At 49.2% G+C, this 72,089-nt stretch overlaps 1 non-coding gene and 2 pseudogenes across 1 annotated transcript; all 3 read right to left on the reverse strand.

Moving 5' to 3' along the window:
• Positions 1 to 27,282: 27,282 nt before the first annotated feature.
• On the reverse strand, positions 27,283 to 35,321 carry LOC147702683 (28S ribosomal RNA; annotated as a pseudogene).
• Positions 35,322 to 35,769: 448 nt separating this feature from the next.
• On the reverse strand, positions 35,770 to 35,923 carry LOC147702684 (5.8S ribosomal RNA). Its single transcript, XR_015298663.1, has one exon. It is a non-coding gene; the product is annotated as a 5.8S ribosomal RNA (ribosomal RNA).
• Positions 35,924 to 36,851: 928 nt separating this feature from the next.
• On the reverse strand, positions 36,852 to 38,624 carry LOC147702685 (18S ribosomal RNA; annotated as a pseudogene).
• Positions 38,625 to 72,089: the final 33,465 nt, after the last annotated feature.

The raw sequence follows: 72,089 nt of genomic DNA on the forward strand, positions 1-72,089 counted from the left end.
GAAGCTACACACAATCTGTACACTAACAGATCAATTAAGACATTTAATAGAAAGTGCCACCCCAACCCAAACCAGGGGGGTTAGAGTAGGGAGGAGGTGCTGTCAAGAATAGTCATGTCTTCAGCACTTTAGACAGCAAGTGAGGAAAGTGGCTCAATATGAATTGAGTCATGATATTGGTCAAGTGTTTTAGTAGATGCTCCTCAATTCTGGTTCCTGTTGTTGTCCAGAACTGCTAGGAGTGTCCAGATTCTGAAAAGATAGCATTCTAGGTAAGGCAGCACTTGTCTTTGTGATTTTGCTATTTCCCTCGAGAGCATAGCAAGTCTACTAGTGTGTTGCTGCAGGGCCAGGTTGATTGATTTGTGCCAAGATTGAGTAGGTCTAAGATGTGTTCCTGATTCAGGGTGATTTGGTTCTTTCTGCTGTTAAAGGACCTTACCTCTGACCCGCAGGTGGTTTTTCAGAATTATCTGGTTGTATGATTGACTCAAGGCAACACAGGGTGTCAGGTCTTGCATCCTCTTGTACAGTCATAATGGACTGTAAACCATTTACGACTATCAAATAGTTTTTGGGATTACAAGAATTCCCACTTTTCAGATACTGTGAGTAGTCCCTGATCTTCTCTGGAAGAATGGTTTGCTGTTTAGGTATTATTGAAAGAGTCTTCCTTCTGCTGTAGCGAGGTATCACTTTGGGGATTGTAGCTCAGGGGAGTTAGAAACTAGCATGTTCTTGTTATAAGTGAATTCCTGAATTATCATTTGTCATGGTGTGTAGATCAGGAATATTTCTATGATCTGGTCATTTAATGTGGTTAATAAGAATGGCACAGCCTAACTAAACGTGCATTAGTTTCTATGATTGAATCCACAGGACAATTGGAGTTACAATTATTGGGGCGGGAAGACTACAGGTCCCTGAGTAGAGGTCAACAGAAGCACTAGGTCAGTTTCTGAGTTGTGTGTTCTGGTGATGTTAAGCTGTGGATTAAAACAATTTGTAAATTGATACCTGTTGATAAGGAGCCACCATTAGGTTTCCAAGCAAAACGCCAAAGCACATAAGTCTAAGAAGGAAAGAGGGAGTCTTGCGAATTTCCCCTTCGCCCACACTGCCATCCTCCTATGACCCTCTGAGTATTTAGCGAAATCAGAACTTTATTGGCCTACCCGATGAGAGCAGATCTTCAGCATCTCTGCAAGTACTTTTAAAATCCACCAGGTCAGTCTAGATTTATATTTGATATAGAAATTATGTAATTATGTATGACCACAATAATGTGTCCTATCTGACATCTACTTGGCCTGGATATCCCCATCAGATCATCAGTGTCCCCTATACATGGCAATGAGATATCCTGCTAATATAGTATATAATCTACAAGCATGTCATACCAACTCTTGTCTACTATCCCTTCAGATACTACTGCATGTTGTTTCTAGCAAAGAGTTTTACTGGGGAAAAGAGATGCCAATAGATTTGCTTTTACTTTGGTCTAACTAATGCTTTCAGGGTTTTCTAGGATAGAATACCATTCAGTATGCTATGAGTTTTGCTGTATGTTAAACATTGCTGTTGTCCTTTCCAGTGCAGCACATCCCACAACTTCAGCAGCTAATCCTTTCTTGGAGGGAGATGTTAGTCTTTTTATTCTCTAGACAGGCACAGTTGTACGTAATGAAGCACGCCAAGGTATATACTTCCAACTTTTCAGCTCTTTGGTGGATATGCTTGAAAGAAGCAGCTGCATGCTCAGAGGTAGGAGTTTTCCAACTATTTTTTTTAATCAAACCCATACCATTGGCCCAAAATGTGTATAATCATATTAGATAATCACATATCTACATCAGTACAAATCTTTGTGGATAACTTTGAAGATGGGGTAGCCTTGAGATTTCTGATCCATGAAGTGTGTGAAAGGCCAGCAGTGCTGTGGCAAACCAGGCCAATCTGGCCTATCCATGACCCTTTTAAGGTCGAGCCTGGGCAGTGCATGCGCTGCTCTGCGAGGCATGCTGTATTGGAGTATGCCTTTGAAGCCCTTCCCAATCTCCGCCCATATTTGTCATTGGCTTGTGTCATTGTCCTTCATAAATGCTGGCTTCTGATTCGTTAATAGGCTTGTTTATCCTCTTTAGTACCGCCTTGTCTTCATTTGTAACCTCCCATGAGAACACCAATTTTTCATGTGTTGTTGCTCAGTAGGCTTAAATTACAGCCTCCAAGCACTATTTTGTTTAATGGTTTGCACATGCCTGATGTTGCATGCAGGACACGCTCTCTTGCAAAAGCTTTATTATTTTTTTACATAGCACGCCACGCTGATAGAGGTTGCCGTGCCTTTGCTTTACTTGCCGTACTAAACACAGCTGCATGTCTGCTTTTTTTAAACTAATTATTTTTTTTAATCGCCCCATGTCACACTTACACATTAGTGTCGGACACGCCCCTTTCCTTGAACGAGCTGAGTCTAAGGAAAGGGGTGTGGCCATCATTAAAGTGAAACGGCTGCATGGGGTGCTTTTACAAAAAAAAAACATTGATTTTGTGGCTGACCAAGTACTCCACCGATTGGTTTATTCATCCTCCAGTTTGTGCGGGGTACCAAGTTTGAATGAATTAATGCAAGTTGTCTGATTGTGAGATGTCTGAAGAGTAATGAGTGATGGTATGTATGAGGTTTTACTCCACTTTTGTGTCCTTATTTCTATTGTTGTAATATAATATTGTTTGAATTTCAGCCCGAACTTAAAAATTGTGTACAAGCGAAAATGTTTGAATAAATGGCTATTAAATAGCATATACATGTATTGAACTGTGGTCTGTACATTGGTTACCATTTGTTGTTAGAAATCTAGTATCAGTACTGGCATTTTCCTCAGCCAATCCAGGCGCTGCTGGAGCAGCATGTGGATTGCCTGAGAGACAGGGGTTGCCAGCCACTTCCGCAAGACGTTTAGAAGGCACCTTTCCAACGCACCGGACCCCGGCCCAGGGGGAGCAGAGAGCAGAGGCGGCGCGGACCCACCCGGTCAGGTAAGTTTGTTTGTTATTTTTTTAACTTTATTTTTAAATCCCGCTCCAGCCCCCACCACCACGCGACCCGCAGTGACTGCTCTTTACCCTCTACCTCCGCTCGTTTACTCCTTCGTTAGCTCCTTTCTCGTGTGTATTCTTCTCTATAGGCTACATTTCTCGGCTGTGGGAGAGATATAGGAGGGGTGAGGTGAGTTTCGGTGGGCAGTGTCTTAACCCTCAGGCCGTCATGTTCCATCTTCCCACTCGGTGCCCGTTGCTTTTTCAGTGCCGCTGCTCTCTTGACCAGTGGCGTAACATAATATGACCCCCCCCAAGCCCTCATCCCACCCATGTGTAAAGGTTCCCTGACACTTCCATGTCTCACAGGTATTCATAGGCCTCGGGCTGAAGGCGAGGAAGGCCCGCAGAAGCCTGTTGTACGCTACTGCCTCTAAGCCTGCTCACTCTGACCCCCTCTGGACTCTGGAGTCTGTCCGTCACTGGTTGCTCCTCGTCTTTTCAGTCAGTCCCTACATGTCATAGGCCCCTCGATCTGGCACGATCCTTGTTGCCCCTTATACAACATGCCCCTCAAACGGCCATACTCAAGCCCCCTCCCATGCCTCAGATGCCCCGCTCACCTTACTGTTCCCAGGGGCTTCGGGACGTCCTGGCTCCCACTTCTCCTAGTCAGGATTTCTCTGGCAGTGGGAGGCCCTGACTCCAGGTGCCGCAGGCAGGTCACAGCCTGCACCGGGGAGGAACAGCAGCAGGCAGACATCTTTAGTGGCAGCTGTCTGCGAGACATCCTGTGTTAATGCTGTCTAAGAAGCACATTGAGACTGTCTCAGAGACATGGTCAGTGTTTATTATCTGAGAAATGCCTGCCGTCTGGAGCATGTCCTAGTCTACTCGAGAGACATCCTGTGCTCCGGCTGTCTAATAAACACCTTAAGACTGTCTCAGACGCGTGGTGAGTGTGAATGTCTATTGTCTGACAAGAGTACCTGCAGTCTGGAGCACGTCCTGACACACTACCCCAGAGACATCTGAAGAGCACCCCACAGACGTCTGAAGAGCACACCGAGACTGTCGCAGACATTCTGAATACCTGCTGTCTGGACTGTCTTATCTCTAAAATCTCGAAAGCCATGTGCCTCCTCTCAGAGATGTGTTGAGATTATCTTGTGAACAACAGCCACGGCGCCTACTGCCTGTTAATGCTTCTAAGGCTCTTTTAGAGACATTCTTTGGTTGCAGTCTGAGACCCCCTAAGATTGCCTTACATATACATCGGAATGGACCGCTGTCTGACACTCTATTAGAGGCTGTCCGAGTGAGTGTTGTCTGAGAACCTCGAGATTCTTCCTTAGACATCTCCAGGCATCACCAGAGGCTGCTGTTTGGAAGCCATCACGATAAACGCCTTGCAGTCTAAGCGCCACTTGGAGGAACTGTCTGAGAGACATCCCAAGGGGCTGCTGTGTGAGAGACACCCAGTTGGACCGCTGTCTCTGAGATACTTTTTGACACCATGAGAGACTCTGAGACACTCCGAGACTGCTGTCAGTGAGAGGCCACATGATGTTTACGTGGTTCCTTAAAAATGAGTCTATACTGCCAGGTTTATCTTGTTTTATTGCCCATGACGAGCAGCCATCATGATTCACTTCCAGATGTATCAAATGTGCGCATTAGTAAAACTAACATCTGCTCTAAGGCTGCTTGATGGAAATATGAAATACAGATACCGTGTAAAGTTAGGTAGCTAGAAACCAAACTAAGCATTCCTTAGCCCAATGCTCTCTCCAGATCCTGTGTATTGGCAAATACTTAAGCATCATGAGTTTGGGAAGGGGGCAGCCAAACATGTGCTGTAGCCCATGTGTTACCTGCTGTGGTCTGTAAATAAAACGTGCATTATACACCACCTTGCTTCCTCAAATTTCCTTTAACATGCACTAGTTGCCACTCCCTCTTTTAAACAATATCTCTTGGGGGGTGGGAACTCCCCAAAACCTCCCTAATTTCAGACGGACGCATCCACAAATGTTCTCGCCTCACCACTTTGAAATATCGCCAGCCGCCACTGATGGCCACTCCTCTTTCTTTAATGCAAAAACAACAGTTGATGGACAGAATGCAGAACAATGTCATACATTCACCCCAGTACAGAGATCTGGGCCTAAATCCATCGTTTTTTTGCTCACCATGCCATTCCAGTTTGAACCCAGCCATATGCAAATCAGTCTTGACCCTGTGCCCCATGGGAACAGTCCAGCCCGAATAGCCAAGCCAGGTCCTCCCTGGACTGGAAACAAGCATCCAAGGACCGGTTTCGGGCTTTCAGTTCTCATCAGCCTGGATAGCTTGATTTCAGTGGCATGGAGAGCACAGTATTCACATCTGAGCTCTATGCGCAGACGTGAGTCCCGTGCTCTCCACACCACTGGAGTCAAGCTATCCTGGCTGATGACGGTCCAGGGAAGACGTGGCTTGGCAGTTCAGGCTGGACTGTTCCCATGAGGCACAGGGTCAAGGCTGATTTGCATATGGCCATGTCTGAACTGGGGTGGTGTGGAGTGCAAAAAAATGATGGATTTAGGCCCAGATCTCTGTGCTGGGGTGAATGTATGACATTGTTCTGCATTCTGTCCAACAACTGTTGTTTTTGCATTTATCACCCCCGAGTGGGACGGGTATGCTCAGACGTGAGTCCCGTGCTCTCCACACCACTGGAGTCAAGCTATCCTGGCTGATGACGGCTAATAGCCAGAAACCGGTCCTAGGATGCTTGATTCCGGTCCAGGGAAGACATGGCTTGGCAGTTCGGGCTGGACTGCTCCCATGAGGCACAGGGTCAAGGCTGATTTGCATATGGCCATGTCTGAACTGGGGTTGTGTGGAGTGCAAAAAAATGACAGATTTAGGCCCAGATCTCTGTGCTGGGGTGAAAGTATGACATTGTTCTGCATTCTGTCCATCAATTGTTGTTTTTGCATTTGTCACCCCGAGTGGGGCGGATATGCTCAGACGTGAGTCCCATGCTCTCCACACCACTGGAGTCAAGCTATCCTGGCTGATGACGGCTGATAGCCAGAATCCGGTCCTAGGATGCTTGATTCCGGTCCAGGGAAGACATGGCTTGGCCGTTCGGGCTGGACTGTTCCCATGAGGCACAGGGTCAAGGCTGATTTGCATATGGCCATGTCTGAACTGGGGTGGTGTGGAGTGCAAAAAAATGATGGATTTAGGCCGAGATCTCTGTACTGGGGTGAATGTATGTCATTGTTTTGCATTCTGTCCATCATCTGTTGTTTTTGCACTCCTCTTTCTTTAGACATGGCTCGTCTAGAGAAAGGGGCACTGCCGATTTTAAAGTTAAAGCGCTGCATGGGCGCTTATACAAACTAGCATATGTAATGCAATAAGTGTCCCATTTACGCGAACTCACGTAAATGCGAGATCCATTGCATTGCAAATGCTTGTTTAGTTATATTTCTGTCCTCTCATTTTTCTGTGTCTGTAAGCATATCTCATGATACTCTTAAATGCAAAGCTAGACTCCGGCATACCTTGGATATCCTCTTCCAGTTTCGTCGTGACGTCACGTGGAAGCATTGTCCAGCGATCACAGAAAGTTTTATGGAACAGCAAATAAAACGTGCAAAATAAAACATCAATTAATGCACGCAGTGCTGCTAATAGCGTGATTGTGGCGAGGGGAGCTGCTGGTATCACGAGCTCAGAGGGGCGCAGATCAGCGAAAGTCAAATGTCTGAAAATGAAATGTTCATCAAGTTGCTTCCAGAAGGGTCCTTGGTTCTTTAAAGGCTGCGAGAGATTAGAAATTGCACTGGATGCAGTGGGCGCAGATCGTGCCGGGAGTGCGGAAGGCATGGCCGGACAGACATCGATCAGGAGGCAGGAGGATCCCTCGTGATTTGTCCCCCTGCCGAGTCTGACTTGTTTAATACCGCGCAATTGGAGGAGACAACGTTTATCGGGATTTTAAAATAAACCTTGGGAAAAATGATTCTTGCTCGCCTGTAGATAAGATAGGACCAAGCACACATGCCTAGTAATAATACTAATGGCCCTGCTTATAGTGCGTGCATCACGCGCTCAATTGCTTCTTGGTCAGTAAATAATAGGTGTTGCTAAAGGAGACTCCAAAGCACACTTAGTTAGGATTAATTGAGAGCAGATGTCACATCCAACAGAGAAAGAATCAATACTCCCTCCCGCCATCTTATCCTCCTCATTTTGTTCAGCTGACATGTTCTGTGGGAATTTTCCATAGAGACCATTAGGATGAGTTTGTTTTCTTTGTTTGCAGGTAAACAAGGAGTCTGCTCTAGTAACTGCACCTCAACGTTCCTAATAAATAGCAATGAAAGCAAAGACGGACCTTCCCTGGCGGTGCACGTGGCAGGCACACCTTCAACCACTGAGGCACAAGGGCAGGCCTCTTCCAATTCACAATGTATGCCATTTGCTGCTCAGACATACTCTACGCTCTCTTTGGTTTCCAGCTATGTCTTTGGTAACACACTATGTTAAGTCACATTTTGGGGGGCATGCCAGTGATAATGTATTTATTTATGACGGCTATTAAGTGTGTGGTGCTGTTGCTCACTGTGGACACCTGGGAACAAGGAAATATACCTCGGAGCATGTGTGTAAGAAGCAGCGACGGCTCGTGGAGGGAGTTACGGTGGGGCAGGAGGGTGGGGAGGGGGAGGGGCAGGGTGGAGGTTGCTAAAAACCGGCATATGGATAATTGCAGGTAAGTAAACAATTTAATTAATAAAACGAATTTCGTAGCTCGCACTGCATTGCATTTTGCGATGCAAGGCACACTACGAAATTCGTTTTATTAATTACATTGTTTACTTACCTGCAATTATCCATATGCCGGTTTTTAGCAACCTCCACCCTGCCCCTCCCCCTCCCCACCCTCCTGCCCCACCGTAACTCCCTCCACGAGCCGTCGCTGGTAAGAAGGCATTTGGGTCATGAGATGTTTTTATGTGCACAAAATGTATGACATTATTTGAAAAAATGTCTCCCAGGAGTTTGAGCGCAAATACCGACTTAGGTGCCTGAATGGTTAACATTGATGGAGAGCAATATGAGACGGAAACACAAATGCTTCCATCGAGAAGTAGCTAGCAGAAATGAAGAAGCTAGAAGGAAAACGCCTCGTTGGATGATGTGCCAACTGCACTATGCCTCCTTCACTGAATCCAGCATTTGCATATGACACTGACAGAAATAGAGGGGGCCCGCCATGCTGTCCAGGGTGAGAGCGCCAGGCATAAGTTGGTTTGGTGTGTAGAATACCACTGTTGGATCCGTGTGTGAAGAAGCCCGTTATTTCCTTATTGGCCTGGAGTGCCAAGCCCAGCGTTTCAGCACAGTCCAGAGAAAAGCAACTTCAGAGTAATGCAGAACACCAAACCTCTGTCTTATCCAGAAGCGCAGCTGTCCTTGCTGAAGCCAGAGCATCTATAAGTGATGAGCTGGAGCGGTCAATGAACTCTTTTATTGACATTGCCTGAACTCTTCTCTGAATGCCTTTGGGCAGGGCCGAGACCTCAAGCGCGAGGACCTGACCTATGAAAGAAGGTGTGCTCCACAAGGCCCAGTCTTGGGAGGGCCCTGAGGCTCTGACACAGAGAGGAAGGTTGAGCGGGAGACACTTAGCAAGAGGCAGCTTCAGTGGAACTCCTTTTCTGACCATGCCCTGCGTGGAGAAAATGTGAACCGGCTCTAAAAGAAACAGGGGCATATTATCAAGGCAGGCGAAATGAAATTATTGCCGCTTTTGCGGCCGTTTTCGGCCGCAAAGCGGCGATAATTTAATCGCCATATTAGCAAGCTGTCGCTAACATCAGTTAGCGACGGCTTTTAGGTGATAGCGAGCGGTTGGGGGCCCGCTTTGCATGTCAGCGATATTTATCGCTAATGACATGCAAAGTGGGTGTACCCAACCAGTTAGTGACTGAAAGCAGTCGCTAACGTCGCTATCGCCTATTAGCAAGGCAGGCGTAGCGATAAAAAAATTTACGCTAAGCGCGAATATCGCTGAAAACTAACACCTGCTCAGACTAGTTCTTAGCCATTATATCCAATGGGAGGTGGATATTCTGGCTAAGACCCTATTGGCGATGATGCGAGAATATCGCTGGTTTTCCAGCGATATTCACGCATTTCGCCCCTATCGCCGGTTATTTTATTGCATTGGAGATAAACGTTGCTAATAGCACGTTATCTCTGCGATAAAATGCGGTGATGCTTGGCGATAAAAAAAATTTCGCTAAGCTTCTTTAGCGATAAATATCGCTAGTTGTTGATAATATGCCCCACAGTTCTTTTTTGTGGAAAGAATGCAGGAATATCTATGGGCCTAATTACGATGTGGGACGGACTTGTGTCCGTCCGACACCATTGTGGTCTGGAACCATCTGTCCATAGGTTGTATGCGACTGCCCTTTGGGCAGTTGGAAACATCCATTTCCCAATGGCAGCTTTTGCGATGGGTGGAAAAGGTCCACAGCACAAGCTGCCCTTGGGAAATGGATGTTTTCAAACATCCCTGCACAGTGTGGCAGCTATGTGGCAAGCACCATGCAGTGATTGCCACACGGTGCAGGGATGTTTAAGGCCCCATAACAGAGGGCTAGGGGAGAAGGGGGCCCTGCTAGGGTGCCCCAAACACACTTTTCGACATCCTTTCCATGTCATTAAGGCCAACATGAAAAGGCTGTCAGAAAGTGCCATCATAATCCCGATCCTGCCATCATTAGGGGATTACGGTGACTTCTGATGCCCCGACATGCTCCGTGAGCCAGCCGGAAGTGGATCGAAATCCCCCTGCAGGCTTTACTTCAACTACAATCATCCTAATAAGGTAGTGCTGACTGGCACAGACTGGTGAAGGAAGATTGCATCTGTTTGCCTTGAATCCAAGCCCCAGAGAGGGCCTCTAAGGGTCAGTTAACTGACCTCCTGTGTGTGAGCTACAAGAATACAATAAGCTTCTGTGGGCCTCCCAGCAACTGCCCACCAGTCAGCACAAGTCAGCACCAACTGGACCTACCTGGGCCTGCCTGAGCCCTGCTGCTGGTCTCTGTTGGAGTGAGTCCTGATCCGTAAGAGGTGCCCCCCAGTTGGACCCTTGATTGGCATCAGTGGGAACTCCTTCTGGAGAAAAGGTGAGGATACAGAGGTTTTTGGCTCCTTACAAACACAAAGTGACCTCTTTGCACCGAATATTGACTGTCAGCAATGGCCACTAATGCGAAGTTCCATCAGGACCTACTCTTCGCACAGACAGGAAGCGTGTGCTATGACCAGCAACAATGACAACCTGTTACGATCGCACAGCTTCAGCAATTACCAGCTTCACAGCAACAACCATCTGCAGTGTTTGACCTGCGCCTTGCACCGATAGTGACCCCCTTGCTGCCCCCATAAACATGAAAGGAACTCTTTGCACTGACTTTGAGAAGGTAACCCTGCTGCATGACCAACCTGGTCCTTGTATCTGACCTGCACACAATCTGAACTTATAACTTTCCCCTGGTCCAGCGCCACCAGATAACTGCGAGCGGTGATTTGAGGTTCTTGGTGCTATTTTCAACTGAAACTTAAAAAAATAATATCTCTGGTCCTAGTGATTGGAATTTTGTCATTTTAGGGATTTTTCTTTTGTTGTGTTTTCATGCTAATACTCTTAGGGCCCGATGTAGGTAAAAGGGATTTTCCGATTTCAAAATACCGAGGCGGTCCGAATCGGTATTCTGAAATCGGAAAACGAGATGTAGCAAAAAATAGGCGAATTAATACCGATTCGGTCGGCATCGGTAATGTGAATCGGTACGTTCCGATTCGGCACGGACCGAATCGGAAAGTACCGAATCGGCTAACACCGAATCGGAAAGTACCGAATCGGCCAACACCGAATCGGAAAGTACCGAATCGGCTAACACCGATTCGGAAATAGCCGATTCGGTAAAATCCGATTCGGCAATTATAGAATCGTAGCTATGAAAACACACCCATGGCCAAAAAGCCCATAGGAATGCATTGAAGAAACCGATTCGGTAAAATCCGAATCGGATAATACCGATTCGGATTTTACCGAATCGGTAATATCCGAATCGGTAAAAGCCGATTCGGCAAAAGCCGATTCAGCCAATGAGGTGGCTCCCCCTCCCCCACCCAAACAGGGAGTGGCAACCCTGGCAGGTGCAGCTAATTAAGAAGTTTCTGGAGAGCCAGCCTGAGCTGAACACTCACAGTTAGCAGCAGTGGGAGTAGGAGGTTGTGAACTGTAGTGAAGAACAGAAGTCCTCCCAGAAGAGGAAGCCTAGATTCAGCACCACCGAGCTGCAGGTGTTGGTCGAGGAGGTGGTGAGGGTGCACCGCCAGCTATTTGGAAAGCTGTCCCTCAATGTGCCAGACAGCACCAAGAGGAGGATCTGGAGCGAAATTGCCCAAAAGGTGAATGCTGTGGGTGTCACCCCCAGGTCCCTGGATGAGTTCAAGAAGCGATTCTACGACATCCGCAGCCTCACAAAAAGGAAGATGGCAGAGATCCAGAGGCAGGCTGGAGTCACAGGTGGAGGCAGGAACCCGGCGCCACCCCTCACAGACCTCGAGGAAATGGTGTCCACCACCATTGAGAGGGAGAGTGTTACTGGAATTGGGACCCTGGACAGCTCAGCCAGAGCTACAGCTACAGGTAAGAAGCATGCGCATCATGACACACCCTACCAGACACCTCCCCATTAGACACAATGCATAGGCAAACCCCAGCACAGTACTGTAACCAACATACAAGAGACAAGCATCATGGTACATGTAGTCAGCAGAAGTTAGCAAACTATGGCAGTGCAGAATCACAAGACAGGAAACAGTGGAACACAGTCTAAGGAGATGCAAGGACATGTGGAATGCTTTAATTGTACTGACTGTAATACATCGGCACTCAATTTACAAATGCTTCTTTGTACCTAGGGGCACCATCAGGCGGACAAACTACGTCAACAGAGGCAGCAGCACCATCTGACACTGCACTCGCAGGGCCGAGCACCAGCCAGGCTGCCGAGGAGGAGGAGGACGTAAACACCCTAGGGCTTGGTATGGAGGGAGACCTGGTGATAGACTTTGAAGCACTGCACTCCCCACAAATGGCCAGCACACCCCCCTTGCAGTTCTCCCCAGAGAACTCCCCGACAAGGGACCCCCTTCCACCTACACCAGCTCCTGCCACAACCATGGCTTTGGCACCAGTACAACCTGTCCTGGGAGCAGGGGCTCAGGGCCCGGCCAGCACCACACCCCCACCAGTGGCACCCCAGCCCACTCAGCAGGCCGGCAGCAGCAGTACCCGGCGCCGTGCCATCACCACCACTGCTGCACCAGCACGAGAGGGCAGTGTCTTCCTGGGCCTCGAGGGAAAGATGGTCAAGATACAAAGGCAGCAGGCAAAATCCATGATGGCCTGCCAACGCCAGCTCCTGCAGCACAACCTGCAGATGGGAAAAATGGTAAAGGGATTTCAGGCCTTCGTGGAATCAAACAAGGAGGTGGCAGCAGGTTTAGGCAGGCTAACCACTGCCATAACCCAGTTGTGTGGCAGAATGGAGGAGCAGGAGCTGGTGCGCAGGCGGGATGCCCGGGTGCAGAACCGCTGCATGAGCCGCCTTGCTGCGGCAACGGCACAACTCTGCCAGCGCAGCGCAAACATGGAGTCCAGCCTCAGTCAAAATACGGCAGAGCTCACAAGGGGAATGGCCCGCATCACGACTGCAATGGAGGCCATGATCATCTCGAACACTGCCACAAATCCTGCCCTGGACCTGGGGGATGCTGGGGACAGCAGCAGCCGCAGCAGCCCGGCCAGCGCTGCGTCTGAGCCACGCAGGAGCACCAGGCGCTCCGCAGATGCCGCTGGTCATTCAGAGGGGGCTGAGGGACACCCCAGTGGGGCTGCCAAGCGGTCTAAGAAATAGCCTTGCAAGGGCGGGTGAGGCAACCTGGACCTCGGACTTTTGTTTTCTTTTCCATTACACCATTTTTTTGTTGCACATCAGTGCAGTAACTGTGTTGCAACAGTATTAAAAATTGTTTTGTCACAACAACCATTTAGCTGTCTTTGCATCTGTACTCACTCAGAAATAGTTTTCAGTAATCTCCTCACGTCTGTATCTGCCATCACTTGGCGTACACACCCCAGCTGGCTGTGTCAGTGGCACAGCTTAGTCGTCGTCATGGTCCTCGTAGTCAGACAACTCCACCTCAGTGCCCTTCTTCACCGCAAGGTTGTGTAACATTGCACATACAGCTATGATCTTGCAGCAGGTGATGGGGTATACTGCCTTGCACCTCCACTCTTGTGCAGGCATCTGAATCTACTTTTCCAGATGCCAAAGGTCCGTTCAACAACATTCCTTGTGCGTATGTGGGCCCGGTTATACCTCCTTTGGCTGGGTGTGGAGGGGTTGAGGTAGGGGGTGAGTATGAATGAGCGGAGGGCATATGCACTGTCGCCTGGAAGAGAAAGGGGTAACATTACACACATGCATACATGTATTCCACCTAGCTACTATGTGTTATGGGGGTCTGATGATGTGTCTCACCTAGGAGGTATCCTTCACCAAATTCGCCAGCCATCAGCCGTGCATAGATGCCGCTCTGTTGGAAAATATAGGAGTCATGGGTACTCCCTGGAAATTTTGCTACCAGGTCTGTGATGGTGCACTTTGCATTGCAGATCACCAGCACGTTGATGGTGTGTGTAGACTTCCGATTGCGGTATATGTATTCTGTGTCCGCTGGTGGGCAAATCAGAATGTGCGTGCCATCTATGCAACCAATGATTTGGGGAAATTGTGCCATCTGGTAGAAGTCAGCTTTAGTTTGTAGCAGTTCTGCGTGGGTTGCAGGGAAAGAGATGTATTGGTCCATCCTGTGTATCATGGCGTCAAGGAATGTGTGGAAGAACCTTGACAGGCTGCTCTGGCTCACCCCTCCTGCCGCTGCAACTCCACTTTGATAGCTGCCAGACGCTAGCAGGTGTAGGCTGCATAGCACCTGGATGTGCGCAGGGATGGCGTGTGCCCTTGGGGTGTGGTGGTCCAAGAATGGTTTGAGATCCCTGATGAGCTCAAGTATGGTGTCAGAGTCCAGCCTGTATCTCTGAAGGATCTCTGCCTCTGTGAGCATGAACAGGGTTATCCTCTGTCTGTAGACCTGTTCATTTCTTAGCCATTCCCTCTGTCCTTCCTGCTGTAGCCGTAGCCGCCTCGCAATGACATAAAAAGCTGCCATCCTGCAAGTTGCAATGCATTTTGGGGCTGTTTATATGGGTTGGAGTTGGTTACCACCTGATTGTGATCCATGGTAAATACCGAGTGAATTCTACCGATTCTGAGCCGATTTCGGAGTTTCTGTGCCTCCCTACATCTCCCCATCTGTCGGAATCGGTGAATTTCCCGATCGGTGATTCATACGAATCGGTATGTTTTCCGATTCGGCTCATGTCCTATTCGGTCTATCTACCGATTCGGTACATGGACCGAATCGGTTATTTTCCGAATCGGTGTCACTACCGATTCGGTACATGGACCGAATCGGTTATTTTCCGATTCGGTGTCACTACCGATTCGGTACATGGACCGAATCGGTTATTTTCCGATTCGGTGTCACTACCGAATCGGTACATGGACCGAATCGGTTATTTTCCGATTCGGTGTCACTACCGATTCGGTACATTGACCGAATCGGTGTTTGCATCCGATTCGGTGTGTTACCGATTCGTTACATATCCGATTTTCGGTATGTACGTATCGGATTCTTTCCCATTCGGTACTCATTCCGAATCGGTTTTCACTCCGATTATTAATTTTTTTGGTTCCCTACATCTCGATGGCTGTTTACCGATCGGTAAGGGCCAAAAATCGGTATTTTCGGCCGTTACCGATCGGTAACGGCCTACCTACATCGGGCCCTTAGTGTGCACATTGCTCTAAGTCAAGCGTGATTGTTTTGTTGCAAGCTAACAGAGGGTTAAGAAAAGGTTTATTTATTGAATATGGTTTACCCTTACAAGGATTGTGTTAATTATTTGAGTGGGACTTTCTCCTCTCTCTAATAACTAATAATCAACGTTGTCACAATCAACTGCTGCATTCTGTAAGGAAACTCAGATTGGAAGTGACTCCCTAAACACACCCCTCCCAATTTGCAATTTCGATATGTACTCAGAAATCTATTTTGCAATTCAGTAATGTGTTACCTAATCACAATTTAGATGTTGCATAAACTCAAAAGCTGTTTTGTAGAAGGAATCTAAGCTTTTGTGACTGCAAAATAGATTTGGTTCTATGCCCATAATTCTCAGTGAGTGGAAGGAAACCAATAAGTTGTTAATACCAAACTTTACAGGCAAGGGGTACTTATTGTAATGGGGAGAGTTGGAGATGAGTCATACTCTGATAGTTAAACTTATTTTTGGAAGTCTGGCTGCTGACTGTTGCCAATACTAGTGATGCTTCAGTATTGGATGCAGTTGAGAACAAGGTGAACATTTCGCATAAAAAGTGGTTAGCAGCTCTAAACCTGTATAAAAAATCAGGAACTTATCTGGTGTTCCTCTGAGTGCCTTTAAATGATGTTCACTGTTTATGGCTATTAAGCCAGATGAGGACTGTGCAGCCCTCCTGTGCCGGACCAACATGGAGACTCAGGAAATGTTATAGAATTATGATACCTTTTTAGGTTAATAGGTATTTGAGGATAAACTTGAGGATTTATTTAAATAGGATATTAAAAACTAGAAGAATATCTAGGTGAAGCCCTCCTGAGACATGTACAGCCTTCTAAAGGACACACTGGCTCTGATGGTGTGTTCCTTCACCTCACATGTCACACATGCATCCTAAAATTATAGCAGCTGGGCCCAAGTGTACTCTTAAGGAATGAGAGGGAAATAGCAGTACAGTGCTCCTCAAAGCCTCAACACGTTTTGTCTCAGCAAGTTGACAGGACAGTGTCAACTTGCTGAGACAAATGATTTGTTAATAACAGCAGCCAGAAGTCACTTTTTAGTAGTGATTCCAGTACAGGATGACAATGGGTATTTAAAGCAGTGGCCAGTGATTTCTTAGAGCCTTTATTAGGCTTCCTCAAATCTCTTCCCATTGCTGCACCATCCAAATTGACACTACTGGGAAATGCTGTGGAGCAACCAAGCCAAATATTTGGCGCAGAGTAGGTGACATCCCTCAGAGATGCCCAACTTGTCCCTCCAGTCTTTCAGAATCACTGTCTGTCTGACCAGGTCTTAAATAACCAAGCAGTAACAGATTGGTCCACAGCAGTTCTCTAACCTGGAGTTCCAGGTAGGACCAGGAAAGAAGAGCACCTACACATCCTCTCAGCTATTAATATCTTGGGAAAGACAATAGAATTGGAGGTCATTCGAATACAACTTTCTGTCTTCTTTTTCTCTTTGATACTCAGAACCTTTAGGGAAATATATAATTTTTGGGGACCTTATGGTGCCTCTCTGTGCATCACAATTGTTTGCACTCATGAGTCACTTCCTAACTCCATCTTCGGAAGAGGAGGAGGTAGCATGGGGCTGTGGATGTATGTCTTTGCCCTTGGTCTCTCTGGCATCCTTCCCACCCCCGTAAGGATGCAAACGAATAAGCCACACATGGAGCTCTGATTTATATATCTTTATTCCTCAAAAAACAATCATACTCTGACCTCTGGTTATGTCATAATCCTTAACAGCCACACCATAATACCTTCCATCGAGTTACGTAATACCTTGTTCAGGTAACCCAGAACCACAAGGCTTCTAGTGTACATAGTCTCACGACACTACATCTCACTCCTTGTTAATAAAAAGTACAAACAATAGTCACATCATATTTCTTCAATAAGGCACTGAGGCGCTAGCATTAATCAGTGAGATCGAGTAGTATGAGATGGCTTAGATGCACTCCGATTGTGCACCGATGTCACAGGCTCTGATGCTTGATCTGGACAGCCATGTGGGGGTCACCTCATTCATGATTGTATGAGCTCATGACCTTTGAGGTAGGTGCTTAAAGTGTGAAGAGTCCAGTGTGATGGACTTTCCAGGACGATGAACCATCACCATATTTACTTTGTACTTCACAACCCTCAAAGGATCAACAGCAAACAGAGTGTCTGTTTTCCGCTTTTGTTTCTGCTTGATCAGGACCCAGTCACCTTCATCAAAGGTTGTTTCCTGAGCTCATCGTCAATGTTCAGAATATGCTTGCGTCTGGCACTTCCGAGAAGTTTCAGTGACACAAACCTTATCAGCATTCAAGGATCTGTCTACAGTCCACTGTGGCCAACAGCTCTCCCAATAACAAGGTGGCAGGACTCTCACCAGGTCTGGAGTGAGGAGTTGAACGATAGACATGGAGGGCTTGATAGAGGCCTGGTTTACCTTGATTACCTCCATCGAGGCTCATTGAATTATCTGTTAGCTTGGAGCCACTGAGGTGTGCTCTTTTGATGCTTGCCATTTAGTCTGACCAGAAATTCCTTCAATTCTTTGCTATTGAACAACAGATCATTATCTGATTTGAGAATTGCGAGGATACTCCACGCTTCAAAGATGTCATCTAGTCAATCAATGACCTTATCATGGGTAGTTGACAATAACTTCTTTTCTAAAGAAAAACGTGAATACTCATCGATGACTACCATGAGATGATTTTTGTTTTCTAAAGTTCCAAAGAAATCAACTGTAATTCTTTCCCACACATGTGCAGAAAGGTCAGACTTGTCAGTGGGTGCTGCATCAATTTGGGAGAAAGGCAGTTTCAAAGATGGCACTGTTTTAGTTCCCTCGCCACTTGGTCATTGGAGCATGGGAACCACACTGGGTGCCGTACATATGAGGCCCTTACCGCCACCTTATGCGATGCTGCGGCAGCATAAAAAATGCATCACACTGCGCCATATTTACAATTGAATGCATCTAGGCAGATGCATTACTTTGTAAACCCCTGCGTAACATTATATCTGTGATAGGCATTATGTATGCAGGGTGTTCGCTCCTGTGCAGAAAAGGCTTGTAGAAGTGTTGCAGAGAAATCTATGAGATTTCACTGCAACTCTTCAAGGATGCCACTGCATCAAATCCTTAAGCCTGCCTCACAGCAGCAATATGGAGTGAAGCAGGCTCTTTTACATGCGGGTTGCCCCACTTGAAAGTATGCATTGCTGGAGTTGCATCTGTTTTCAGACGCACCCCAGGAATGCCCCACTTTTGCTTCTACAGATACTTCAGAAATACTAATGTATTTGTAAATCCTTGTGACATGGATCACTGTGCAGTCAATATGGAGCAGCCATGGTGTCACAAGGAGGGCGCACTGAAAAGTGTTGCACCGCTGTTTTCAAGTAGTGATGCAATTTATAAATGAGGTCCTGGGTCTCTTAAGGCTCTTTTGATCACCACAATGCCACTATGCTCTTCATGGGCTAGTTCCATGTCTTGTTGTCTTAGGCTCTCAGACATGACAATTCGTGAGCCTCTTAATACAATGCCATCCTTGGTAGAGGACAGGTCATCCTGTAATTTTAGAATTTTTGAAATTCAACTTCCTTAGCAAAAGGTCGAGCAGGCTTCTTTCACGATTGAGTAGAAATTATGTCTTTGATGATAAGCATGTTCTTAATCAGCATTAGTAGCAACAATGATCAGTGCAATGGATAGGGTTGCTGGTGTGATAGACCTCATACCGAAGTTAATGTACTCCTCAGTTGTTTGAATGTCAAACTGTGCCCTGTAATAGTTACAGGTGGGCAGAAAACTCCGCTCTGATAGCATAGTGGATGAAGCCAGACACCCCTGCTCCCCGGCCCAGTCCCTGCTTCTGAAAGCAGCCAGGCTGGGTAGAACCTCCTCGGGCCCTAGTGGACCCCTGTCCCCAGCACCCGGACCCTCGGCTGGCTTGCAGGACGGGGGGCTCACGCACCCCGGGCCTGCCAGACAGAGCTCAAGCCACGGACCGGTCCCAGCTTACAAACCCTAGCCAGGCCGGGGAGAGCCTCCCCGGGCCCCAGCGGACCCCCGTCCCCAGCGCCCGGACCCTCTGATGGCTTGCAGGATGGGGGCTCACGCACCCGGGGACCTGCCAGACAGAGCTCAAGCCCGGGCCGGTCCTAGCTTCCGAACCCTAGCCAGGACAGGGAGAGCCACCCCGGGATCCGGTGGACCCCTGTCCCCAGTGCCTGGACCCTCTGATGGCTTGCAGGAAGGGGGGCTCACGCACCCCGGGCCCGCCGGACAGAGCTCCAGCCCCAGTCCCGGTCCCAGCTTCTGAACCCTAGCCAGGCCGGGGGAGAGCCTCCCCAGGCCCCGGTGGACCCCTGTCCCCAGCACCCAGACACCTCAGCCGGAACCTAGGAGGGTTAAGCCCAGGCCACGCCCTCTCACCAACAGCCTGCCCGGGGAGGCCATTGTCCTTGACTATTAAGCCCCCATGTAGCCGGGGCTTATAGAATTTTGGGGAAGAACAAAAATTGGAGTTAGCCCGGCCGCCAGCCCGCATGGCCATCTGGTCACCCAGCCTGCAGGGCCATCTGGTCACCCAGCCTGCAGGGCCATCTGGTCACCCAGCCCGCAGGGCCATCTGGTCACCCTGCCCGCAGGGCCATCTGGTCACCCTTCCCGCAGGGCCATCTGGTCACACAGCAAGGTGACAGGATGGGCTGGAATGACCCAGTGCCCAGCTGGCCTGGGAGGGTACTGTACCCAGTCGCCCTTGCCGTCCAGTGAGGGTGGCCGGGCGCACCGTGGCAGCCGCTCTGGAGGCTCCTTCCCCCGGGTGGCTGCTGTTCACCCCCCTGCCCGACTTGCCCGGGAGCAACAGGAAGGGGAGGCTATCTGGTCACCCTGCCGACCCGTGAGGGATGGTGGCCCCTGTCCCATACCCTGGTGGGGCAGGGATGGGAGGGGGAGGCCCCCGTGCCGAAGGGCACATGGTGGAGGCAGCCTGCCATGGACCCACGTTACCCCCTTCGCATCCCTCTCTCCGGCCGGGCAGTGGAGGGACCCACCTCTGGGTGTGGTGGAGGGAGACATCCGCGGGCACCCACGCACAGAGAGACAAAAACTTGGCTCAGAGGTGCACTAAGGGTGATGGAGGCGCCCCCCTTCCGTCTGTGCTCCGGTCCCCAAGTGAGCCGCTCAACACATCGTCCCCCGGCGAGAGTGCGGGCTATACCAGGCCAACCGAGGCTCCATGGCACTGCTGGATTGTTACGGTTTAGGGGGTATTCTGACTTAGAGGCGTTCAGTCATAATCCCACAGATGGTAGCTTCGCCCCATTGGCTCCTCAGTCAAGCGCATACACCAAATGTCTGAACCTGCGGTTAATCTCGTACTGAGCAGGATTACTATTGCAACAACACATCATTAGTAGGGTAAATCTAACCTGTCTCAAGACGGTCTAAACCCAGCTCACGTTCCCTACTAGTGGGTGAACAATCCAACGCTTGGTGAATTCTGCTTCACAATGATAGGAAGAGCCGACATCGAAGGATCAAAAAGCGACATTGCTATGAATGCTTGGCCGCCACAAGCCAGTTATCCCTGTGGTAACTTTTCTGACACCTCCTGCTTGAAACCCAAAAAGTTAGAAGGATCAAGAGGCCCCACTTTCACGGTCTGTATTCATACTGAAAATCGAGATCAAGTGAGTTTTTGCCCTTCTGCTCCGCGGGAGGTTTCTGTTCTCCCTGAGCTCGCCTTAGGACACCTGCGTTATTGTTTGACAGGTGTACCGCCCCAGTCAAACTCCCCACCTGCCACTGTCCCCGGAGCGGGTCACGCCCAGCGGGCGCCGGGCAATCGGAGCCAGAAACGAGAGCACCACTTTTGATCACCACAATGCCACTATGCTCTTCATGGGCTAGTTCCATGTCTTGTTGTCTTAGGCTCTCAGACATGACAATTCGTGAGCCTCTTAATACAATGCCATCCTTGGTAGAGGACAGGTCATCCTGTAATTTTAGAATTTTTGAAATTCAACTTCCTTAGCAAAAGGTCGAGCAGGCTTCTTCCACGATTGAGTAGAAATTATGTCTTTGATGATAAGCATGTTCTTAATCAGCATTAGTAGCAACAATGATCAGTGCAATGGATAGGGTTGCTGGTGTGATAGACCTCATACCGAAGTTAATGTGCTCCTCAGTTGTTTGAATGTCAAACTGTGCCCTGTAATAGTTACAGGTGGGCAGAAAACTCCGCTCTGATAGCATAGTGGATGAAGCCAGACACCCCTGCTCCCCGGCCCAGTCCCTGCTTCTAAAAGCAGCCAGGCTGGGTAGAGCCTCCCCGGGCCCTAGTGGACCCCTGTCCCCAGCACCCGGACCCTCGGCTGGCTTGCAGGACGGGGGGCTCACGCACCCCGGGCCTGCCAGACAGAGCTCAAGCCACGGACCGGTCCCAGCTTACAAACCCTAGCCAGGCCGGGGAGAGCCTCCCCGGGCCCCAGCGGACCCCCGTCCCCAGCGCCCGGACCCTCTGATGGCTTGCAGGATGGGGGCTCACGCACCCGGGGACCTGCCAGACAGAGCTCAAGCCCGGGCCAGTCCCAGCTTCCGAACCCTAGCCAGGACAGGGAGAGCCACCCCGGGATCCGGTGGACCCCTGTCCCCAGTGCCTGGACCCTCTGATGGCTTGCAGGAAGGGGGGCTCACGCACCCCGGGCCCGCCGGACAGAGCTCCAGCCCCAGTCCCGGTCCCAGCTTCTGAACCCTAGCCAGGCCGGGGGAGAGCCTCCCCAGGCCCCGGTGGACCCCTGTCCCCAGCACCCAGACACCTCAGCCGGAACCTAGGAGGGTTAAGCCCAGGCCACGCCCTCTCACCAACAGCCTGCCCGGGGAGGCCATTGTCCTTGACTATTAAGCCCCCATGTAGCCGGGGCTTATAGAATTTTGGGGAAGAACAAAAATTGGAGTTAGCCCGGCCGCCAGCCCGCATTGCCATCTGGTCACCCAGCCTGCAGGGCCATCTGGTCACCCAGCCCGCAGGGCCATCTGGTCACCCTGCCCGCAGGGCCATCTGGTCACCCTTCCCGCAGGGCCATCTGGTCACACAGCAAGGTGACAGGATGGGCTGGAATGACCCAGTGCCCAGCTGGCCTGGGAGGGTACCGTACCCAGTCGCCCTTGCCGTCCAGCGAGGGTGGCCGGGCGCACCGTGGCAGCCGCTCTGGAGGCTCCTTCCCCCGGGTGGCTGCTGTTCACCCCCCTGCCCGACTTGCCCGGGAGCAACAGGAAGGGGAGGCTATCTGGTCACCCTGCCGACCCGTGAGGGATGGTGGCCCCTGTCCCATACCCTGGTGGGGCAGGGATGGGAGGGGGAGGCCCCCGTGCCGAAGGGCACATGGTGGAGGCAGCCTGCCATGGACCCACATTACCCCCTTCGCATCCCTCTCTCCGGCCGGGCAGTGGAGGGACCCACCTCTGGGTGTGGTGGAGGGAGACATCCGCGGGCACCCACGCACAGAGAGACAAAAACTTGGCTCAGAGGTGCACTAAGGGCGATGGAGGCGCCCCCCTTCCGTCTGCGCTCTGGTCCCCAAGTGAGCGGCTCAACACATCGTCCCCCGGAGAGAGACGGGCTATACCAGGCCAACCGAGGCTCCATGGCACTGCTGGATTGTTACGGTTTAGGGGGTATTCTGACTTAGAGGCGTTCAGTCATAATCCCACAGATGGTAGCTTCGCCCCATTGGCTCCTCAGTCAAGCGCATACACCAAATGTCTGAACCTGCGGTTAATCTCGTACTGAGCAGGATTACTATTGCAACAACACATCATTAGTAGGGTAAATCTAACCTGTCTCAAGACGGTCTAAACCCAGCTCACGTTCCCTACTAGTGGGTGAACAATCCAACGCTTGGTGAATTCTGCTTCACAATGATAGGAAGAGCCGACATCGAAGGATCAAAAAGCGACATTGCTATGAATGCTTGGCCGCCACAAGCCAGTTATCCCTGTGGTAACTTTTCTGACACCTCCTGCTTGAAACCCAAAAAGTTAGAAGGATCAAGAGGCCCCACTTTCACGGTCTGTATTCATACTGAAAATCGAGATCAAGTGAGTTTTTGCCCTTCTGCTCCGCAGGAGGTTTCTGTTCTCCCTGAGCTCGCCTTAGGACACCTGCGTTATTGTTTGACAGGTGTACCGCCCCAGTCAAACTCCCCACCTGCCACTGTCCCCGGAGCGGGTCGCGCCCAGCGGGCGCCGGGCAATCGGAGCCAGAAGCGAGAGCACCACTTTTGATCACCACAATGCCACTATGCTCTTCATGGGCTAGTTCCATGTCTTGTTGTCTTAGGCTCTCAGACATGACAATTCGTGAGCCTCTTAATACAATGCCATCCTTGGTAGAGGACAGGTCATCCTGTAATTTTAGAATTTTTGAAATTCAACTTCCTTAGCAAAAGGTCGAGCAGGCTTCTTCCACGATTGAGTAGAAATTATGTCTTTGATGATAAGCATGTTCTTAATCAGCATTAGTAGCAACAATGATCAGTGCAATGGATAGGGTTGCTGGTGTGATAGACCTCATACCGAAGTTAATGTACTCCTCAGTTGTTTGATTGTCAAACTGTGCCCTGTAATAGTTACAGGTGGGCAGAAAACTCCACTCTGATAGCATAGTGGATGAAGCCAGACACCCCTGCTCCCCGGCCCAGTCCCTGCTTCTGAAAGCAGCCAGGCTGGGTAGAGCCTCCCGGGCCCTAGTGGATCCCTGTCCCCAGCACCCGGACCCTCGGCTGGCTTGCAGGACGGGGGGCTCACGCACCCCGGGCCTGCCAGACAGAGCTCAAGCCACGGACCGGTCCCAGCTTACAAACCCTAGCCAGGCCGGGGAGAGCCTCCCCGGGCCCCAGCGGACCCCCGTCCCCAGCGCCCGGACCCTCTGATGGCTTGCAGGATGGGGGCTCACGCACCCGGGGACCTGCCAGACAGAGCTCAAGCCCGGGCCGGTCCCAGCTTCTGAACCCTAGCCAGGCCGGGGGAGAGCCTCCCCAGGCCCCGGTGGACCCCTGTCCCCAGCACCCAGACACCTCAGCCGGAACCTAGGAGGGTTAAGCCCAGGCCACGCCCTCTCACCAACAGCCTGCCCGGGGAGGCCATTGTCCTTGACTATTAAGCCCCCATGTAGCCGGGGCTTATAGAATTTTGGGGAAGAACAAAAATTGGAGTTAGCCCGGCCGCCAGCCCGCATTGCCATCTGGTCACCCAGCCTGCAGGGCCATCTGGTCACCCAGCCCGCAGGGCCATCTGGTCACCCTGCCCGCAGGGCCATCTGGTCACCCTTCCCGCAGGGCCATCTGGTCACACAGCAAGGTGACAGGATGGGCTGGAATGACCCAGTGCCCAGCTGGCCTGGGAGGGTACCGTACCCAGTCGCCCTTGCCGTCCAGCGAGGGTGGCCGGGCGCACCGTGGCAGCCGCTCTGGAGGCTCCTTCCCCCGGGTGGCTGCTGTTCACCCCCCTGCCCGACTTGCCCGGGAGCAACAGGAAGGGGAGGCTATCTGGTCACCCTGCCGACCCGTGAGGGATGGTGGCCCCTGTCCCATACCCTGGTGGGGCAGGGATGGGAGGGGGAGGCCCCCGTGCCGAAGGGCACATGGTGGAGGCAGCCTGCCATGGACCCACATTACCCCCTTCGCATCCCTCTCTCCGGCCGGGCAGTGGAGGGACCCACCTCTGGGTGTGGTGGAGGGAGACATCCGCGGGCACCCACGCACAGAGAGACAAAAACTTGGCTCAGAGGTGCACTAAGGGCGATGGAGGCGCCCCCCTTCCGTCTGCGCTCTGGTCCCCAAGTGAGCGGCTCAACACATCGTCCCCCGGAGAGAGACGGGCTATACCAGGCCAACCGAGGCTCCATGGCACTGCTGGATTGTTACGGTTTAGGGGGTATTCTGACTTAGAGGCGTTCAGTCATAATCCCACAGATGGTAGCTTCGCCCCATTGGCTCCTCAGTCAAGCGCATACACCAAATGTCTGAACCTGCGGTTAATCTCGTACTGAGCAGGATTACTATTGCAACAACACATCATTAGTAGGGTAAATCTAACCTGTCTCAAGACGGTCTAAACCCAGCTCACGTTCCCTACTAGTGGGTGAACAATCCAACGCTTGGTGAATTCTGCTTCACAATGATAGGAAGAGCCGACATCGAAGGATCAAAAAGCGACATTGCTATGAATGCTTGGCCGCCACAAGCCAGTTATCCCTGTGGTAACTTTTCTGACACCTCCTGCTTGAAACCCAAAAAGTTAGAAGGATCAAGAGGCCCCACTTTCACGGTCTGTATTCATACTGAAAATCGAGATCAAGTGAGTTTTTGCCCTTCTGCTCCGCAGGAGGTTTCTGTTCTCCCTGAGCTCGCCTTAGGACACCTGCGTTATTGTTTGACAGGTGTACCGCCCCAGTCAAACTCCCCACCTGCCACTGTCCCCGGAGCGGGTCGCGCCCAGCGGGCGCCGGGCAATCGGAGCCAGAAGCGAGAGCACCACTTTTGATCACCACAATGCCACTATGCTCTTCATGGGCTAGTTCCATGTCTTGTTGTCTTAGGCTCTCAGACATGACAATTCGTGAGCCTCTTAATACAATGCCATCCTTGGTAGAGGACAGGTCATCCTGTAATTTTAGAATTTTTGAAATTCAACTTCCTTAGCAAAAGGTCGAGCAGGCTTCTTCCACGATTGAGTAGAAATTATGTCTTTGATGATAAGCATGTTCTTAATCAGCATTAGTAGCAACAATGATCAGTGCAATGGATAGGGTTGCTGGTGTGATAGACCTCATACCGAAGTTAATGTACTCCTCAGTTGTTTGATTGTCAAACTGTGCCCTGTAATAGTTACAGGTGGGCAGAAAACTCCACTCTGATAGCATAGTGGATGAAGCCAGACACCCCTGCTCCCCGGCCCAGTCCCTGCTTCTGAAAGCAGCCAGGCTGGGTAGAGCCTCCCGGGCCCTAGTGGATCCCTGTCCCCAGCACCCGGACCCTCGGCTGGCTTGCAGGACGGGGGGCTCACGCACCCCGGGCCTGCCAGACAGAGCTCAAGCCACGGACCGGTCCCAGCTTACAAACCCTAGCCAGGCCGGGGAGAGCCTCCCCGGGCCCCAGCGGACCCCCGTCCCCAGCGCCCGGACCCTCTGATGGCTTGCAGGATGGGGGCTCACGCACCCGGGGACCTGCCAGACAGAGCTCAAGCCCGGGCCGGTCCCAGCTTCCGAACCCTAGCCAGGACAGAGAGAGCCACCCCGGGATCCGGTGGACCCCTGTCCCCAGTGCCTGGACCCTCTGATGGCTTGCAGGAAGGGGGGCTCACGCATCCCAGGCCCGCCGGACAGAGCTCCAGCCCCAGTCCCGGTCCCAGCTTCTGAACACTAGCCAGGCCGGGGGAGAGCCTCCCCAGGCCCCGGTGGACCCCTGTCCCCAGCACCCAGACACCTCAGCCGGAACCTAGGAGGGTTAAGACCAGGCCACGCCCTCTCACCAACAGCCTGCCCGGGGAGCCCATTGTCCTTGACTATTAAGCCCCCATGTAGTCGGGGCTTATAGAATTTTGGGGAAGAACAAAAATTGGAGTTAGCCCGGCCGCCAGCCCGCAGGGCCATTTGGTCACCCAGCCTGCAGGGCCATCTGGTCACCCAGCCCGCAGGGCCATCTGGTCACCCTGCCCGCAGGGCCATCTGGTCACCCTTCCCGCAGGGCCATCTGGTCACACAGCAAGGTGACAGGATGGGCTGGAATGACCCAGTGCCCAGCTGGCTTGGGAGGGTACCGTACCAAGTCGCCCTTGCCGTCCAGCGAGGGTGGCCGGGCGCACCGTGGCAGCCGCTCTGGAGGCTCCTTCCCCCGGGTGGCTGCTGTTCACCCCCCTGCCCGACTTGCCCGGGAGCAACAGAAAGGGGAGGCTATCTGGTCACCCTGCCGACCCGTGAGGGATGGTGGCCCCTGTCCCATACCCTGGTGGGGCAGGGATGGGAGGGGGAGGCCCCCGTGCCGAAGGGCACATGGTGGAGGCAGCCTGCCATGGACCCACGTTACCCCCTTCGCATCCCTCTTGCCGGCCGGGCAGTGGAGGGACCCACCTCTGGGTGTGGTGGAGGGAGACATCCGCGGGCACCCACGCACAGAGAGACAAAAACTTGGCTCAGAGGTGCACTAAGGGCGATGGAGGCGCCCCCCTTCCGTCCGCGCTCTGGTCCCCAAGTGAGCGGCTCAACACATCCTCCCCCGGAGAGAGACGGGCTATCCCAGGCCAACCGAGGCTCCATGGCACTGCTGTATTGTTACGGTTTAGGGGGTATTCTGACTTAGAGGCGTTCAGTCATAATCCCACAGATGGTAGCTTCGCCCCATTGGCTCCTCAGTCAAGCGCATACACCAAATGTCTGAACCTGCGGTTAATCTCGTACTGAGCAGGATTACTATTGCAACAACACATCATTAGTAGGGTAAATCTAACCTGTCTCAAGACGGTCTAAACCCAGCTCACGTTCCCTACTAGTGGGTGAACAATCCAACGCTTGGTGAATTCTGCTTCACAATGATAGGAAGAGCCAACATCGAAGGATCAAAAAGCGACATTGCTATGAATGCTTGGCCGCCACAAGCCAGTTATCCCTGTGGTAACTTTTCTGACACCTCCTGCTTGAAACCCAAAAAGTTAGAAGGATCAAGAGGCCCCACTTTCACGGTCTGTATTCATACTGAAAATCGAGATCAAGTGAGTTTTTGCCCTTCTGCTCCACGGGAGGTTTCTGTTCTCCCTGAGCTCGCCTTAGGACACCTGCGTTATTGTTTGACAGGTGTACCGCCCCAGACAAACTCCCCACCTGCCACTGTCCCCGGAGCGGGTCGCGCCCAGCGGGCACCGGGCAATCGGAGCCAGAAGCGAGAGCACCACGGGGCTCGCCCTCCCACCTCACCGGGTAAGTAAAAAAACAGTAAGAGTAGTGGTATATTGCTGGCGGTCCGAGGGCCTCCAGGCTATCCTACACCTCTCATGTCTCTTCACAGTGCAAGACTAGAGTCAAGTTCAACGGGGCCTGCTTTCCCCGCTGATTCTGCTTCCCTTGGCTGTGGTTTCGCTAGATAGTAGGTAGGGACAGTGGGAAGCTTGTTCATCCATTCATGCGCATCACTAAATAGATGACAAGGCATTTGGCTATTCTGTACCACCTCGCTGTGGCTCATTCTGGGTTAATATGCTGCCCGTCAGCGTTATTCGGTTTTGCTTCCAACAATACAACATACTTTCGCTCCGGAGTACAGCCACACTGAACGCTGTCCTCACTGGAACTGGGATCACATATAGGCCAGAGATAGTACACCCTGCAGTACTATTCCAACAATTTAAAATTGTCTACGAACAGTCCTGAGAAATTAAAATATGATTAGCAGGACATCAATAATCAATGTGTGATAACTAAGTGTATGAGATTAATTGAGACCTATTCCTCAATCAAGACATTTCATTAAGTATGATGTACACAACTATATCTAAATTGTTATAAGCACACCTTTATAAAAATATACACATCTACAAATTACACATCTAACTAGAAAATGCACATCTATAAAATTGTAAAAATTCACATTTATAAAATTCACATCTATACTAAATCTTGTGTCAACTATAAACCTATATGTTAAAACATTATGCTTTATAAGAGTGACATATGTGCTGCAAGAAAGTGTACATCTCAGTATAAGCTTGATACTCAATTGTCCATGAATACTTGGCACATTTTAGGAGTGTCCATTAAAGAAGCCAGGCAAACATTTTTCTTGAATGGGAATGACATTTGCAAACCTAAAGCAGCCAGAACAACATCATTACATTTAGGCCAAATACCACGACATCCTACGATAAAGCCATGACATTTTACAGTGGTGCATTTTGTGGGACCTTTGATTTGTTGCGACAGATCCTGATAATATTTCACTTTACTCTCATACGCTAATTCAAGGGAATTCTATGAGTTTTCATATTGAATTGAAACATCAATCACTACAGCTGTACCATTTTTGGTAAACACTACATCTGGTTTTCGTAGTTCACCTTGATTATTCTTAACATGAGGTTCCCTATATGCCATCCAACCACACCTTTTTGCTCTATCAATGAGCAGTTCCAGAATTTTGTTGTGTCTTTTTATCCTAATGTCCTTGGTTTTAGGACATGCGCCTGAAATATGAGAAATTGTTTTGCAAACATCATTACAATATCTACAAGTAGCAAATGTACAATTTCTTCCTCTAGTGATGGTTTCCCTAGTAGATAAAACATTTGCTCTTAACATCAGCGTAGCTATGTATTGGTTTTCTTTCATTTTGTTATGCTTGCTGATCCAGAAGTTTGAGGTTGGATTACTTGCTAAATAATTTATACCATCACCTTGGACAGGGAGATTTGCCCATTTCTCAAATTCTTCTTTTCTCCAATCATACGTTGCTAACAAATTCAAATTATAACTCAGAAACACACTGTCTGAAATGTTACGTTTGTGCGTTTTGATGATGTCATCAATTTTTTCATTTATTACTTCTCCTGGATACATGAACAAATGTGTTATGTACAGATCTGGAGCTGCCCTGAGATACAATAAACTATTGACTTTATTGAGACCAATTTGTGTACATACGTTTGGTATACTGAGGCCCCCAAATGATCTTTTCGAGCATAGGAGACCATCACATGTGTATGCAGGAAGGTGTAGAAAGTGTTTGGCATACTATTTTATTGTTTGATCCAGAGCATTTAAAGTTTTTGATTCTGTTCCCGTCATTTCCAACTTGAATGATAGTTTAGGTACCAAGTACTGACACAAAATGTCTATTTTCAGTGTGGGCTTAAGTGGTAGATTCTCAAGTTTTTGAGCCCAATTGACAAGAACCTCATTAATTTTGTTGTTGCTTGTATGACCAGTATGTAGATCAAAGTTCAACCTAGGTATGTCTCACTTTCTCCTGGATTAATATTTTCAATATTTTCTTTTTCAAATTTCCATGGTTTACAGTTGTTAACCAGGATTTTATCTTTATGGTGACTGGTATAAAATCCATGTGTCTTTTTCACATTAAGTTTTAATCCTGTATTTTTACTAAACTTTTCAATGATTTTCAGATTTGTACTCATTCCTTCCCAGGTACTGCTGAGTACTGTGATGTCATTGGCAAAGGCGAGAGCGGTGATTTGCTCAATAAGACCATCTGATCCAAATGTTAAGCCCTTGCCATTTTTCTGAAGATCACAGATCAGAGGATCCATGGCAACGTTAAATAGTAGTGGGGATGAAGAGTCACCTTGTTTGAGCCCAGATTTCATTTTTATTTCAGGAGTTGCTTCGTTGTTCTTGACCTTGAAAGATGTTGTTGATTCAGTGTACAAGTCTTTTATTATGTCTCTGATGTATGATGGTACTCTTTGCCTTGCAAGACTCTGTATAATGTGACCATGACTGACAGAGTCAAAGGCTTTTGATATATCTATGAACACAACTGCTAATGAGTGACTGTTTTTTCGTGCCCCTTTTATGATATTTTGCAGTAGAGTCAGATTCTGGAGACAACCTTTCACCTTCATGAAGCCTTTTTGTCTAGTTTTCAATTCAACAAAAAATGGGAGTCTTTCAGTTAATATTTTTGTGAATTACTTCATGAATGCAGTACCGATGGTAATTGGACGCCAGTTACTGATTTTTTTAAGTTCACTAATCGGTACATTCTTGGGTATCAAAATTGATCGGTTCTTTTTGATAATTTCCGGTACTCTTCTCATCATCAACCAAGACGATAGAATTCTGGGCAGCAGTCTTGGTTGTCTGCTGTGCACTGTATACAAGTCATTCAGACCAATCTTATCAGGCCCAACTGCTCTCTTTAAATTGGAGTTCTCAAAGGCAAGAGTTATTTCGAGCAGTGTTATTTCTTTACATAGATTTCTAATTTCATAATCCTCTGGTATCCGATCAATCGGCATGAAATTACATTTTTTGCTTGTTTTCTTTTTCAATTATGTTTTTGTAATATTGAAAGATTTCATTAGCACTGATTTGGCAAGTGGCATCTTCTGCCCCATCAGTAATAATCCTGGAAATTTTCTTTTTGTCTTTTTGAAACATTGCCTGGTATTCCTTATAGCTGTCCTTTGCTTTGGCATAATTTTTCTTGTCCGTCCGATTAAGCCTTCCGTTTTCTTGTCTTTTTTGTTATCTTGTTCCCTACTGAGGCATTCTGGTGCTTATCTTGAGCAGAGTTCATAGGCTCATTATTGAGTTCTCTTGCTGGTTCATTTGTTGGTACACTTGCTGTTGTAGGACTTATATCAGTGGTGTTTTCTGTGATATGTCACTACCTCATCCATCAGAGCCATAGCAGCATTGTGTTGCTCTACGTTTTGGGTGTACTTCTTGATTTCTGTGATTCTGTCTTCCAGCTCATCAAAGTTCTTGATTTTTTGCGCACGTTTGCGATTGATAAAGTCTCTGAGCTTTTCTGTTGTTAATTCCATTATAACCTCTGGTTCATCGCAAGAGTCATTTTCAGAAACATTTGATGCTTGCAGTAAATCTTTTGCTGATTTTTTGCTTTTAGCTCTTCTATCTCTTCTTTTTTCTGCAATTTGTTTTCTGTTTTTATTGTCAAAATGTGGAACCATCAACACCGTAATATTCGTCTTATTTTCATATACTTTTTCCAATTCTGCTAGTAGCAGTATTTCTTCATGTGATCATAATTTTGACGGTTTGCTGCTTGCTAGAGCTGCTAGTCTAGCCTCATTTTGCTCTCTTGGATGCCCATGCCGAGCATGTTGAGAAACACCAATTTTTGTTCCAAATCTGAGGTCACAGAAGCTGCACAGGAATGGCAGCACTCCTTTTTGAGGTCTTCCTTTACATTTGGCATAGTGGCATGCAATATTGTGTTATTCGACTTCTTTGTCACATTTTGAATAGAAGCTTTTGTGCTTGTTGGAGACATGATTTCTCAGTTCTTTAAAAGTTCCAGTTATGTCTCCACACAAGTCACATTTATATTTTTCGTTTGGGTACTTCCAATAAGTGACTTTTTTTCTGTAGTCACTTTTCTTTGTTACTACATCTTTGCTGACCTCGTATCGGGTAGATTTTCAAAGTTTGCTGTACCAATGTCATTCTTGGCTGAGGAGGCCACAAACTCGATGGATTTGCTGAGGTCTATTGTTATGTCTTCTTCTGCTACGGAGGGCCTATATCATGATCTGAATAGTTGTTGCTTGTTGCATTGTTTGAAGCGGGTGCTGGTTTGTAAAATTCGGTGAGGAGGTTAATGATTTCTGGGAAAGACAGCACCTCCTTACGCCATCTTAACAGGGTTTTTATTCTCCAGGAACTAACCCATCTAGAATTGGGTTAGTTTGCTTCGTCATTTCTCACTATCACGCTCGCTGCCATGATAGAACCTTGTTTGGCCTGTCTCTATATGCTTCTCTACGCAGAGTCTAGCACTACAGAGGCAGTTACCGGCTGGACCACTGGGAGGTAAACGCCACTACAACTGAGAATAGGTTAAGAGAGTCATAGTTACTCCCGCCGTTTACCCGCGCTTCATTGAATTTATTCACTTTGACATTCAGAGCACTGGGCAGAAATCACAGCTCGTCAACACCCGCCTCGGGCCTTCGCGATGCTTTGTTTTAATTAAACAGTCGGATTCCCCTGGACCGCACCAGTTCTAAGTCAGCTGCTAGGCGCCGGCCGAGGCTAAACGCCAGCCGCGCAGCTGGGGCGATCTACAGGGAGGGCCTGGTTTGTGTGCAGAGTCACCGACGCCCCCGAGGGAGGCGCCTCATCCAGCCAAGCCCCGCTTCACACCTCGGCCCGACCGACCCAGTCCTTAGAGCCAATCCTTATACTGAAGTTACGGATATGACTTGACTATTTCCCTTACCTACATTGTTCCAACATGCCAGATGTTGTTCACCTTGGAGACCTGCTGCGGATATGGGTACAGCCCGGCGCGAGATTTACACCATCTCCCCCGGATTTTCAAGGGCCAGCGAGAGCTCACCGGATGCCGCCGGCACCGCAACGCTTTCCAAGGCTCGGGCCCCTCTCTCGGGGTGAACCCATTCCAGGACACCCTGCCCTTCACAAAGAAAAGAAAACCCTACACAGGGCTCCCTGCCGACTTCTCCGGGATCATTTACGTTACCGCACTGGACCCCGCGAGGGCGCCCGTCTCTGCCACTCCAGGTTCGGGGATCTGAACCTGACTCCCTTTTGATCGGCGGAGGGCAACGGAGGCCATCGCCTGTCCCTTCCGACCGGCGCTCGCCCATCTCTTAGGACCGACTGACCCATGACCAACTAACCAATGTTCAACTGCTGTTCACATGGAAAGCTTCTCTACTTCGGCCTTCAAAGTTCTTATTTGAATATTTGCTACTACCACCAAGATCTGCACCTGTGGCGCCTCCACCTGGGCCCTCGCCCAGGCTTCCGTGCTCCCCCTCGTTGTGGCTTAGCTCGCGCAGCTCTCAGCGCCGGTGACGGGCGGTTATGGGCCCGACGCTCCAGCGCCATCCATTTTCAGTGCTAATTGATTCGGCAGGTGAGTTGTTACACACTGCTTAACGGATTCGGACTTACATGGCCACCGTCCTGCTGTCTATATCAATCAACACCTTTTCTGGGATCTGATGAGCGTCGGCATCGGGCGCCTTAACCCGGCGTTCGATTCATCCCACAGCGCCAGTTCTGCTTACCAAAAGTGGCCCACTAGGCACCTGCATTCCATGCCCGGCTCCATGCCAGCGAACCAGGCTTCTTACCCACTTTAAGTTTGAGAATAGGTTGAGATCGTTTTGGCCCCAAGATCTCTAATCATTCGCTTTACTAGATAAAATTGGGGGCTCCGAGCGCCAGATATCCTGAGGGAAACTTCAGAGGGAACCAGCTTCTAGATGGTTTGATTAGTCTTTCGGCCCTATACCCAGGTCGGATAAACGATTTGCATGTCAGGACCGCTATGGACCTCCACCAGAGTTCCCTCTGGCTTCTCCCTGCCCAGGCATAGTCCACCATCTTTCGGGTCCTATCACGCACACTCATGCTCCACCTCCCCGACAGAGCGGGTGAGACGGGCCGGCGGTGCGCCCGCGGCTGGAAGCGCGGCGGATCCCACCTCAACCGGCACGAGCCGGCCCCCACCTTCATTGCGCCACAGGGTTTCACTTGTCCCTCAGGCTCACGCACGTGTTAGACTTCTTGGTCCGTGCTTCAAGACGGTCGGGTGGGTAACCGATATCACTGCAGACCCCTGGGGCCCAGAATAGGCCTCCCCACCCGGCGGCACAACACGGTTGGGGTGCACTGAGAACAGTCCACCCCAATCGACAATAATACCGGGAGCAGGGGGCCCCTTCCCCCCTTCAACTTCCCCAGCGCGCCCCGAGGGGCGGCCGGGGATGGGTGCCTGGGGGAGGGCGCGGAGGCGGTCAAATCTTCCTCGGCCCTGCGGATAGAGCAAAGCTGCTGCCAGGGGGGCTGTAACACCCTCTGCCTGAGTGGAGGGCCACCTGACACCCTGAAGCCTTCATAGCTGACACGGAGCCGGTCGTGGCGCAACATCATGGAGGAAATGCTCCCTGCGGGGGCCGGGTAGGGCCCGGGCACCGGTCCCTGGAGGGGATCCGGAACTCCTGGCCACCGACCTTTCCGCCGTGTTGAATCCTTTGGGAGGACTGCATGGACCCCACCCGTTTACCTCTCGACAGTTTCACGCCCTCTTTAACTCTGTCTTCAAAGTTCTATTCAACTTTCCCTTACAGTACTTGTTGTCTATCGGTCTTGTGCCCGTATTTAGCCTTAGATGGAGTTTACCACCCGCTTTGGGCTGCATTCCAAAGTAACCCGACTCCGAGAAGACCCGATCCCAGTGCGCCGGGGGTCGCTACCGGCCTAACACCATCCGCGGGGTGAGCATCAAACAGAAGGACTTGGGCCCCTTAAGCGACGCCGGAGAGTCGGTCTTCTGTACGCCCCATTTCCCACAAACGCCGCCGGGTGGGGATTTGGAGCTGGGCTCTTCCCTCTTCTCTCGCCGTTACTGGGGGAATCCTGGTTAGTTTCTTTTCCTCCACTTAGTCATATGCTTAAATTCAGCGGGTCACCACGTCTGATCTGAGGTCGTAGTCGGAAGAATGACGCCGGAGCGTCAAAGGGGGTTGCTGGGGAAGGCCAGGCCTCCTTGCCGGAGCAGGGGGGCCTGGCATCCCAGCAGCTCGTACCCTCTTTCCCTGGATCACATCTGGAAGGGTTTCAACCTCCCCAGGTTGCCAGCCGTAGAGGTGGGCACCCGAGGCGCGTGCGTGTGGGCAGCCGGTGGGGTACCACAGACAGCCACGCGCGGCACACAGCCAGGTGCCCCAGGACAGGTCTTGGGGCGGACCGGGAGCCAGGACCCTTTCTCGGGGGCCAGGCGCGCCGGTGGCATACCTCTTTGGCAGGAACCGATGAGGGACCCTGCCACGGGCAATCGGGGGGTCTGACTTTGTGGGGGGATGAAGGGGAAACGGAGCTAACCCTGCGATGGCCCCAGCCGTGTCCTGGGGAAGCCCTGGGGTGATTGTCGATCGAGCGACCCTCAGAAAGGCGTAGCCCCGGGACGAACCCGGGGCCGCAAGGTGCGTTCGAAGTATAGATGATCAATGTGTCCTACAATTCACGCCAATTCTCACAGCTAGCTGCATTCTTCGTCGATGCGCGAGCCGAGTGATCCACAGCCAAGAATCACAGGCAACTTTTCAAAAATGTTCCCACACTTGCGGGTGCAGGAGAGGTGGGAGGAAGGTGACGCCGTCCGTCCACCGCCCGCGTGGCAAGAGGGCCCGGGCGCCCCGTTCAAGGCTTCCCCTCTGGGAGTCAGACTGCACCATTGGGAGAAAAAAACATTGCCAGGCGCTCGGCCTGGGAGTCCCCCACCCACGGGCGAGGAAGGCGGCTCCCAGTGCTATGGGAGCAGGCAGCCCCACAGCCGCCGGTCCCTCCTGGGACCGGGTCAAACCGAGTACCTGGCAACAAGGGAGGGTCGCTCCACCTGCACGTCAGCCGTCCATTGCCGGGCAGCTCCAAGCCATGCCGGCAGGCTGGCAACTAGCCCACCACCATCCTCGCCTGGGTCAGAGGAGCCGGAACGGGAGAGCCAGGTGGCTCCCCATCCCACACGCCTCCCATCGAAAGGAGCTGGGGTCCCCTCGCAGGCCCTCAGCCCCTTCTCTTCCAGGCCACCCTACTGTGCGAGAAGGGCCGCTCATCGGTCACCCGGACCCCGGTCGGGCTGGGGCTCGGGCGCGGGAGTGCCCAGCCAGCGCCAGGGCCTTTTGAGGGAGGGGTGGTACCAGCCTGGGGATGCACTGCCATTTGGTTAACCCCCTACCGCGGTGGGGGTCTGTGCCTGGTGAACTTGGGTTCCATCTCAGAGAGTAACAGGGGATGGGGGCCACCCCCTACATCCGGTCCCTCAGCGTCGGACGGGCCCTCCCCCGGGGAAAGAGGCCCGCCGAAGTCCTGGTCCTAAACTTGAGCGCCCCATGCAGCTGCGGACCGGTCTGCCGGCCGGGGCGCCCCAGGGCAGGGCCGGGCCCAGTGCCTAGGGTGCGGGCTTGCAGGCGGCCGAGGGCTTCGGGCTGGCGCCGTCGGTCGCTTGGGCCACTCCGCCATTAATGATCCTTCCGCAGGTTCACCTTGTTATGACTTTTACTTCCTCTAGATAGTCAAGTTTGATCATCTTCTCGGCGCACCACCAGGGCCTTTGCCGACCCCGGCGAGGTCGATCCGAGGCCCTCACTAAACCATCCAATCGGTAGTAGCGACTGGCGGTGTGTACAAAGGGCAGGGAGCTTATGACCCTCACTTACTGGGAGTTCCTCGTTCATGGGAAATAATTGCAATCCCCTATCCCCATCACAAACAGGGTTCAGCGGGTTACCCGCACCTGTCGGCGAAGGGTAGACACACGCTGATACGTTCAGTGTAGCACGCGTGCAGCCCCAGACTTTTAAGGGCATCACAGACCTGTTATTGCTTGATCTCGTATGGTTGAACGCCACTTGTCCCTCTAAGAAGTTGGACACCGACCGCTGGGGGTCGCGTAACTATTTAGCATGCAGGAGTCTCGTTCGTTATCGGAATTAACCAGACAAATCGCTCCACCAACTAAGAACGGCCATGCACCACCACCCACAGAATCGAGAAAGAGCTATCAATCTGTCAATCCTTTACGTGTCTGGGCCGGGTGAGGTTTCCCATGTTGAGTGAAATTAAGCCGCAGGCTCCACGCTTTGTGGTGCCCTTCCGTCAATTCCTTTAAGTTTCAGCTTTGCAAACATACTCCCCCCGGAACCCCAAGACTTTGGTTTCCCAGAAGCTACTCGGCGGGTCATGGGAATAACGCCGCCGGATCGCTAGTCGGCATTGTTTATGGTCGGAACTACAACGGTATCTGATCATCTTCGAACCTCCAAATTTTGTTCTTGATTAATGAAAACATTCTTGGCAAATGCTTTTGCTTTGGTTCATCTTGCGCCGGTCCAAGAATTTCACCTGTAGCGGCACAATACGAATTCCCCCGGTCGTCCCTCTTAATCAAGGCCCCAGTTCTGAAAACCAACAAAATAGAACCGGAGTCTTATTCCATTATTCCTAGCTGAAGTATTCAGGCAACTGGCCTGCTTTGAACGCTCTAATTTTTTCAAAGTAAACGCTTCGGACCCCCAGGACACTCAGTCAAGAGCATCAAGAGGGCATCGAGAGGCAGGGTCTCGGACAGGTGGTAGCTCGCCTCGCGGCGGACTGCCAGCTCGTTCCCAAGATCCAAGTATGAGCTTTTTAACTACAGCAACTTTAATATACGCTATTGGAGCTAGAATTACCGCGGCTGCCGGCACCAGACTTGCCCTCCAATGGATCCTCGTTAACGGATTTAAATTGTACTCATTCCAATTACAGGGCCTCGAAAGAGTCCTGTATTGTTATTTTTAGTCACTATCTCCCCCAGTTGGGAGTGGGTAATTTGCACGCCTGCTGCCTTCCTTCCATGTAGTAGCCATTTCTCAGGCTCCCTCTGGTTAGCCGTGGTCACCATGGTAGGCACAGAAAGTACCATCAAAAGTTGATAGGGCAGACATCCGAATGTATCATTGCCGTCACAGGGACGTGCAATCGGCCCGAGGTTATCTAAAGTCACCAAAGCGGCCGGCTGAGCCCAGATTGGTCTTGGTCTGATAAATGCACGCATCCCGGGAGGTCAGCGCTCGTCGGCATGTATTAGCTAGAGAATTACCATAGTTATCCAAGTGACAGATGGAGCGATCAAAGGGACCATAACTGATTCAATGAGCCATTCCCAGTTTCACTGTACCAGCTGTGTGTACTTACAAGTGCATGGTTTAATCTTTCAGACAAGCATATGCTACAGGCAGGATCAACCAGGTAGCCGCAACTGATGACTGGGTGGGAGCCGCATGCCCACATCCCCTTTGTGCAACCCTCCATCTCTCGGGAGCCTGCCAGGGGAAGGAGCCTGCCCGCCTGGGTGGGAGGGCTCGCTGGAGGGCTGTGGAATGGTGCGTCCACATGGGGACTTGCGGGCCCAGTTGTCTCCCCCGGGAGAGAGAGGAAGGCCGAGGCGCAGCCTGAGCAAGTCTCAGGGGTGCCGGGGCCTGGCGGCGGCGGAACCCCTCGGAATGATTGTGCCGAGCTGCTCTGGAAACATGCTGGGCAGAGAGGGGTGACGGTGTGGCGCACAGGGCCCACAGACCTGCCAGCCAAGCAGCATCCGAGGGCCTAGCACCACCCGAACCCTTCCGCTTGGGTCAGACCACTGGGGGGCACGAGCTGCCAGGGTCGCTCGGCCTTTGCTCTGCTGGGTAAGGTGAACGACCCACTGCCTTGCGGCAGGCCCTTCCTCGAGTCGGACGGTTCATGCGGGGTGGAAGCTATTTGCTTGAAACAACAGCCGAAGCTGGCCAAGCAGTCCATCCCTAAACGGACCAAGAGTGCCAAATCGATCAGAGTACAGCTGGGGCATCCCCTGGCAGGCTACCCTGCGCAGAGGGTATGCTGGTTTAGCATCCCCTGCCTGCCTGCTGCTGGGGCAAGCAGACTCAGAAAAAAAGGACCATCGGAAAGGGGCCCAAGAGGCAGGTGTGTACCCGGGCCCATGGGGACCCAGGCAAAAGAGTGAGCGGGCTCCGGGGCATGGGGGACTGGAGGCCCAGGACCCCAGTTGGGCCCCAGCCATGCAGGTTGAAAGGAGGACTGACAGGCCCTCTGACCCGGGGCCCCCAGGCTAGGGGACAGGGCCCACGGCCGAAGCACCCGACCCGGGGCCCGGCGGGGTCCCTGGACCCAGCCGGGGCTCCCACACCCAGAGGCACATGGCAAGCCTCCCTGGGCCTTCCGGACCACATCCCGGGCACTCTGCAGCAGGACCAAGGACAGGGCACGGGATGGGGAGGCCACCCTCCCCGGGTCCTCAGGGGCCCTGGCTGGAGCTCCTGAACCCAGCCAAGCAAGGGGAGGCTCACCAGGCACAACAAAACCCTGTCCCAGGCCTTTGGCAGAGCGGCAGGTTGGGGGACAGGGCCCAGGCCCTGGATCACCAGACCCTAGACCTGGTGGGCCCCTGGACCCAGCCGCGCTCCCGGGCCGAGAGGTGCAGGGGAAGCCTCCCCGGGCACACCGGACCCCGTCCCAGTCACCCTGGCATGCCGCAGGACCGACGACGGAGCCTGGGATGGGGAGGCCACCCTCCCCAGGGCTCCCGGGACCCAGGCCATCCGGGGGGAGGCTCCCCGGGCCTGCCAGACCCCATCCAGGGCAGCCTGCCACATAGCAGGCCCAGGGACAGACCCAGGGCTGGGGAGGCATCCTGGCCCGTCCTGCTGCCGGCTGAGTACTGCTAAGCCGAGAGGGGTCCAAGAGTACCTTGTCCCTAGTAATCCAGAGGAAGGCTACCCCTCTTTCTAGAAACCCACGCGCACCGAGTGACGGAGGGGACCCAGGGCGTTGATTCGCCTGACCTCCTGGAGCCCTCGCTGGGATCGGGGAGGCAAATGGCACCTCATCGGGACTGCCAGGTAAGTTTGGCCATATGGTTGCCTCAGTGGAAAGCATTGGGTGCGACCAGATGGCTGAGGGGAACGGTGTGACCAGATGGCCGGGACGAAGGTACTCCCAGCTTCCCACCCCGAGCCTTCGTGGTAGGGCTCCCGCCTACCCACGCAGGTCAGGGCTCAGGGGCTCTGCTTCCCGGGGACTCAGGAACCCCGCTGGGCCTCAGGCACAGGGAGGACCACCGGAGCTCTTGGGCCCGGACGCCCGAGGGAGGACTGCCCGGGACCCATGGAGCCCGTCCCGGGCACTCAGCCACGCCGTTGGCCTGGAGGAGGGAGTCCTGGATGCCTGGGGGGGGACTGGCCGGGACCCATGGAGTCCGTCCCGGGCACTCGACCATGCGGTTGGCCTGGAGGAAGGAGCGCCGGACACCCAGGGGAGGACTGTCAGGGACCCATGGAGCCCATCCTGGGCACTTTGCCATGCCGTTGTGGCCTGGCGGAGGTAGCCCCGGATGTCTAGGTAGGTGTTGCCCAGGCATAGCCCATCTGGTCCCCGGCAGAGAACGGCCAGCCCAGGAGGAATGTCTGGGCATACCCTGCCCCTAGTAATCCGGAGGAAGGCTACCCCTCTTTCTTGGAACCCATGCGTACCAAGTGATGGAGGGGACCCAGGGCTCGGATGCGCCCGACCTCCAGGAGCCGTCGCTGGGATTGGGGAGGCAAATGGCACCTCATCGGGACTTCCAGGGAAGTTCGGCCATCTGGTCGCCTCATTGGAAAGCATTGGGTGTGACCAGATGGCTGAGGGGAAAGGTGCAACCAGATGGCCAGGACTGAAGGGACTTCCAGCTTCCCACCCCAAGCCTTCATGGTAGGGCTCCCGCCCGCCGACGCAGGGCAGTGCTCAGGGGCTCTTCTTCCCGGGGACTCTGGCACAGGGAGGACCACCAGAGCTCTCAGGCCTGGACGCCCGGGGGAGGACTGCCCGGGACCCATGGAGCCCGTCCCGGGCACTTGGCAATGCCGTTGGCCTGGAGGTGGGAGACCCAGACACCCAGGGGAGGACTGCCCGGGACCCATGGAACCCATCCCAGGCACTTGGACATGCCATTGGAGGAGGGAGCCCCTGATGACCGGGGGAGAAATGCCCGGGACCTGTGGAGCCCGTCCGGGGCACTTGGCAATGCTGCTGGCCTGGAGGAGGGAGCCCGGGACGTCTGGGGGGGGATTGCCCGGGACCCATGGAGCCCGTCAAGGGCACTTTGCCACTCCATTGGCCTGGAGGAGTGAGCCCCAGATGCCCAGGGGGACTGCCCTGGACACATGGAGCCCGTCTTGGACACTTTGCCATGCCGTTGGCCTGGAGGAGGAAGCCCGGGAGAGTACTGCCCGGGAACCATGGAGCCCATCCCGGGCACTTTGTCATGCTGTGGCCCAGAGACCCCCCCACCCCCCCCCCCCCCCGGAGAGAGGAGAGGTGTTGTCTGAGCATAGCCCAGCTGGTCTCTGGCAGAGAACCGCCAGCCCAGGAGAGGCATACCCTGCACCTAGTAATTGGGAGGAAGGCTGCCCCTCTTTCTTGTAACCCGCCTGCACCGAGTGACGGAGGGGACCCAGGGTTCGGATGCGCCTGACCTCCTGGAGCCCTCGCTGGGATCGGGAAGGCAAATGGCACCTCATCGGGACTTCCAGGGAAGACCGGCCATCTGGTTGCCCCATTGGAAAGCTCTGCATGCGACCAGATGGCCGAGGGGAAAGGTGCGACCAGATGGCCGGAACCGAAAGAACTCCTACCTGCCCACTCGAGCCTTCACAGGAGGGCTCCCACCCCACCTGCCCTTGTAGGGCTCGGGGGCTGCAGGGCTTGGGGCTGCAGGGCTCGGGGCTGCAGGGCTCCAGGGCTGCAGGGCTCCCGGGCTGCAGGGCTTCGGGGCTGCAGGGCTCCAGGGCTGCAGGGCTCCGGGGCTGCAGGGCTCCGGGGCTTGGGGCTAGGGGCTGCAGGGCTCAGGGGGGCTCCTGAACTCAACACTGGGCCTCAGGCATGGGGAGGCCGGCAAGCGCTCATGGGGCCTCAGAGGACAGCCTGGGAGCCTTGCAGGTCTCCGGGGCTCTGCACCAGGGACCCTTCTCCCAGGCAGATGGACTCTTGGCAGGCCATGGGACGGGGGCTCGCAAACCCAGGCCCCGAGGCCTGCATTCCAACTAGGGGTGGGCAGAATTTGCATAATCGCGTTACGCAAAACTACGCGAAACGGTAAAATATCTCTGCGTACACGCAGAAATTCCGCAAGCATGCGGAATAGCTTGTTCGCAATGCTTTTTTCCTGTTCGCAATCGCTGTTTGCGTGCTCTGGGGAAATATCTTGCGAACACCATTTTGAGAACACAAACAAGCAAAAAATTTCGCGAAGTTGCGGAACGCAGAATTTTGGCCAACTTTGCGTTTCCACGGAACGCAAAATTACCCAAATTCCGCAAATTCCGTGAGCGGAATGGAATTTACTGCCCAGGCCTAATTCCAACCCAACCAGGCCAGGGAGATCAGGGAGTCTGCCCAGGAACGAGGGACCCCTGTGCCGGGCACACGGACACATTCTTTCCAAAATTCTGTGTAGTGTGCATAGTGGCGCTACGCAAACTACGCCCAGCCCTAGTAATAGTAGTCATGAAAAGTAATCAGCAGTGTTTTGACCTTTACCCATCTTGTGTATAATTGTCTAGTCATACTCTTGCAGTTGCATCCCTCACCTCTCAATGCATGGGGGCATCTTGGCTTTCGGGTTTCCAAAAATAGCAAGCAGCGCACGGTGTTTGTAATGGTCGTTCTATTCGACTCGTCTGACATGCAGGCTTTTAAAATCTCTCCTCCTCATATTTTTAACTTTCATCATGACTTCATGACTTCATAATTATGGTACAAGCACTCACAGGAGATCTCCAAAAAAGACAAGTCCAGACCACTTTAGGCAGGCACACCATATTGGTAGAGTTGCTCACTCAAACGGTGTCTGACGACGTGCACGCTCATGTCACTGAGCGAATCCCTTTATCTCCTCCCCCTCAGGCCCACTCCCTGTCAGTGCCACCATTCCTAGGGGTGGATGGCAAACTTCACTCTCCTGGTGGAGTTCACTGATTTGACCCTCCGCAGTCCACTTAGAGCATTGAGTTTGGCAAAGAAACTCTACCTACCTCCAGAGGAGCAGAGTTTACATCACACTTGCCACGCTCAGCCCTATGAGTGCACAGAGGAGGAAACACTGTATTTACTCACACTGCACAGCTGACAGCAGTGGAGGCACGCAACCCACTCAGTGTGACTCTGGCAGCACCTTGTGCCTCTCTCTCCGCTCCAAAGACCGAACAGGAAATCCTCCCTGTGCTTTCCCTTTTAGTGCAAGGAACCTCAGAGGCACCTGCTGATCGTGCCATCCCCTGCCCCAGCCGGGATGGAGCAGACATAGACCAGAGTGGACAGCGAATCAGCAGTCATCATTCAGAGACCATCAGGTCACTCCATGCAATAGGAGACTTACCTGCGCTGACCTGGGTACACTGGAATTCAATTCAGACAGAAAGGAATGCAAGTGAGTGCCATTTTCTATTTCTTCAGCAGAAACTGTAAATCACAGCAGTTAGCAGTTTAGTTGTGAGTATTTGGAGTCAGAGAGGAAGCACAGATCAGGGGCACTTTGTGAATGTTTAACCAGGGGTTTACAGTCACGACGCAAGTACTAGAGTGAGCCAGGCATGTCAGTAAGAGTCTTTGCTTAATATTTCTCTTGTGTCTGTTCCCATCTTTGCAGATACGTTTTGACCATGCACATCCAGTCTACAAAAATTAAAGTTATTTTTATGTCAGTTGTAAGGAAATGACTATCAAGTTAGCCGTGGGGGCTGCTGTTGACGGGTTTCGGTGAGAGGAGGGTTGGGAAGGATGGGGGCCCAGTTGTCTGCAGCTCTGCCGCTCCTTGGTAGTCCACGATAACCACATCAGACTCTTGCATGTGGTAGACAAGAAAAGGATGTGGCGTGAGTCTGGCACACTCATGGGCTCCATCATAAGCATTGGTGGATAAGAAGGTGACTAGGTGAATATTTTACAGCCAGAGCATCTTTGGGAAATTTATTCTAGGGGCACTAAACGAGACATTGGCGATTGTGAGCTTAATTACTAGCTGTAAGGATAAGAAACTGCACTTTGAAATCCTGGCCTCCTCACTTAGCTACTCTGCGGGACCCTGGATTTAAATACTTCAGGCCTATTTTACAAGACCATTGTGCTGGCGGTGCGTCACTATTTTTAATGCACTGGTGGTGCAGTGTGTCTGCCCAGATTTTCAAGGCCACGTAAAGTCACCCTGTGTGACAACTCATTGCCTTGAAAATATGGGCCCCTTTCACTCATTACTCTGTGTGAATGGGGCGTTCCATGGGTGATGCAGTGGGTATTCCCAGGCAACATCCATTGAACCTGACATATTCCCAAATTTACAAAGATTTGGAAAGCTTGGAATGCGTCAGAAACCTATGCCTTCCCTGGGGATATAGTGGAACAACAATGTGAAATAGCTGTATTTCTCCTCGTTTATTCCTCTTCCTATGTGTGCTGCATTCTCTTCATTCTACAGCACTCTCTACATCCATGGAGAGGGGTCTGCACTACTGCAGCAACCCACAAATAAATTATTTTGATGTGGGTGAGTGCCTCCACGGAGCATCATGTAACTTTTTTTTAAATTCTCTTTTGTACTTATATTGGGTCAGACATAGATTTTACCGCAATAAGGAAAGCTTTGGGCCTATGAACAAAGCCTTATACGATGAGCCCAAGACCTTTTTTATTTATCTAAGATTACACCCATATGAGAGGTGTCCTGCCATGCGACTCTAGATGAGTTTAGAATGTGAGAGTATATAGGAATATGAGAACACACCAGTCAGAATTGTAATTGACTGTATCTCCATATAGGTTGTCCCATTCACTTGTCCTGATAAAGACCCATGTGAAAGGTTCCGAGTGACCATGTACTTTCTCGGATGGAATGTTGACAATCTTCTCCTTGGCCGGACTGTATCTTTATTGTTTAATAGCATCAAGATTGAGTAGGATATTACCAAATCAGAAGGATACACACTATGAAATTTAAGCCTAGCCCAAACAGGATTCATGCACTTGCTTGTATGCGCTACGATTCACATTCCATTTTGTATTTGTAAATATTTATCACTTGTCACACTGCATGAGCGCTTTCTTTGCACTTTTTATCACCCAATGGAGACACCGCAATAAATCTTTGAATTACCTGTAGAACTATGCGAATATCAAACAAATACACTATCTTGCAAAGTTTGGCTCAGGTGTTGTATTTCTTTTCCCTTTGTTCTTCCACATAAATTGTAAAGGGGCAATTAAAGTCTCGCTTGTTGTTTGGATTAATTTGTTTTCCTAATATTGTTGTTCTGGCAGGACCATCACATCGGATCTAGACTCTCAGAATCGTGACTCTCAACCTTTGTGAAGAACCTGTCAATGGGCTCCTCATTCTACTGAAAACAAATACTTCTTTCCATCATTCGCTAAACTTGAACAACATCGACTTCGAGGTTCGTTTAGACCGAAGTGTTGAATTGGGTGCAAAGACACCAGACACCATGACGACCTGCCACAAAAGTCTGCAAGTATGATCCAATATCCCGGCACTCAGTTGTAACAATTTTAGTTCCTTATGTATTAAGAATTAAGACTTGTTCTATGCATAAATCTTAAGTATTTCATCCACAAGTGACAATTTTGGTTCTTATTAGTAATCAAAATTTATTAACACACATTGGTGAGCATAGTAAAAAGAATATATGTACATCAAACAAAGGATAATACAAAAGCTGGTCAGGAAAAGATGGTAAACAAAGTATACAGGACAGTTGCTATTTTGTATGTCCTCCTTTTCCTGATCCACAAAAGACAACAGCCGACATGTGTTTCGTCACGTCATGTGACTTCCTCAAGGCTTCTGAATATTTCTAAGACGAAATTAGATGTATGTGTATTTGTTCTTCCCGATGAGTTCCAAGATGTCAATGTTCTTATAATGAATAACTATGTCCAAACGTTTGTAGTGCTCCCAATTATTAAGGTGCGTAGTCCTGGCCCAAACTCTACGTATTGTTACTCTCAATGACACAAATCCAAAAAGACGCACAACGTTATGTTACTATTTTTCAGAGTGCGTAGAAAAGACCACTGTACTATATAGACAAATTCAGTGCAGATTACATGTATCCCTCTGGGTTCGTTATCCCAATGAACAACTCTAGTTTTAGTTTAATTTAATACTTAATTTCTCTTTTCCTTGGTGCATAGGATGACGACCTCGAACTCCTTTTCCAGTTGTGAGCTTGTATATTCCTTAAATATTTGAAATACTCTCGATCGTAAGTCATGAGTAGTGGGCTCTGATAAGCCGCGTACACGAACGTCCTCTCTGCAAGGCTGCCAGGCATAGCTTATAGGTATATTCATCCAGTTGTTTACATTGAAATGAAATATAGCTTCAAGAATACATTAGAGAGGTAATATAAATCAAGGGATTTCGAAAATAACCCCTTGATGACATGAAAGTCATCTGGTAAACATAACTCCAGCTGTTTTAGCATCTGCAAGGGATGACAGGGATAACATCAGGGGATAACAGGTATTACCATTGTTTGTGCCCATTTAATACACTGTTACTCCTTGTGCTTTGGTTTGCACCGGTTTTCACTCCACCTGTTGGGAGATGTTAGTGCTTGCTAGTGCAAACACAAGGGTGTGCACACTTTGTGCTCAACTCCTGGTAGGTAGTTTATGCAACTCAATTCTGTCTGCACTACAAGCTGAGTGCGCCAAAGTGCACGCACAGAAAAATAAACTACTCACCTATGCAGATTTATAATCCGGAGGTCAATCACAGTAGCGGCTCCTGAAGGGAGTGCTGCGGGTTGGTGGGCGGGGAGGGTGTTATGGCTGTCTTTTTGCTAGCTCTTTGGAGAAGGAGAATGATGGAGAGTGACTCCAGCCTATCACCCCCATAGCATAGGGATTAGGCCGATAGACAGGGATCCTGTCTTACATATATAAAGGCATTTTCGTGTTATTTCCCTTAGAGTAAGGCTTATGAATTTAAGTTAGGGGATAGATATATAAGTACTAGTCATGATTCACTCATTTGCTAACATGCCGATCTGTTTTTCATGGAGCTATGCATATTATGGGCTCCGTAGGCCCTAAACGAGACAGACTCCATTTTGCTTTCTGCCTGGTAGCTCGAGAAGGCTTTCTAGGTGAAGAGTAATGTTTTAGTTTCAAGCTGTTGTTCGCTTGGAGAGAACCGGTTCAGGCTGACCCTTATCGAAGGAATGTATTTTTCTCCACTCCGAAGACACAACTTCAGGCCGGCCGGCTGGGAAAGTGTCCTTGGTACGGGGAGGTACAAGAATTTGGTGGGCGGCAGGTTACTGGCCGTGAATTTCCATGAAGGAACGGGCTTTGATATTAGCGAAGGTGTTAGTCTTTTTGTCAGTTAGTCCGTAGGCGGCATCTAGCCGTTAGCATCTCTGCCATTATTCATTTTCATGGTGGATGAGTCGCCATCTTTGAAGTCGGAGAAAGATTTAAGACCGAAACTCTCTGAGATAGACTGAACGAGAAGTAGCGCGGAGCGCACTGATACAGAGAGAGAGAGAGAGACGGTAGCTAATAAACAGCAAGGTTCCGAGGTCCTGAGGGAGAGCAGACGAGGTCGAGCCTAGCGGTGCAGACGTGTACTTGTGACGGCTGAGGGTGACTGCAAGGCGAGCCAGGACCCAGAGACGAGACAGGAGCCTAGATGACTGCCGAGTCCAGACTTCCCACTAACCAGGTGATACCCGCCCAATTTATGTAGGATGTGCACTCTAATCTTTACCTTTTTCTTGCAAATGTTATGCTGCATAGTAATGTGATTTATGTCTATTGTTAATAAATACCCTAATTCATATAGAATTATTGTGTGCCTGGTGCTCATGTTCAATCTTGATAAACCCGACTTCTAGTTAGGAACTGTTTGGGTGAACGGATGAGAAATCCCGATCAGGTAAATGGTGACTGAATAAGGAGGGAGTGGGTGGATCTTTGATGCCAAGAGCAGGGAGTACACTACATAATCTGAAACCATATTCAAAGTTGTTACTGTAGTTTTATTCCAGGTAGACCACTGAGACAATATCCCCAAATAATGGTTCATAGGAATGTGGTCGTCGTTGATATGCGGCGTTAGTGATAACACTGGGTGGGAGACCAGTGGGAATACCCACCAGATTGTGGCTTGGATAAGTGAGAACGCCAGGGAGGATACTGGCGCTTAGTTTCGCCAGATTGCGAACAGTTTGGAAAAGGGAGCATTGGGTTCTGCAGGCCCGTGTGTAGACACACCGGATTGTGTGTCAGATCTGCCCTAGGGTAGAACGGTCTGGGTCGGGGTGACCGCGAGGCCAACTGATGTGAATAAGATATTGTAGAAAATCCGTACATACATATATTGTCATTCCCCGTCCTTAGGTGCGATCTGTATATTTATCTGTATATCTACTCATTGTGAATACGATCTAAGGAGGGAAGGTGAGTACGTTTTGGCTGGGTCACAGGGGCCCCTGGGGGCTGATCCCATCTAAACAGAAAATCCAGCCATTACATCTGGCGTCACGAACTGTTTACGAAGCCTGTGTGCATTGTGTTGTTTTAATCTCGTTGGTTTGCGCTCGGCTTATACGTATAAAATTTTGTTTATAATTGTGTATATAATTTTTTTTGCGTGTCATTATGTTTGCGAAAAAATCATCGTCGGTTTTCAAATTACCGATCCAGATTCCCGGATGGGAGTCTACGCCTTACGAGGCCTTGGCCCGTGAGTGGGCTGATTCTACTGGTTTGAGTGAAAATTGGTCTTCATGCTTGGAGCAGGCGGAGCCTGCCGATGTGGTGTCATGCCTACAGAAAGCGCCAGTAGTGAAGGGTGATGAGCTTCCTATTTTAGGACGCAGAGGGTGGATTGTTCTTAATGCATACAGAATATTGCATGAGAGGTTTGTTCAACTACAGAAACAGTTTAAAGATTCGGAAGGACAGTGTGTTGAGTTGCAAAATGCGCACACTTTGTTGCGTTGTCAAAACAAATTGCTTGCCGATAAACTTGAAACATATCAGACCATTGCCGAAAGAGCTGCGGTCCGTATTGCACGATATAAATATAAACATCGTCGTGGACGTGTGTCTTCACGCAAAGTGCGTATGATTGTAGCGAAAGCTGGAATGGATTGGAACCCCGACGAGTGGGACGGTAATATCTGGGATTCTCATACTTCTGACTCCTCGGCAGAGGAGGGTGACAAGCGCGAGTCTTCTCGCTCCGGACGTGATTGTAAATCTGCTTCATGCATTGATTTGACTCCCGATTGTGACCGTGCTCGTTCTTCCCGTGTGGATGACGTAGCTTGCCCTGATTGTTCTGTTAAATCTAAGATGCGGGCTTCCTCGGAAGCTCTTCCCGCAGTTTCTGCTCACCCGATTTTTCGACGAAAATTACAACAAGCCCCTGGTAATCCGGGTGGTATAGCTCTCGATTGTATGGAAGATTTTACTCAGCAGGAGGTCAGTGACATCCTGCAACGATTTAAACAACGGCCTGGTGAGGCCTTGCTTACCTGGATGGTGCGTCTTTATGATCTTGGCGCTGCCGGTATTATGCTTGATGCTGTTGATTGCTTACGATTTTGCTCTTTAAGTTCTGATTCTACGATTCAGGACCATTTTCGGAATTATAATGGTGGTGTTCAAATTTCTTTGCTCCAGCTTGCGTCTGAGGGCTGTAATCATAAATATCCAACTGAATCTGATTGGCCTACTGATGAAAAACCGTGGTACACTCTGCGCGATGCGTCGCAACGTTTGAAGGAGGAAGTCATGAAAACGTGTATCTTCCTTAGTACTGCTGACAGGCTATTGGATGGTCTTTTAACATCTTCTGTGCGTAACCGCATTATACGTACTTCCCCTGTTGCTTATAAGCAGGTCATGATGACACTATTGATTAATCAAACTGGCAATCCTTTGTCTGCTGTGCTCGAGTCTGTTCGTCAGCTTGGTGAGCTGGGTGAATGGTTTAAACCTGAAAGACAATCCCGACCTGAGGGTCGTACTGGTGGGGACTATAAGTTCTCTAGACGTGACATGTTTCTTGCTCTCATTGCTGATGGTGTCAAAAGGGAAGACATTGATGGCGAGCCTAATAATCGCTTATGGGACATGTTTCGTAAGCGTGGTTTGGATCGAAAGGAGGGTGCCCGTCGTGTGCGGAAGAATGAGTATGATCGTGGTTCGGATGACAGTGGTGATGAGAGGCGACGTGTGAATTCTGATCGCCGTGATGATCGGCGCTATGAACGTGATGGATCCCCCCGCCGTAATGATGGGAGGGGGAGAGAGGATGACCGCGAAAGGGGTAGAGATGATCGTGTTTCTAGCAGACGACGAGATGCAAGAAGTTTCTCCCCTGACATGAGAAAAAGAGAGGATCGTAACAGACTCTCTGACCGTAACTCACAACTCTTTGAATCTGACACTAATCCGTTTCGTACTGGAGACGGATATGAACAAGAAATACTAATACCAAAGAAAACTGAGAACATTTACCCTGATCTGTCTTGGTTGACGGAACGCAGTAAAAATGACTAGGAAATAGGTCAAGCTCCGGTACGCAAGTGGGCCCACAGAGATTACAGACCCTATGTAGATATTGAGATTTTTTGGAAACATCGTAATATCCAAAGGGCCCGAGCGTTGGTTGATACTGGGGCGGAGGCCACTTTAATTCATGGTAAGTCGAGAAAATTTCATGGACAGTCTTTTACAATTACCGGTCTGGGTGGTAAAGAGACACCCGCGGTTCAAACTGCACTCGAAATTAAAATTGGTAGAATTCCTCGTAGAGAATACTCTGTGTTGGTTGTGCCACTTTTGGAATACATTATTGGAATTGACATTTTGAAAGGTATGACTTTGCATTTGGATGATGGATGTTATCAATTTGGTACACGACAGTACATTTCGACCAGACCCGTACGGGTTGGCCGTTTACGCATGCCACCTATTAAGATCCCTTTAGCGATGAAAGTGATTTCTCAGAAACAATATCGCATTCCAGGTGGTCATGAAGAAATTACAGCTACAATTCAGGATTTGGTTGACGCGGAAGTCATCACTCCGGTCACATCTGCTTGGAATAATCCTGTTTGGCCCGTGCGCAAAAGTGACAACTCTTGGCGCATGACTGTTGATTATCGAGAATTGAACAAACATACACCTAAATTGACTGTTGCAGTGCCTGACATTGTTACACTGATTCAGAGAATTCAAAAGCATCCAGGTACGTGGTATGCTTCTATTGATATTGCTAATGCATTCTTTTCAATTCCGATTGCCCCCGAATGCCAGGAACAATTCAGTTTTACATGGAATGGACGTCAAATGACGTTCCGGAGTCTTCCTCAAGGCTATGTACATAGTCCTACGATCTGTCACCGGCTGGTGGCGGAACATTTATCTGAAGTGCCCACGAATCCACAAGTTCAGATTTGTCATTATATTGACGACATTTTGATTCAAGGTGAAACGCAAGACCAGGTACAATCCCATTTAGATCAAATCATTGATTGTTTGCGAGCAAAAGGTTGGGAAATTAATCCTGACAAATTACAAACTCCATCCCAAGCTGTAAAATTTCTAGGAATTAATTGGCATGAGGGTCACAGAGAGGTGATTCCACAAGTTAAACGAAAAATACTTGATTTTGCTGTTCCCAGAAACAGGAAAGAGGCGCAATGCTTTATTGGATTGTTTGGATTTTGGCGTCAGCATATTCCCCATTTGAGTCAGATCTTGGCTCCATTGTATCGAGTCACTCGTAAAAAGAATGCGTTTGAATGGGGTGAACCTCAACAGACTGCTTTTAATTTGGCTAAAGAAGCTATTCAGTATGCTTTGGATTTGTGGCCTGTGAGTGACGGTGATGTGGATTTGAATGTGTCCGTGGAAGGCCTGTATGCCAATTGGAGTTTGTGGCAAAAGCAGGGCAGACAAAAAGTGCCATTAGGTTTTTGGACCAAAAAGTTACCAGAGGCTGGTGAGCGTTATTCACCTTTTGAAAAACAGTTGCTTGCTTGTTATTGGGCTCTGGTGGATACCGAGCAATTGACTTTAGGCCATGCTGTGATTTTGAGGCCTGAAATTCCCATTATGCAGTGGGTTTTGAGTTCACCGAAGTCCCATCGAATTGGACATGCTCAGGAGGCTAGTGTGATTAAATGGAAATGGTACATTCAGGACAGGGCACGTGTGGGTCCGAAAGGTGTGGCGGTTCTACATGAGCGAGTGGCGCAGGCGCCCTCCAATGAGGCTGAAAGTGAGTGTTCGGTTCCCGTACTCCAGGAGTCTCCCGTGAAGTGGGGTAAATCATTTGATGATCTGTCCGTGGAGGATAGAAAACATGTGTGGTTTACGGATGGTTCTGCGAAGTTCATTGGTGACAAAAGACATTGGAAATCTGTTTCTTATAACCCAACTACAAAGAAATTGTTATGCACAACTGGAGACGGTAAGAGTAGTCAATATGCTGAACTCTATGCGGTTTATCAAGTTTTGAAACAGGAGTTACCAGGTACATGTCACATTTTCACTGATTCTTGGTCCACTGCGAATGGACTAGCGGTGTGGCTGCCAACATGGCATTCTCATAATTGGGAATTGCATTCTAAAGAGTTATGGGGTAAAGAGTTGTGGCAAGAAATTTGGGAATTGCTTCCGCAGAGTACTGTAACAATCTTTCACGTGGATGCTCATACTCCAATCGACTCCCTTGACAAATTTTTTCATAATATTGCAGATGAACAGTCTAAAATTTCTGAGGCAGTGGTTGACATGCAGGATTCTGATTTGGCGGGATTGGCGAAGTGGGCCCATCAGAAAGCAGGACATTTTGGAGAGAAAGCCACTAACAGGTGGGCTGCCGATAGAGGAATTCATATTCCCTTTTCTTTAATTAAAGATGTCATTCTACATTGCCCCATTTGCCAGCATTCTAGAAAGAAAGAGGTGCCTCAAATTGTTCGAGGCCACTTACATCGAGGTAAATTGCCCGCCCAAATTTGGCAGATTGATTATATTGGTCCGCTCCCTATGAGCAGAAACTGTCAATACATTTGTACAGTTGTTGATACTTATAGTGGCCTTTTGGTCGCTTTCCCTTGCAAGAATGCTACCCAAGTGAATACCATTAAAACCCTGGAGCTCATTATTTTGTATTATGGTGTCCCATTCCAGATTCAATCAGACAATGCATCCCACTTTCGTGGAAGATTGGTGCAGGAATTCTGTACGGAGAATAATATAGATTGGGTGTTTCATATTCCATATTACCCTCAAGCTTCAGGACTGATTGAGAGAATGAATGGCTTGTTGAAAGAACAGTTGCGCAAGTTGACTGATGACCGTTACAGCCAGTGGAGAGATGTCCTACTTCAAGCTTTGTTAATTTTAAATAATCGTCCTTTGTTACATGCTGAATCTCCTTTGATGCGTTTGTTTCCTCCACATGTTGATGCAAAACCTAATTCTATTTCGAATACTGTAACATATTGGGAAATTACCCCCGGTGCTTTGGCTCCATGTAGAGCAACCCCAGGTTCTGCAGGCCTTGACCTGCATGCATTAAATGATGCACAATTTCCAGGAAAAGATCGAATCATTGTTGAAACTGGCATTGGTGTCTCTATACCTGCCGGTAGTTTTGGACTAATTGCCCCTAGATCTGGCCTGGCCCTGAAAGGTGTACAAGTACTCGGAGGAGTGATTGACAGTGATTATCAGGGAGAGATTAAGGTTCTCTTGCTTAATAGCAGTGAGACTGATTTATTGATCAAAAAGTCTGACCGTGTTGCTCAGTTACTGATTATGCCTGTCTTCAGTGGTGAGATCAAGAAAGGCTCTGCCCCAACGTTGCTAACTGTGCGAGGACAAAAAGGCTTCGGATCGTCTGATCTTCCTGGAGCTAAAATATGGGTGCAATCGCCTAAAAATCCTCCTGAACAGGCTGATATTATTGCGACCGGTCATGACAACACCGTTTTGGTGATGAAGCCAGGGAAAGATGGCTGGGAAGCTGTCCCAGCTGATAAATGTTACTTACGAGAATGATTAAGGCCTGTATTTGTATTGTTTCAGATCATTCTTTGGACTGCTGCTGCAGGATGTGTCGGCGTTGGACTCCTTTTGGCTTGCTACGCCGGGAGAGGAGAGGATCCACCGACGCCGGTTGATGAGATTATAAGAGCCACGCGGTCTGCGTGGCATACTTCTTCGAACTTTTGGGTCACACTCGCGAAGCGGGTGACGAACTCTCCGCATTTTTGCCTCACTCCTATGAAGAGTGTTACTGATATTCTAGCGACCTGTTTGGTAGCTGTCCCTGCATCCACTGAGACTTTGCGCCATGTGTTTAATGTATCCAATGCCCGACCTAATGTCATTCTGGGCGATTTTGCGGCCCACGAGTTCTGTCCCTCATGTACTCTTCTTCCAGACCTTGATATCCCTATTAATTCCAGAATTACTACTTTTAATATTACCCCTGGTGATCTTTGCTTCGTTATGACCTGTAACCCTAAGGCTATTACCGAGTGTTTGCGGTTGAAACTCCAAGCCGCTACTACTTTTTCATTTCATCAACGTTTGTTATGTTCAAAGAGACTTCCTAATTCATGCCTTTCAGTGAAGAACAATATGACCTGTAAACGTTTAGTAGTAGCAACTAGCCATTATCGTTCAATGTTATTGCCAGCTGGATGGCTCTTTTCCTGCGGGAATTCATCTTGGCCCTATATTCCTGCGAATATTTCTGGTGGCCCATGTGCCATCACTAGATTAAGTTTGCTAATGTTTTCTTCACATCCTCCTTCCCATTCCCGTATTGTCCGAGACTCAATGTCATTACATGAAGACTGTGATTCCTCTGTTCATCTTTATTCCAGATCAGAATATCTTGGTTTAGCTTTTTCTATTATTGGTGTTCCAGCATTGGCCGTTTATAATGCCAAAACAATCGGCAAAATGGCCTGCTGGATGGTGAAGTCTATAAACCAAACGTCTACTGTTTTATCAGATTTATTATTAGATTCCCAAGGTGAACGTAGAGCTATTTTGCAAAACCGTGCAGCAATCGATTATTTGTTGTTAAAACATGGGCACGAGTGCTCTGATTTTGAAGGTCTATGCTGTTTTAATTTGTCTGACCATTCTAAAGATATCCAGTCCCACATTAACAAACTCCACGACTTGACTGCAGAAATCAGAGAACATATAGATCAGGGTTTCTTTGACTGGCTTTTTAATTGGCTCCCTGACATGCATTTCATGCGACAAATTTTAGGGGGGGTTATTGTTGCTGTTTGTATCCTTATAGCAATTTGTTGCTTTATTCAGTGTATTCCTTCCCTGCTACAATTTTTTAGACTTACGAAGGGTCGTAGATCAGTTAGTTTTGTTTCATATTATTCGTCTACTGACGTTAGTTCTATTTAGTTTGTGGTTGATAGACTGGAGTCAAGGGGTGTAATGTTATGGCTGTCTTTTTGCTAGCTCTTTGGAGAAGGAGAATGATGGAGAGTGACTCCAGCCTATCACCCCCATAGCATAGGGATTAGGCCGATAGACAGGGATCCTGTCTTACATATATAAAGGCATTTTCGTATTATTTCCCTTAGAGTAAGGCTTATGAATTTAAGTTAGGGGATAGATATATAAGTACTAGTCATGATTCACTCATTTGCTAACATGCTGATCTGTTTTTCATGGAGCTATGCATATTATGGGCTCCGTAGGCCCTAAACGAGACAGACTCCATTTTGCTTTCTGCCTGGTAGCTCGAGAAGGCTTTCTAGGTGAAGAGTAATGTTTTAGTTTCAAGCTGTTGTTCGCTTGGAGAGAACCGGTTCAGGCTGACCCTTATCGAAGGAATGTATTTTTCTCCACTCCGAAGACACAACTTCAGGCCGGCCGGCTGGGAAAGTGTCCTTGGTACGGGGAGGTACAAGAATTTGGTGGGCGGCAGGTTACTGGCCGTGAATTTCCATGAAGGAACGGGCTTTGATATTAGCGAAGGTGTTAGTCTTTTTGTCAGTTAGTCCGTAGGCGGCATCTAGCCGTTAGCATCTCTGCCATTATTCATTTTCATGGTGGATGAGTCGCCATCTTTGAAGTCGGAGAAAGATTTAAGACCGAAACTCTCTGAGATAGACTGAACGAGAAGTAGCGCGGAGCGCACTGATACAGAGAGAGAGAGAGAGACGGTAGCTAATAAACAGCAAGGTTCCGAGGTCCTGAGGGAGAGCAGACGAGGTCGAGCCTAGCGGTGCAGACGTGTACTTGTGACGGCTGAGGGTGACTGCAAGGCGAGCCAGGACCCAGAGACGAGACAGGAGCCTAGATGACTGCCGAGTCCAGACTTCCCACTAACCAGGTGATACCCGCCCAATTTATGTAGGATGTGCACTCTAATCTTTACCTTTTTCTTGCAAATGTTATGCTGCATAGTAATGTGATTTATGTCTATTGTTAATAAATACCCTAATTCATATAGAATTATTGTGTGCCTGGTGCTCATGTTCAATCTTGATAAACCCGACTTCTAGTTAGGAACTGTTTGGGTGAACGGATGAGAAATCCCGATCAGGTAAATGGTGACTGAATAAGGAGGGAGTGGGTGGATCTTTGATGCCAAGAGCAGGGAGTACACTACATAATCTGAAACCATATTCAAAGTTGTTACTGTAGTTTTATTCCAGGTAGACCACTGAGACAATATCCCCAAATAATGGTTCATAGGAATGTGGTCGTCGTTGATATGCGGCGTTAGTGATAACACTGGGTGGGAGACCAGTGGGAATACCCACCAGATTGTGGCTTGGATAAGTGAGAACGCCAGGGAGGATACTGGCGCTTAGTTTCGCCAGATTGCGAACAGTTTGGAAAAGGGAGCATTGGGTTCTGCAGGCCCGTGTGTAGACACACCGGATTGTGTGTCAGATCTGCCCTAGGGTAGAACGGTCTGGGTCGGGGTGACCGCGAGGCCAACTGATGTGAATAAGATATTGTAGAAAATCCGTACATACATATATTGTCATTCCCCGTCCTTAGGTGCGATCTGTATATTTATCTGTATATCTACTCATTGTGAATACGATCTAAGGAGGGAAGGTGAGTACGTTTTGGCTGGGTCACAGGGGCCCCTGGGGGCTGATCCCATCTAAACAGAAAATCCAGCCATTACAGAGGGGCAGGGTGGGGGTTAGTAAACTCCAGCTTAAGGCCGAACGGAGTTCAGTTAATAAATAAGTAAATAAAACGAATTTCATTGTGTGCGCTGCTTTGCATCTCTGCACTGCAGTGGGCGCAATGAAATTAATTTTATTTATTTATTTAATAACTGAACTCCGTTCGGCCTTAAGTCAGAGTTTACTACCCCCACCGTGGCCCTCCCCCGCCCCGCAGCCAGTAGCGGCCGGTGGTGGGCTTGCTGCCGGGCAGTGATGTGGGGTGGGGGATCGTAAAAAACAGAATACAGGCAAATACAGGTAAGTAAACATATAAATAAATAAAATGGATTTCGTTTCGCGCACTGCATTGATAAATACGATGCAGTGCGCGTAACAAAATGTGTTTTATTTATTTATATGTTAGCTTACCTGTATTTAGCCACATTCCGTAGTTTACAACCCCCCACCCTGCCCCACCCCCACCCCGCCCCACCCCCACCCCAAATCACCGCCTGGCAGCACTGCCATGACCGGCCACTACTGCCCGCAGCACTCCCTCCAGGAGCCGCTACTGTCAATTTATCACCCCTTTTCCTTTCGATGGTGCCTTCAGACCCTCTGTATTAGATACTAGGCTCTACTATCAGTTGCGTGCCACATGCAGAGCTTTATATGGCAGATTCCCTGTACCACCACCTCAGCTGCATGCCCATGAACACATACTAAATACGGCTTCTCCCCGTAAATGAATCACAAGGCTGTACAACATAATACCGTACACAGCACCGATTCACACTCCCAAGGACCGCACATTATCGGAACGGAACACAAACACCCTATCACTGACAACAGAAATACTATTGTACACAAACGGCAGTGCTCTCTCTCACACAATTATAGACTGCGACTTATCCATTCCTTCTTCAACTGTACCAGATACCAGCACAACTGCAGCGCATGGGGCTCATGACACAAGCCTGCTGAGTAGGGTGTGGGGCTCTTTAAGCCAATCTCTTGCATCTTGCCTGGGTGTGCCCACCATCGATGGCATACCGGCAAACTGGGATTCATAAAATGGAGCAGATAATTGGGAACTCAAATCCACAGACCCCACTGATATGTCTTTTAGGTTATATAAAAGAACCTCTGTCAGACACCTGCCACCTAACGGCTGTGCTTTTGTTGCTAGGAAAGCATTGTGGAGCCATGTACTAGGGTTGCAAAGACAAGTCCTGGTTGCAAGGTGTGATTTACTGCCAGGAACAGCTGGCTATCTATTTAGAACAGATGTCCCCACATCCCGCCCCTAAGGGATCTGGGAACCTCTACTTTTGCATCTACGCTTGCACGAACCCACTCCTGACCCACATACCATGACGGGTTCTCTTTCAGATACCCAGGCCTCGGAGCCCACATGCAAACATGCATACATAGCTTTGATTAGTAGTTCCTTTTTTTAATGAACGAGTATGTAGCTCTTGCCTGTTCTGCACCTTAACACCTACACTAGTGTGAGGAACAATAATGCCTGCCTTACCCTTTTTGCTGTATCAATTTCCATGTTCATCTCACTAGCTATGTTAACAAAGGATGCTAAATGATGTTGATATAGTAGATCTGCTCCACCCGCCCCCCTTGTCTCACCATCCTTGTGTTCTACTGTTCCTCTTGATATTGTACTCTGCGTTTTATGGCATATTTTGGATGCTCTACTTGTTACCCTGACTCAATAATGTATTGTTGTCCTTCATTGTAGATGTCAATAAAAATAATTACAAAAAACTCCTGGTAGGTGGAAGTACCATGTTTGTTTCCCCCTATTTTATCACTAGCTCAAGGACCTAACTTGCCCCTTTGGTGGTGTTTCTTCATAAACTTACCCAGTCAGTCACAACACCACAAGCTCAATTTAGCAAACCTCTTCCCCTCACTCCGACCAATTTCATAAAACTTGACTTAAATTACATAAGTCTCATTTTAAATAAAGTTTCTCCCCTAGAATCACTATCAGAGCTTTCAAATTTCACGGCCTGTGTTTCAGTAGCTATTCCAGACCAGATTTGTTTTAATTGCATTCCTCTACCTTAGTCCTACTCAATCCTGTATAAATTCATAACACCAAGAACCACAAAGCACAAACAATCTTGGACTAGCCTACACACTTACTTGAAAAATTTGGAAGGCAAGTGTTTGTGCCTATAGGTTTTTATATGTGCCCGGGTATTTGAGTGTGTATGTGGATGCATTTTATGTGTGTGCATCGCACTGCTACCTTTGGCTTGCCTTTCATCCTTTTGAGGTCAATACAGTTATCGCAATTGATTTGGTTTATGGTACCATCTGTTAGTGCAGTGCCTGGATATTTCAGTGATAAAATTGGGTATAAATTTAATTTGAATGCTATTATCTTTAAAAAAAAATCAACATTATGTCCTCATATTTCTCTATTTATATAATCCCTGGATTGTATGTGTTCTAGAGACATATGGGTCAGTAATTGACCCAAATATCCTTATAGACTAGCAAGAGAGGGAAATTGGAATGAGGAGTGTTTGCCTTTTCAGTGAGCAAAATGCCATTAAAGCCTGTTCTTAACTAAGTAGTTGTGAAATGTATGTGTCGAGGTGAGTTCTTGAGTTACTTCTATTGAAATGGGCTTGACATACTAACTTAAAACTAGTTAACTTTTGCGAGATCTTGGCATTTTTCAGAATAGCAAATTCACATGTGTCCTTCCTATAGCAGGCTGCACCGTTTATGTCATTGTAAATGCCGGCGTTACTGTTATACAGCTGAATAGTAGTCAATTCTGTGTCATCCATGACATTTTCAGCCAAAATGTTTTAGCACAGTGTTAGGAGTGAATCTAGCACTAACAGCCGGATTCATGTACGGGCCGTTTTGCGTGTCCCTAATAGCGAATAATAGCGACTCGCTATTGAGAAAACGCAAAACGGCATTCATGTATTTTTCTGGGAAAAAATAGCGACTCGCACGCGGGCGCAAAAGCCGTTAGCGACCTACAAAAAACGCAGAAAAATCGCAATTTCCGCCCACCAGCGATCGGGATTGCGACACGCAATCCCGATCGCACGGGATAGCGACTCGCAATCCCGTGCGATCGGGATTGCGTGTCGCATTATCGCGGGAACCGGAAATACGGGATTACGCATTCCGAGCACCGTGATGACATCACAACCAGGAAGCTGCCAAATCCCACCTGCAAACACCACAGTGACGCAATCATCCGACTCGACACGACGGAAAGCAGCCGCCAAACCGCCGATAGCGACTCCCGACCCGGCAGAAATTGCGCCCGCCATGGCTGAAGAACCACTGCCCGGCCCCAGCAACAGCGCTAGCCGAAAGCGCAAGCTTAAATTCTCCGAGTCGGAGTTGGAGAATCTGATTGAAGGGGTGGTGGCCCACCACACCCAGCTGTTTGGGGCAAACTCAAGGAGGGTCCCCGAACCAGAGAAGAGGAGGATCTGGGTAGGGATTGCCTCCAGCGTGAACGCAGTTGGCGTTGCGGCAAGGTCGGTGGAAGAGATAAAGAAGAGGTGGTACGACCTCCGAGGGCGTGCAAAGGAGAAGGTGGCGGCGCGTCTCGGAGAGTCATCAGGCACCGGAGGTGGTGGACCGACTGTCCCACCCAACACCCCCCTGGAGGACAGGATTGAGGACACCCTTGAGACGGAGGCGTGTGTTGGTGTGACCACCCTGGACTCCTCCCGCCCAACCCACAACACCCAAGGTAAGTGGCATGCGACTGCGACCCTGTCCCTTATGACCGTCCCTGCCCAAATAGGCTCACTCATTGGCCCTTAATCATGCCTATGTTGTGCATTGTGGGAGACGTAGTATGTCCACAATGTAGTTGTACCACTATGCGGCCTGAAAGGTTCCTAAGCGCATATGTCCACAGCCATCCAGGGAATGTCACCCAGCATGCATGTAACATCTGCACGTGTGACAGTCACATGCACCTAATGAGTATCCACTTACCCTCACAGGAGCAGACGATAGCAGTGACAGTGAGAGGCTGGTGATCGTCGAGGAGTCCCAGGAGGAGGTATCCCTACCCGCCACCCTGCCACCATCCCCTGCCGCTGCGGCAACACCAGCAGCCAGGCCCACCACCTTACCTGCAGCAAAATCTGCAGGACCACCGCCAGCCAAGGTCAGGCCCCCCACCAATGTGCCTCCAGTGCCTGCCGCACCTGCGACGCCAGCTGCCACAACACCTGCAGCTCGTCCTCCAAGATCTGGCCCAGCCACATCCACAGCACAGCGGCAAAAGAGCAAGAGGGGCAAAGGGCATCTCCATGCCTGCATGTCCGTGGAGCGGCGAATGCTCCGTCTCCACCAGAGGCAGTCGCAGCAGCAAGGAGCCATCCAGCTCCAGCTGCAGAAGATCGGCCGCAATGTGGCAGGAGTGGGCCAGCGGGTGGACCGCATGACGGCGGCCATTGAGCGCATGGCGGTGGCTATGGAGGCCAACACTGCTGCGCTGGGGAAGCAGCGCAGTGCTGCACGCAGGCGCCACCACCATCTGGTGAGCCAGATGGCAACCTACAGTCGCTCCAATTATGTGGCAGCCAATGCCACCACCCAGCTCTCCCGGCGCTCAATGACACAGCAGCACCAGCTGGTCCAGTGCTGCGAAGAGATCACCCGAGTGCTGGAGCACTTAACCACCGCCATGGTCCCACTGCTCCAACCTGTGGTACCGGCTGTCGTTGGGGGAGACGATGGGAGTGAGGCTGCCTCCAGCGTGAGCGGCAACTCTGCCACGCAGGCCCCCCCACCTAGGCGCAGCACCAGGGCTACGCCTGGTCCATCTGCCCAGGATGAGGATGAGGAGCCACAAAGGCGGCTGGGAAATGTGCGCAGGAAGCAGCATTGACATTGTGTCAGGGACACAGGCACAGGCTGAGGATAAGCCTGCCAAGCAAAATAACATGCAGTATGCTGGAATACTGTACTTTTTTTTGTAAATAGTTATTTCCATGTCCCTTTTCTGTTGTGAATCAAACAAATACATTTATTTTGAAGCATACATTTGCCTTGTGTTATCATTATATTTTGCATGCAATTGTGATATGTGGGGTGGGGGAAGGGGGTGGGCTAGAAATAGTTATCTGTGATGTGGTTGCGACGTCTGTGGCCTTCAGCTGGGTTCTCCCCGCGTGCATGGTGCGCATTTGCTGGTGGCCGGTCGTCCCCCTCAGATTCACTGCCTGAGATGTCAACTGGTATCCGCCGCTTGGTAGCAATGTTATGAAGCATTGCACAGACAGCCACAATGCGGCAGCACGCTGCAGGACTGTAATACATGGCCCCACCTGTCTTGTGCAGTATACGGAACCTGCTCTTGAGCAGGCCAAATGTCCTTTCAATACAGTTCCTTGTCCGGATGTGCGCAACATTGTAGCGCCGTTGCTGAGGTGTGGCAGGGTTGAGGTAAGGGGTCAGGAGGTATTCCCGTAGGGCGTAGCCACTGTCACCTGAATGAGAGGAGCAGATGTTGATTGCCTGTGCAGCGCAGTTACTTCATAGCAATGTGACATTGTCGGCAAAGTGTACTTACCAAGTAGGTGTCCTTCCCCAAACTCTCCCCTGATCAGTCGTGTGTGGAGTCCGCTGTGCCTGAAGATGAAGGAGTCATGGGTACTCCCTGGGTACTGGGCCACAATGTCAGTGATGATGCTCTTGGCATTGCAGACCATCTGTATGTTGAGGGAGTGGTAGCACTTTCTGTTGCGGTACATATACTCCGTGCCAGCTGGTGGGCAGATGGCGACGTGGGTACAGTCTATGCAGCCGAGGACATGGGGTAAATGGGCAACATTATAAAATTGTAGTTTAGTGAGGTCCAATTCCTGTTGGCTCGTGGGAAATGTGATGTACCGGTGGAGCTGGCTGAGCATGGCGTCAACAAAAGTGTGGAGGCAGCGTGACATGGTGGGCTGGGATATCCCCCCAGCAGCGGCTACTATGCCCTGGAAACTGCCGGAGGCCAGGAGGTGCAGGCTGCACAATACCTGCACATGTGTGGGCACAGAATTGTTTCGCCTTGTTGGGTGCTGCATGATGGGGTCGAGTTCTTGTATCAGCCAGGTGATCATTTCCCCATTCAGCCTGTATTTCGCATAAATCTGTTCTCTGGTTTGGCCCAGCAAGGTGACCCGCAGCCGGTAAATCCTTGCCTGCCTCATGCGTCTCCTCCGTGCTGCTCGCTGTAGCCTTCGCCGCCTCACCACCATGTACATCCCTGGCATTGTGGAAAGCCTAATGCTGCTGCTGAATGTCCTTATGTGTGATTGGTCAGGCCTGGCCCTGTTGGTGATAGGTCAACGGTTTTTTGAAAATTTTTTTCAATGCCTTTCATGGTTACCACCTGCTTTGAGTTGTCCTTATTTAGCGCCGTGCAAATAGCGATTTTTGGGTTTTTCGCACATTGCGATTGTTCTTGAATGCCGATAGCGATTTTCTATTGCGAATTCGCTATTATTTTCGCAGAATCCGTGGTGTGTCGCAATTTCCGAATCGCTAATGCTCAGCAGCAGGGATTCTGCGATTATATTAGCGACTTCGCAAATATGTGTTAGCGAATTCGCTATTTTGTTGTTGAATGCCGATTACGGAAATTGCGCCCGCATTTGCGTTTTCGCAGCGATTGCGGGCGCAATTTCACTTCATGAATCAGGCTGATAGTGTGTTAGGAGTGAATGTACAAGTCTCACGATGCTGCATGTTGTTGGCCAGTTATCCAGCAGTCACTGACTGTGTCAACCATCATATGAGTCCACTTGATTGCTACCTACTAAACCCAGCATGCTTACTGCTGGCAGCTGATTGAAAGAGGACTGGCTACATATTACCCTCATGGCAAGTGGTTATTTTACTTTCAAGGTAGGTAGAGAGGATGCGATCACAGAATGAGAAGAGAGCGAGAGAAAATATAAAGAGCAGGAGAGAGAGAGAGAATAGATAGATAGAAAGAAAGAGTTTGCTCGCTCTACAAGACGAAGAAAGCAAGGCTGGTTTGAGTCAGCTGACCATGACTGCTTTTCGTTCCGCAGTCTGGCCCTGATCTTAGCTCATTTTGCCCTATTAGTCCTATATTTTCGAGTCACTGGTGAGATTGTGAATTGTTTTATTAAGGGCACCACCTTCTGACCTTCAATAAAAACACGTTTTGGAAAATAAATCAAAGCAAATATGAACTGTGCAGCATGTCAGTGATTCCTCACTCACCCCTTCCACAGTGATTCAAAAATATGTGTTTATGCCTGCAGTGTGTGTTCCCTCATGCAAACGAAATGTAAATTTTTTCAAAGTAAGGAGAAGCACACATTAACAGATAGCTTTTATCACATAGACTCTTGGCCAAAGCAATTAAGGCAGAAAAAATAATTTGCATCACTAATTAAAATGTAAGACACCTATCAAAACATTGTCTTCCTCCTATCTTAACTAACGATAACTTGAAAAGGACAGAGAATCTTTAAATACATAAATGAAGAACATTCATGAGACATGAAATTACAAATAAATATATTAGTTAATCGAGCAGTTGCAAAATGAGTGTTCCAGAATTGCATTTACATTTTTTTTCCCAAAAGCATTTCCTGTCAATTCTTGTAACAACTTTAGGTCAAGAAATGTACACAGTGTTTTAAACAGCCCGCAGATATGAAATATACTTATCATGCACATCAAGAGGGAAGCCCTTATTATCACTTTGTTCCCTCACTTACCACATTCCCAATGACAGGAGGATGAGTGCATGTCCAATCCATGGGCTTCCACTAGCCCTTTGAACTGAACTCCACACGTGTGCTCCCTTCTCTTATCCTGAGGACTGAGGACATGCATAGCCTGACATTTCACTTGGAGGTTCTTGTTTGCCCAGTGCTGCCGCCGCCGCCGCTTGAAGTTGGGTCATCCACTTGATCGTGCTGCCTTCAACAAGCTTTGCATGATCACAGCCAGACACAATTGTGATTCCATTAGTACTTTTTGTTTGTTTGGGCCTTGGAGTGTGCTGGAACCCTGGAGGGCTGGTATCCCTTTGAAGTGTTCAAGCTGTTGAGGCTTCATAATGCAGGGGTTTAAGCAGGAGATGCTTGCTCTCCAATAGGGATAGGTAAGGCTGAGGAGCAGCAAAGGAAGAGTGAGGCTTTGTGAGGAAGGTAAGTCAGGCATTAGTATGGGACTGAAAAGGAATCCGCCCAAGCCACCACCCATCACCTTCTACAATGTATCAGCTCACCTGTAGTAGCATGTCTGTGAACATTAACGATTGTGTGTCTGTTACTTATATACAACATTAATGATAATAAAAGGGAGCAGCCCACCTCTACTCCTCTTCATCCATTGTGACATATCACTCTCATAGCCATTTTCTCTCTTCAGACATGTGGACACACCCTTCAACTCATCATAATGCTTCGCCTTCTTTTATTCCTTTAAGCTCAATCCCCAACCTATCTCCTATGGTCCTTCCTTTCTTATTCTGCCTTACCTTCCCATTTTCCGCACAACAGTTCTAACTTCTCTCCTCTTGAATCCCCATGTGTTCATTATCAAAGCCTACTTTCCTTTGTTAAAGAGCCCATTACATTACCAATCTCACTTTAACTAGCATGCCCCTTACATCATCACTTCTCTTGTCACATAAAACTGCCTGTTCAATGGATCATTCCACACTTTCGGCCTCTCTATCCCATTATCTGCTAAGATTTTTTTAAGTCGCGCAAGTTCTCCCTTAAGCAAAGATTTGTATGTGTCTGATGATATTTGCAGAATTTCCTGGAAAATGTCAGCCGCAGAACACATGCCAATATTTTATCGTTTGAGTCTGAATAAAACCACATGTCTAGAAAACGTTGATATATAAATTGATTGCTCATCTAATTTCAACTAATGATATCCTTTGTGCAAGTCTAAAATTGAGACTACCACTTCACCATTTCAATTATTAATCATGTCATCTAAATATGCTTCTAGAAGTCTCTCTATTTTGATTGTTGCGGGCCTGCTTTAGCGTTTTGCAGATGAGTTACTCTGTCATAAACAAACAGATAATCCAGTCTGCCTCATTACAAGTGCATTATATTTTATCACACTGGCAATAAAGAGGAAGGGATATTATTCATGTTTGTGACTGAGCACCTGTCCACTGAACTCTAAATCAGGTCCTAAATTTGGTATTCTCTGTTGGACCAGGCCCTTTTTGCCTTTTACCTCCAATTTTTTCTGACCTGTTTTTGGGGCTTTTGGTCTCTAGGAAAATTACCACTGCTAATCAGCATTAAAGTACATATGTTCTCTGTATAAATTGTATTGGTGATTGGTCTATCCATGTTTGGTATATTTAATTTACTGATAAGTCCCTAGTAAAGTGCACTATCTGTGTCCAGGTCCAATATTTCAAATGCTACTAGTGGGCCTGCAGCACTGGTTGTGCCACCCATATGAGTATCCCTGTAAACTTGCATGAGGCCTGCCATTGCAGTGTCTGTGAGTGCAGTTTTAAACTGCCATGTCGACCTGGCAATTGTCATTTCCAGTTCCAAACCTTCCTTTTGTAATGCACCCCTGAGGTAGGCTCGTGATAGCTCTATGGACAGGGTGCAGTGTATGTGAAAGGTAGGACATGTACCAGTGTGTTTTGCATGTTCTCATAGTGAAATACTGGAAATTTTGTTTTTCGCTATTGCAAGGACTAGCTCTTCCATAGGCTATCATTGGAGCTCCTTTGTAACGTTCTACATGTGTAACTTCCAATTGGGAACAGCTAGGTATTTGAAGTTTGGGCTCTCTGAGCTCCACAATCAAAAACATGTCTTTTAGTAAAGGTGGTTTTTAAATTGTGTGTTTAAAAATCCCACTTCCAGAAAGAGGACATGTTCTTGTTTAACCATCTTGTGCCTCTGCATGCCTGTGGAAACAATGTCTAGTTTAGACTAGCAGGGGTCTGTGTGTTCATAGACTCTAGACAGGCATACAAAGGGAGTTGAGTGGTGTCCTGCATATTCGGATTGCCCATCACCAGGCTGATATGCTTTTCTGAGCTAGAGTGGTGGGAGGAGCTGTCACTAATGTCTGAATAGGGCTGTGCCTGGCCTCTCACAATGCTGTCTAACCCCACCTGAAGAGTGCCTGGAGCCAAAACGAGACAGGGCAATAACATGTGCACTACAAAGATAATCCTTTGAAGAATGCCTACTTCAATGGCCAAAAGGTGTATAGCTATTGACCTAAAATACCCGAGTTTTGGAACACTTCTGGATTAAAAGGAACCTCTCCCAAGAAGAAGAATCATTAAGAAGTATCAGGGACAGGAGAGATTTTACCTGCAGCATCCCTGAACTCTACTACTGGGAGTTCTGACCTGCCATGTGTTGCCAATTCCAGGCCCTTGGAGGCTGTTGCCGCTGCAAAGATCTGCTTGAACCCATCAAAATCAACACATCACCCTTCCAGGTCCTGTTTTCCTGCTGCAGCACTACCGTGCGGGAAACCTTCCCACGTACCTCCACTTTGTGGCCAAATAAATTGATGCATCACCTGTCAGTGGCTGAAGAAACTGCTGCAGCCTGACTTCAGCGCACCGTGTCTCCGAAGTCGGAGACCTCCGTGCGGTTTAAACAATTGACACATTGTAAGACCGTGGCTGAAGAAATCGACTCAGCGCCTGTTTGCCATCACGTTCGAAATTTAACGCATCAAACCTGTGTGGCAAGTTTTTTACGACGCATCACCCGCAGACCACAGCCAGCTTGGATTTCAACAGATTTGATGCAACACTTTTCCTGCATGCAGCAGAACTGAGGCATCACCTCGTCAAGGACTCAGGAACTGAAACATTGCTGTGTTGTCTGACACTTAACTCCTGTGTGGCTCTTTTGCCTTGTAGATTTTGACGCATCTGAGATACTTAGTGTAATATAACCGCATCCAAAGAGTTCTATGGCCAGAACTGTTTGAAATCTTTTGAAAGTCATATTTTGAGTTGTTCATGTTGGATTTTTTGTTATTTTGGTCTTGTTTGGTTTATATATAGAAACTTCATTTTTATAAACTGGTGCTGTGTCCCTTTGTTGTGTTTTCACTGTGTTACTGTGTGTTATGTACAAATACTTCACACATTACCTCTGAGCCTGACTGCTGATGCTAAGCTACCAAGTGGGTGAGCTGGGGTTATCTTGGTGTGTACATCCTTACCTGGAATAGAAGGAAGGGTCCCTACTTGGACAGGGTGCATACCCCTGCCAAATGGAGACCCCCATATCTAACATCCTCATGTCCAGACATATTCTAATATTGTTAGTATTCTTTTTTGGAACCACTATTATTTGGGAATGCAAAGGAGTTGACCTTTTATCCGTTCAATAATGTCCTGTTATAAGGGAGAGTTAATTTTATCCTCCACCTTTCCACAGTTAAAGTGATCCGGCAATGGGAGCAGAAATTGAGGTTGCTATTGCAGTGGTAGCAAATTCAGTTTTTCATGCTTCAGCTGGCACCCATGAGGGCTGCTGGCTGGGGACCTTGTGGGGTGCAGTGGTCTTCGGTCTCCCCCCACAGTCCCCATCGAGATAACATTTGTGGGTTGCCTGGATGAAATGAAGTACCCATCATTGAAAAAATAAATAATTCACATGGCTGGCTCCCACCGGCACCCATGGTGAGTGTGGCTGGGCAGCTGCAAGGGCTACAGGCGGACTTGGGCCTCCCTCCATGGCCTGAACGTTTCATGTATTTGCTGGATTCCCCAGGCAAGAACAAAGAACTCATAATAAAAATATTTAAATATTGAATTACAAGACAGGGATATGAAATGAATGACATAGGAGCTTTTTATTAAAAATATTTTCTGTTGACCAAGATGCTCTAAGGGGAGCTGCAGGGAGCACAGCAGCCCCCCTATAAACATTTTTAAAAGTTGCATTAAGTCTTCTGTGTCATGAAATACATGACTTCAGGAGAGCTTAACATATTTTTTAAAGCTTTCCAAGCTGGAGCTTTATACTCTTTAGCTGAAGTATGGGAATCCTTTACAGTTCATAATCTGGCTAACATTTGTGGCACAAAGAGTGTTAAGGAAATACTCAAACATTATTTGGAATAAGTATTCTTTATTTGAAATATTTCAGTGACTATTAGTAAGTATTGCTATGCAGTGTCTAAATAACAAATCTATTAGTTTATAGTTAGTTGTTGATAAACTTTTTTGCTAAGGCATGAATCAATTCATTTTATATATGCTTTTTATACTTATCCTTGATGAAGCCAATAGACTTGCCTTTTATATTTTTGGTGCTCTGACACTTTGTCAAAGCCCGGCTTTGACCTGCCTTACGGATCGATCCTCATTGCTTGGCTGAAGCCTGGCAGAACTGAACAAACACTAACTTTGTGAGGACGAGTGTGTTAGGCCAGGTTCCGGTAGTGCGTATAGGAAATTTCAAGTGAGTATCAAACAATGAAAGGTGCAGTTATATTTGACTCAGTCCGTTTTAGAACCTACCCCACTATCAAAGTGTGCGTGGAGTTAGAATAATGAAAAGACACTTGATTACGGTCAATGGCTGGTTCTCAAAATAATGGGGATGTTATTGTGTGTGTGTGGGGCATGTATAACCCACAATCTGGAGACTGGCTCAGTCCTAATAGTGTGGGTAAACTTGACAGAGCCAGACAAACACTATTTTTGTGAGGACTGGTGCATTATGAGGACTGGTCCCAGTAGTGTGTTTAGGTACTTTCCAGTGAGTGTATAAAAAAACTAAGAGGCCCATTAGGATGGTCCACCCGCCATCCTGACGTAAAACGGGACCGCCCGCCATAAGGGCGGCAGTCCCGTGGAGGACCTTAGGATGCACCCGCCACACTGGCGGGCGCATCCCGCATTTTTAACATTGCGGCGGGCCGCCCGCCACAATGCTAAAAATGCACATTGTGCACTTCAATACACCACGTGACAGGCACTGTGCGGTGCCTGTCACGTTGTACAGTGAAGTGCATGGGGGTACCATAGGTACCCCCCCATGTGCACCCCCCTCCCCCCGGAGTCCCTTGGGGCCCGCAACAGGCCCCCACAGGACATTCCTGCATACCTTTCAGTGGCGGCGTTGCCGCCATGGAAAGCATGTCCCCGACTTCACCCTAATATGGATGGCGGTATCTAACAGACACTGCCACCATATGAAACCCTTTTCCGCCAGGTCAAATCCTTGACCGGGCAGAAAAGCGGCAGACCGTCTTTCCGTCCGCCGCGGTTCTTTAGAAGGAAGAAATGATGCTTGCCGATCCTTCATGCCACATTGGCACGGTGGGCTGACATTAATTGTGTGTTTTTGATTAAATACTCCTGTTGCATTGACAGAAGTCATTTTGGAATAACAAGACTCAAAGTCATCACCACAACTACTCACATTTAAATGGATAAAACCTTTGAACTTTAAGGTATTGATGTTTGGGAAAATATTTTCAGTATTGCTTTTTAACAATAAATCACGGGAAATGCACAAATACCTGGTGGAACAATTGAAGTAGTGTCGGTCTTAACCCGAGACATTTACCAGCTCTTTGTAATATTTATACTAAGATGATGATGCAAAGTAGGTGTATTGTTTGAGGATAATGTCTAATTAACCATTTATTTTGTTTTTACTGTTTACTGTGTTTGCTGATTTAGATATTTGGCAGGATCCCACACTGCTATTTCACCCTGTATTGGACACTGATTCTGTGTGAGCTTGTTACGGAAGGTTCCAACACCCTAATTCGCTGGCATGAATAAACCCTAATAAGGACGTTCACTCAAGATGGGAACTGGAGGAGCAGGAGTATTGAGCTGAAGACACAGACATGAACCCACCAACCACAAGGAAACATCACTAGCAGCCAGGGGGAATCCATGGACAGTCCAAGATATCCACAATTATTAAAGTTGCATGTCACAAAAGAGGGACAAATAACGTGCATGTGTTTTAAACCCATAGAATGAAATACCACAATGAAGGATGCTTATTTTGTCGGAGAGAAATCCGACCAGAGAAAGAAAAAAAAATCACAAAATATCTGTAAGGATTAAATTTGCAGAGCTATTTGGACACAGTAATTTAAAAAGCAGCATTTATGAGGTCAAAAGCCCGTACAGATTCACTAAATTGTTAATGGGTGGGACGCTGCCTGTAACTGGATTTAATCCGACAGCATGTCTGAAGTTGTATGTGTCAGTAAATCGGATGACAAGGGTCGATTAAGAGCTTTCCACGGTGGGAACATGTAAAAAGTTGTTACCTATTGAAAAAGTCGTACATTTGTGGATATTCGTTAATCTTCTTTTTCCACGGTGGGGGCATGTAAAAAGTTGTCACCTATTAAAAATGCCATACATATGTGGATTTTTGTTAATCTTCTTTTGCCAGGCTGAAACCAT

Source organism: Lissotriton vulgaris, chromosome 7, assembly GCF_964263255.1.
Source record: "Lissotriton vulgaris chromosome 7, aLisVul1.2, whole genome shotgun sequence".
NCBI lineage: Eukaryota > Metazoa > Chordata > Amphibia > Caudata > Salamandridae > Lissotriton > Lissotriton vulgaris.